Below are 72089 nucleotides of genomic sequence, written 5' to 3' on the forward strand. Positions count from 1 at the left end.
TATAAGTAAGACGCTGCACCTGGCTAAGTAATTTAAACTCCAAAGAAATCTTTAATTAATACAGGAAAGGTATTAATATTTCATTGATATTCAAATTCTACTTTTCAATGTCTTCAATAAAGTATTATTATTAGGCATCAGTGAATAAATTGTTTTTATGATTGGAAATATATCCTATTTATGTAATTAATTTATAAGTTATCTAATAAACATCTTTAAAAACAGTATTTGTCTGCGTTTATAAAAAATGGCGGCAAATATTTAATTGTATAACTAGAAAACAAACTAACTATGCTTGTATTATACACTATTATAAAATAAACAACTTATGGATCGTTGTGTTATCGTTTTTAAATGTTTCCATATTTATAAATTTAATAAACAATATTGTTTACTATTTTTAAGCCACCTTGCAATAAAAGTAAGTACGGTCCTGGAATCTGTCAGATTTCTCAATAATTACATGAAATAATTCTCGACACATCCAATACATTATAAAGACGTCACAATTAATGAGGCACTGAAAGAACGGTCTGAGAAAGACTATATTAAGTGATTTTTAGAATTCTCTGAGCAAAATATGTTCGCGACGAAGATCCGGTGAGGGTATGGCCGCAGAGATTCTGTATGATGCTGTTGTGGGTTCTTAACTTTTATGCGGTATTCAGATTGTTCTATCAAGAGGAACTCCCAGGTATTTGGAATTGTGCTTCAGCAGTTGATTTTCAATATAGTCCTTTAGTTGTCTGGGACAATTTTGTTATTTAAGTGAATACAGCTTGAGAGTCTAAAACACTATCTACTACTACAGGTTTTATTAGACGGTTAATTCAATGATCTTGATCCATTTTAATGTCAAAGGATCTATTTGAGGAATATGAGTTTAAAAGTGGGAAATGTATTCTCTTTACTTTCTGTTGTGATCCTTTGTGCCAGATCTTATCAAAGGCTATAGCAGGATAAGATGGTCAAAAGTGCACCCGCACCGATCAGCACCGCTACTTGTGCTTTCAATAAAGCATATAAAAACATGACTTCATACAAATTTTTAGCTTCCCAGAGCCCATAGAACCTATTTTGTATTTGAAAGATACATCTTCATGAATTTTTTCAGATTTTTTAAAGCAAAATTGCGTCCAGAAAAAAATAAAGTCGAAAAAAGCTTCTTTTTTAGATTTAAGAAGTTCTATGGGCTTTGGGAAGCTAAAAAATTTGTATAGTCATGTTTTTATATGCTTTATTGAAAACACTAGTCGCGGTGTTGATTGGTGCGGGGGCACTTTTGACCCTCTTATCCCGCTATAGCCTTTGCTGAATATCTGGCAATGATGTAGTACAATTATTGTTCTTGTTTTCTAGACTAAATATGTTTAAATTTAAAATTCTACGGCATTGCAGAATTGAATTTTGATTCTTAAATTCAGGAAGATGTTTTGTTCTGTTTTGTAGTATACAAGCAAACCTCTATTACGTTCCATAGAAGCAAAGATGTTCGACTGTGTATAAAATTTTTCCTATTATAATAAAATTGTTACCTGAAACTTTGTGGAGTTTACTTTCTATATATCTCATCTATAACTTTTGAGTTTCTGGTCGTGATAATTGACAAAGATAATACAGAGTCGTTTATTTCTTCGTCGTTTAGAAGATTTGACGGTACAAATACGTTTTTAACGTGTTACATGAAAACAATGGCTTCTCCATTATTTGATTTAGTCCATCCGTTATCAGTCTCTCTCAATGGGAATACTGGATGCTGTTGTAACAGGTCTTTTTATTCAAAAGAAACATTTTTATGAAGTCCTCTATTGCTGGGTGAAGTCAATTATTAGTCTATTTAGTTGGCTTTAGTCTGTAGAATTTCTTGTGTATTGTCCTTGTCAGATTTTATAAAATTAAAATAGGTAAAGCCGAAACTAAAATCATAATCATATGATATGGAATTGGAAGAAAGGATTTTGGAATCAGAAAGATCAAATATAAACAAAATTAGCTTAAGAATATATATTGTAATGACTAACCAACAGAAATTTGTTATAATTACCACATTATAATATTAATTCACTTGTAATATATCACGCAATATACCTTTTTTTATTTCTTTGAGATGGTTGAGACATTAGTAAGGAACGTGTATGCCGAAAATGCTAACTTTAAAACCTGAAATCAAACAATACCTTTAGTATTGTGTCAATTATTAAAATATGTTAAAAATTAAAAAGTATTGGTCCATAGCAGATTTTTTCAAATTTCAAATTTCAGATCTCAAGTACACATTAGTGTGTTATATTAAGCAGTAATCATTACATACTATTTTCTTGATGCAAGGCATTAAAAATAAGGGGTCTACAAGCAAAACCAGCAATCTCCACTGTGACAAATTTTTGAGGAAATAGATTTTTTTAATAAAATTTTAACGCTTTATTTTTTTTTTGTTATTTATATTTATTTGCACATTGGCTTTAGTGATTTACAAAATTAACCTAATTATTTCATTAAATTTTAAGTAATTAACAATTTAAGTTTGGAGATTTCTAGTTTTGCTTTAAACACTTGGAGATTGCTGATTTTGCAACAGAAAAAACAATATATAAATGCAAAAAACACATATCTTCCTTGAAACTAAATTTTTATTGAAAGAATCTTAAAACAAATATTTATGGAACAAAATAGTTTTAAACAACCAAATCCGAAATTTCATCACAAGCGCTAGCTTCTCCTTCAATATGTTCAATATCTCCTTTATTTTCTTCAGAATCAATATTTTCAAATCAATGTTTTCTAGCACATCATTATTCGTGTTTAAAGCGTTATGGTAAAACTCATGATTTTCTAACTTTTTCCACTCTTCTCCAAAATGTTTTGTTAGGAGTTTATTAACGTCCCGAAGTGTTAACGGGTTAATTTTAATAGCCCCCAATTCAATAATATCAGAATTAATCATCCTGATATCGTTTTTAGCCTTACAAACACATTTTGTAGTGTTTCCGCACTTCGATAGTGAGGCTCTCCCCGTACCAAAACATTTAATCCATTTTTAGTCTTGGTTAAAATAATACGTTTAATAATTGAAAACTTAAAGTGCCAAGAAGCAGTGCCTTTAACAGCCTATAGGCTTCTGCTTTCCAATTAGCAACTTCAAAATCTTCTCCCATACGAATTACTTTTCCAAATTGACTGAATACCTGATTATATTGCTCTGGCCTGGTAATAACTTCTATTTTCTTCAACACTTGTTCACAAAATCTTAATAACACTCAAAGGTGTTGCAATTTCGTCAAAGGCTGAAGCATGTAATACGCTGTGATCGGTCAAAACAGAGATTGCTGGTGTTGTCATTCGTGGACCGATGGAGATTGCTATTTTTGCTACAGCTTATTTCAAATCGAGTGGCGAGCCCTTCCACGAAATAGTTAATCGCTCAGACAATAAAATATCTATGATCAGACCCATGCAGTGGCGTTGCAATATTAAACAAATTAAATTATTTGATATAGCACTAATTACAAAATTATTACTCACTTAAATAATAAATGGAGTTTGATTGTACACAGACTGTTTTATAGATACCAAACTTTTTGTTTGTTATAATACCATCTTTAATAATTAATACTATATAAAGTTTGGTAAAAGTTAATTTCTAATTTAGTATCAGTTACCTTAAAACCGTAAGTTATAAAGTCATTATTAATGACTCCTTAACGACTCGTTAAGAACATACAAAGATCTGATAAGAATTATTTCCGAGAATTTCTAGTCACTGGATTTCAAACGAGTTCGTAATTTAGTCTCATTATGTTGTCGAGTCTCAACAAGAAAGGCGCTACCACGCACATTAGAACTATTTTGTAGAATGGAGATGGTTAAGTGTAGTACGAGTAAACAGATCAGATTGACGCCAGAATCCAAAGGAATAGTTTACAATGTATTTAAATATATGCAAATACTATTTCCTGAAGATAATCGAACCAGTATTAAACAACGTGTCAGTGAAGCTACTGAAGTATCTTTACGTACAGTAGAACGGATCATTCAACAAGTGAGTATGTTAAAAAACGCAGAGTCAAATAATACACTAAAATTTCCAGCTACAACACTTTCTAAAATCAAAGCAACCGTGACAAGACTTGAGGGAGTATGACAAAGAGTTCATTAGAAATACCATTCACCATTTTCATGAGACTGAACGTTGTCGTATATCATTGAAGCTGTTGCAGAAAAGGCTTGAAGAGGTGTACGAGTGAACTGAAAGTGTGAGTTCTCTCTACAGAATTGTGAAAGATTTGGGATTTAAATGGAAGAAACCTAAAGATAATCGACGTTTATTAATTGAACGGAATGATATTCGTGCTCTACGCATTAAATATTTGGACAAAATTAAATATTACAGAAGCGAAGGTAAGTCAATTGTATATTTTGATGAGACCTATGTACATGCAGGACACACTACGCCAAATAGCTGGACAGATGACAGTGGCAAAGAATTGTTCAAAAATATTTCAAAAGGAAGTAGGTTGGTTATCGTACATGTGGTGGGGAGATGAGTTTCATACAGAATGCCCTTTAGATTTTTAAATTAAGAGCTAAAACAGGAGATTATCATGATGAGATGAATTCAGAAAATTATGAAAAATGTATGAAAGAACAGTTAATCCCCAATTTGCCTGTTGGATCTGTTGTTGTTACTAATAATGCGTCATATAATAATGTACAAATGAATAAAGCACCCACTAGTAATTCTAAAAAAAAATGGATATGATATCTTGGTTGACAGAAAAAAATTTACCATTTGTAACATGTTAAACCACAATTGTATGAAATCATCAAACGACACAAACAAGATCATATTCAATATAAATTTGACAAAGTGCTGCAAGAATGTGGACATCTTTCTTTAAAACTTTCGCCATATCATCCAAACTTGAACCCTATATAAATGGTTTGGGCACAAATAAAAAATGAAGTTGCAAAACAAAACGTTTATTTTAAGTTAGAAGATGTAAAAGTGTTGGTGGAACAGGAATTTGCTGGAGTAACCGTGATAACTTCAAGAAAGTGTGTGAACATGTTGTCAAGGTTGAAGATAAGTATTTGGAAAGTAAACGTCACATAGATGTAATTACTGGAGAATTAAGAATTGATTTAAATGATTCTAGTGACGAGAACAGTGCATCTGATTATGAAAGTGAATAATATAATTTAACATTACGATGTACCTATGTGAATATAAGTTTCCCAGACTGTCCTGTATGTATGTATTATTTTTTTACTTTATTACAATCATTTCGTATATTCTTCTTTGTAATGTTTAAGTGAGTAATAATATAAATAATAAAGGTTTTAAAGTTCAAACAATCTTTGTAATTAATATTTATTAATACTGTAATCTGTAATACGTATCTATGATTTCACATACAGACAATATGTATGTGATATATTATAATAATATGTATTAAAAGGTAGTACAATATTGCCAAAAATATAATCTAATATCATTGTTTAATAAATTGTGTGTACCTATCTTTAACAATTTGATTTAAATCATAAGTACTTTTTGGAACGCCACTGCTTTGTTTGGTGATGATTTACTGTTCCTAGAATTTTCCGCCACTCCAGTTGAAACATACTCTACTGGTAACGGCTCCATGAAGTATGTACTTTCATCCGCTTGCGAAAATGAAATAAAACTGAGCTTTTATAGTTTTTGTCAACAAGTTTTTGGTCTAATGGCCAGTACCCAAATCGACAAAGAGACACGTTTGCTTTGCATGGACAATGGGAACTAAACCTGATTCGCTTCTCCTAATGACTTTATAATGATCTTTATTTTCCAAAGAATGTTTTTACAATGGAAGCTATTGAAAATTAATAAATATAGATAAGCTATACTTTTTTTATAGTATTTTTCTACATGTTATGTTCCACAATGTAACTGTCTTATTTATACATCGATGATCATGCTTTAGTTGAAACAGTAATGATAGGTTTTTATACAACCGTAGGCAAATATTGTTTTGTGCGCGTATATTCCAGTGCTATGTTTCTTAAATCCGGTCCTGATGCGCCGCTCAGGGCAAACCGGTAACGTGGTCGGTCGTTCTCCCGTAAGAAATACATTGCCTATCTTACCTACACTGCATTCTAACTCTGGCTTCTACTATAAAATGAAATTTTTCTGGTATTTTAATATTGAAGAAAGGTTCTCCAGTTTGCTACGAGATTAGTAAGGGAAGATCAGTAATAAACCTTAAGGTGCATGATAAATAGACAAATATTAAAGCGTATGATAAATGAACAAATAAATTATAAAGAACAAATACAAAAATCATTATGCTAACAAAAAGGACATAAATCAATAGAAACAATAAAGAAAAACATGGGAAGATGTGTTTTATTTTAAGCTTCGACAAACTAGCTAAATTTATTTTCTTCTCTAACTTGTTTTGTCAGAGATATTTTCAAATGTTATTACTTTTAGACTAAAATAAAGCTAAACTAGAAGAAAAAATTACTTTAATATATGAATTGATATTCAGATCATAGAGTCCATAGGCAGTATATTGTGGAATTCGCTGCGTATGTTGAATCACAAACATTACATCCTTTCGAAGTTCATTATCAGCCAGTGTTCTCCAGTTGCTTTGAAACAAACAGCCTGGTAAAAGGCTAGCCTAAAAATTTAAATATTTTAAAATGTCTTTGTAATATAGCCAACATAGGAAAAAGGAAAAATAGAAAAAAAAGGTGTTTTTGGTGAGTATGCAAACATTTTGGAAGATATGTATGATGGAGTAAAACTAGTAATAAGAATTGTGTAGGAGTGACTGATATCTTTCTTGTAAGAGTAAGACTCTATCTTGGTTAAGTGCTAGATTAAATTTATTACCTGATAAAATAACTCGTTTCCTGTTACGCAGTCGATGCTGAGTTGAAAGGTAAAACCTATTGTATATAGTAATGCCAATAGTCTTAGGAAACTCTCCACATCTTGCTGAAACAATATAATCATATAATAACTTTTTTATATTTTGTGAATTGAACCCAAGACTTCTTCTTTGCCCTAAAAGGGCTAATACAATGACACTACTTTACGCAAACCACACTGCTCTCGTAAAAACATCACATAAGGAAACACACGTGTTATTAAAAGACACAGATCACAGGAAACAGAACACGATTTGTCACCAGGATGTTGGTAATCTGACTCTGCTTCAGCAATCAGAACAGGTACCTAGATTTATTGTTTAGCAAAACTTCTTCCTTCTTGTATGTAGGCTTTAAAGCCTGTTTTTTCTTCAATATTAGCCTCCTAAATTGTTTAAATTATCGCACCATATTTTTCTTGGTCTGCCAATACTTCTTTGTCCATTTGGTGACTTGTCTCGTGCTATTCGTACTATCCTATCCTCTACCATTCTACTAATGTGTTCGTTTCACTCCTATTTCCGTTTTGTCACTCATCCATTTATGTCTTCTATATTGCATGCTCTTCTTATGGATTTGCTTCTCTCCCTATCCAACAGACTTTTCCCTGATATTCGTCGAAGTATTTTCATTTCTGTTGTTTCTAGAAGTCGTCTTGTTTTAGATGTATCAGGTTTTGTCTTATGTATTTGTTCTTTTAGATTGTGTCATTAAGAGATCATCATGTGTCATTAACATGTCCCTAACTAGTTATACCTTTCCCCAGATATCTAAACCTTGCTTCCTGCTTTATTATTTTTCCATTAATTTCGATTTTACATTGTAATGGGTATTTATGTTGTCATACATTTGGTTTTTTCTGCTGATATTATCATATTATATTCCTTGACTGTTATATTGAAGATATGTGTATGCATAAAATAATATTTGGATTTCTTCGTTCCCCATTCTATAACCATGACCGTTACGTACTGCTTGTATTATTTCGCCCATCATAATATTAAAGAGAAGTGGGCTTAACGAGTCACCCTGCCTGTCTCCGCTTTGTACTGGTATATACTGTGTTAGTTTTCCATTTATATTTTCCTGTATTCAATTATGAAAGTAGATGTTTTCGATGGTTTGTATAATATTGATTGGTATGCTCCTTTTATACAGTAGGTGTAAGACGTCTTCGACTTGGATGCGATTGAAAGCCTTTGTCAGGTCTATCAAACATAGATATGCTGGTTTATTGTACTCGATGGCCTTTTCTGTGATTTGTCCTAGTACAAATACGGCGTCTACGAAGGATCTTCCGGATCTGAATCCTTGTTGTTCATCTGATAAAGTTGTTAGTTTATTGATTTGTTGGTTAGGACTTTTGTGGTAGGCTTAAGTGCGGTGTTCAGTAGATTTGTACCTCTATGATTGTTGGGGTTTTCTTTATCTCTTTTCTTAAACATTGGTATCATTATGCTGTTTCTCCATGCGTCTGTTATCTTACAGTGCAATATTAGTTTTTGTATAAGTTTTGTCATGTCTAGTGTTATACTTTCTCCTCCGTGTTTTAGAATCTCGTTGGTTATTCCGTCTGGTTCTGGTGACTGTCTATTTTTGAGTGAATTTATGGCTGTCTCTACTTCCTGAAAACTGATTTCTATTTCGTGTCTTAATTCAGGTTGTGTTGATTATTATTTTCCTTTCCTTTAAACAGTTCCGTCAGGTATCTTTCCCATTCGTTTGCTGGTATATTATTGTATTCCTTTAATTCTGCCATTTCTTTCCGTTGGTTTTCTATGAATCTCCATATTTGTTTTTGTGTACCGTATAAGTCGCTTTCCTTCCTTTTTGTAAACTGTTTCCAGTGTTAATTTTTTGTACTTCTTACCAACTGTTTTGTTTCACTTAATATTTTTTATAGGTGTCTCGGGATTCTGGAGTATTGGAGGTTTTGTACTTCGTATAGGCCTCTCGTTTCTCTTTACATTTATTTTTTATTTCTTTTCTGAATCATGGTGTATTCTTGTTGTTTCTTTTGTTCAGTATGACATTGCATTTTCCTAGAGCTTCTGTTGCTGCTTCTTCAATGTTGTTTTTAATTTTCTTTCAGCTTGCGTTTATATCTTCAATGTCGTCTGTTTGTTTTAGCTGTATCTTCTGTGCTAGCCTTCTTTGTTACATTTCTCTTGTGGAGTCGTTCCACAGTGATTCTGCATTGAATTTTTTCTCGGTGATTTCCTGTAGAAAATATTTTTTTGTAATTTTCTTTCTTATTTTTGCTAATAGAAGTTTGTGTTCACTCCTGTTATACTATTTTATTTCCGATTCGTCCATTAAAGTCGCCCATAAGAATTAAGGGTTTTTCATGAGGTATTTTACCCAGAATGGTTTGCAATTGTTCGTAGAATGCCTCCCGTTCCTCCTTTGGTTTGCAGTTCTCGGGACTATAGTTAGATATGCCATTTAATTTTTTTGTAGTCCATTGTGATGTTCATATCTATTACTCTTTCGGAGATATAACGGCAATTATTTATGTTGTCTTTAATTTTTTTACGCACAAGTATACCTTCTCCTCGAGACTGGACAAACATGGCTGTAGACGAATTATTCCACGTTGCAAAAGACAAAGAACCTTTTAGAAATGTGGTCGCCAACCTCCGTTAATGGGGACGGCATAGGAAGAAGAAGATACCTACTCCTGCTCGTGCTCGTTCTTCTTTCTTCACAGAAAATATTGGTTATAGTCTCTTTGGCCTTCACTTTTCTTCTTAGTTTCTTGGATTGCACAAATGTTTATGTTTTAATTTATCAGTTCTTCTATTGTCTCTTGGTCTTTGTTGTTGAAAGAATAATGTTTCATGTTGCTAATATGATTGTGGGCTTATTTTTCCAATGTTTAGAAAAACATGGTACTAAACTTCGCCTCTGGCAAGCGCTGGGTGGATTGAGTAGCTCAGTAACTACCAGTGCCGGTCCCAAGCTGGGATAACAGAGGAGGGTTGGATGAACACATTGTAACAATTTGAGTACTTACGTTTGAGAGTGTGAATGTTCCCAAGCAAACACCCAATATAGTGATAAATAAATGACCAAGTTCAATGGGGCTAAAGGCTTTGTTTATATCTTTCGTCAACCTAAAAAGTACATGAAAAATTAATTTTAAATTTTAAAAGATAATACTTTAATATAGAGCCAATTACATTTTCTTTGGTAAATGACGAATGTTTTGGTGCTGATGTTACTTAAAAGTTTTTTGTTTACTAGATGTATGTAGGTGATGATATGAAAGAATCAGTAGAAAAATAGGACATCGTTAACGAGAAGGCAACCAGAATATAGCCGCAAATGTTAACCACGGAACAAAATATTTCGATTTGGTAGTGTTGTCATGTCCTCATAATATATATATTGTATGCTTCAAATATAAAGAGACAAAGCTTTTAAAAAGTACATTTTGATTATGTCATTTTATGAATTTAGCAATTTTTAATTTATATGAAGCAATAACGAGTAGATATTTGTCTCTTTCGAGATTAATTGCAAACATCTGTTGCAATCTGGCAACTGCTGGTTTGAGAATTGCCCAATCTATCAACTAATCTACCAAAGGGCAATTGAAAAAAATGTCTAATAATTAACTGCAATTAATCTCTAAAGAAACAAATATTTACTCTTTCTTGTTTTGTATAAATTAAAAAATTGCAACATTCATAAAATAATATAATCAAAATGTACTTTTTATTTAAAAGGTTTATATAGCAGTCTCTTTATATGTTTGAAGCATACAGCATATACATTATATTCTAGGCGACTACCAATGCGGCTTTTTTGCTGTAAGGTCAAATAGATCAGATATTTACCATCCGACAAATATTAGAGAAAAATTAGAGAATTCCATCGCGATGTGCACCAAATTTTCATAGATTTCCAGCAAGCATATGATTTCATAAAAAGAAGCAAATTATGGATAGCAATGTTAGAAATGGGAATACCAAGAAAATTAGTTGCGTGTGTTGTAGTAATGTGCGTGACAGACTCATATGCGCAAGTAAAGATAGAAAGCAGAACATCGATGCCATTTGGTATAAATTCAGGACTTAGACAGGGGGACCTCTGGTCACCGTTGCTGTTCAATTTTGCTTTAGAATATGCAATATGAATATGCAAGTAAAATATCGTCTGAGCTGACAGGAGGATTTGCTGATCAAGGATCAAAACTGTTGCTTGCCTTTGCTGATGATATAGATGCAGTCACACATTCTACAAGAGACGTGAGAGAGGTGTTTTCACAGCTCGAGGAGGAAACAGGTAGTCTGGGTCTCCGAATAAATGACGAAAAGACGAAATACATGGTAGTGACTAAAAATCCAAGATCTAGAGTTAGGCAGAACATCAATATTAATGATCACAACTTCGAAGTTGTAAAGGAGTTTAAATACCTGGGGACGATAATCACAGCGGACAACCACATAGAAAAAGAGGTCCCGCAAGGATAGCTGCGGGAAATAGAGCATTATAGTCCCTTTTAACATTATTAAGGTCGAAGCTGCAAAAAAGAAAATCTAAATTAACACTGTACAAGTCGATTATTTGCCCAATTATTACATATGGCAGTGAAACATGGACGCTCAACCAGCGGGAAATCAATGAGCTTCTAGTATTTGAAAGAAAGGTTCTCAGAATAATATTTGGCCCTCAAAGAGATGAATTCACAGGGGATTGGAGAAGACGCCACAATGCTAAATTGGTGACTCTGTATGGAACTGAAAACATAGTTAGACATATCAAGGCAGACCGAATAAGATGGGCAGGTCACGTGGTACGATCAGAGGATGACAGATTGTTAAAGACAGTGTTTTTTGAAAGACCAGATGGTAGAAGATCAGTAGGCCGACCGAGAAAAAGATGGAAGGATGATGTTGAAGCCGATTTATCAAGAATTGGGGTACAACAATGGGAACTAGAAGCGCAAGATCGTAGAGGATGGAGGCGATAGTGGATACGGCGAAAACTCAACCCAAGTTGTAAAGCCAGTGAAGAAGAAGAAGAAGAAGAACATATACATTATAAAAGCATGCTAACACTGACAAACTGAAATATTTTGTTCCGTGGTTGACATTAGCGGCTATATTCTAGTTGCCCTCTCGTTAGCGATGTCCGAAAAATAGTTTATGGACATGAAATATAAAAAGAATTAATCAAATTTTACGATGGAAAAGAAAACTAACAAGTAACTCAGTAACTTTTGCGTGTATGTTATTTTTAAAGAGAATGCAGGTATGTAACAAAAGTATATAGAAAACCTACACATGACCTACACACATTTGATTGACATAGGAGCTGTCAACAGTTGTTGTTTTCTCGTGGTTCGATATTCGCATTCTCAAACGACTATAGGTGGCAGTACTTGTTTTGAAGGATGGCGGACAAAACAGGGATATCGTTTGTTGACATTGTTAGTTTGATAGGGAATTACTTATCTTCTGATAACTTTTCTTCTTATCGCTCATTATTTTTAAAATTTGATGAAATTTCTAAAAGTTTTAAACTCTAATTTATCCAAATATCTATTTTGACAGCAGTTGGTAGCACGTTAGTTTGAGAACGTGAATACATATATACATATAATTAATCCGATACATCGGTAACAGTGAATATCTAACGACTTATCGATGTATTTTATTCGATAAATCGAATAAACACTTTCACCATTTATGTATATATGTAAACTAGAATGAAGATTTTTCAACTCTATTCAAGGGATCTTTTCCAATCATTCCTATTACTTACTAACTGTTACAACATAAGCGCGGAGTTTTGTAGTCAAGGAAGACGTGATTCCAACTTGTTATAATTTAAAATATACATCGGTATTTTTGCATTGATAATACTAACATCATTTATATAATTTTGAATTTCTCATTAACCCCGAGACTTTACCTTTTCTAACTGGTCAGTAAATTTGGTCGATGGTTTGTCTTCCCGCCTTCTGAACGCTTATTTTGCCTTGCTAGGCAAAATTCCATGTCCCGTTTCCATATTTCAAAACCGGATGGATCACGATTAAGCTAAAGATATTCTTTGTATTCCTACGTATGTTTTCAAATCACAAAAGTCACAAAATTATTTTCGGTTATTACTGCATCCAGATATTTAAAACTTGTCTCTCTCTCTCTTATCCATTTATGGTTACTTGTTAATCTTCTGCTTCCCCTTTGTTCTTTGCATGAGCATAAACTTAAATTTTTCTCTAAAAGTTCTTAGTCATGTCTCTCCGGCATGGCATTTAAGAGCTGTATAGGAATTTTTCAAGTATGGTAATGATCTTCTAAGTTTTCCTAAATCATCTGTATAAGCTAGAGTTATTCTATTAATCAGAGTTTCCCATGTTTATCTGTTAACGTTTTCATTCCTTCAAGAGCCGAGATGAATAACGAAGTAGATGTTATATCCTCTTGTCTCAAATCGATTGTTATTTCTAGACATATTGTTTATTACCCTATTGCTTATACAGGCCTATACAGGTTTCCTCTATTTACTCAATTGCATGCGTTTTTAAAGATGTAGAGCTGGTATACAACTACATTTGGTCGTAACATTTTTCTAGTATTTGTCTCAGTGTGAATATTTAATGAGTCGTAGAGCGGTCGATTCGAAAACTACATTGATAGTCTTCATGTAGTACCTCTGAAAGTAGAGTAAACCACTTATTTTTGTAAAAATTTTACATGGTGTACTCAACAGGATGATTCCCACGTAGTTTGTAAATATCAGCTTATCTTCCTTTTTATGGATGGCTCCGATGATACCTTCACTCTAATCTTTTAGCATCGTGTCTGGTACCCATACCTTTTTAACTAGATGATGAATTTTATCAACGTGAAGGCTTCTCCTTGTAGCGTATTAATATTTCAATAGCAACTGCGTTACAAGCGGCTAATACGCGCGCCATTTTCCCAGACTTCTTATTTTCATAGATCATTCATATGAAGACAAAAAAGAAAGAGAATATAACGATTCCTAGGACACCCAGTCCGGTTGACAGTCAATTTCGAGACCTGACTTGTATTGTAAGATCAACACTCAGTACTAATAAATATGATTCTCGCTTAGCTCAGGAATCCTACGTCATGTGTAGTACTGTAGTGAAGGACAAACCACCAATAACTGCGATAAGATGTTCGATTGAGAAGGGTACCTAAATAACTCACGAACTGTAGGCCAAGATTAATCGCCTAAGGGCTATCTATTTTCAAACATATTTTATGTTAATTAAATAATTGTCTTCATCTGATAAAATAGTTATAAGTAGACTTAGGCAAATATGCAAAATGCATATATTGCATATTTTGCATATTTTATGCAAATATCAAAGAACGAATCAACGAACTACTAAACGAAATTAAAGAGGATATAGTATTTAAAATAAAACAGCAAAGGGCAAAACGACTAGGATATATATGGAGATCAGGACCATCTACGACAATATTTTCAATATTGGAATAGACACCAGCTGGTAAAAGAAGACGTGGAAGACCAGAATCAACATGGCTACAAGAAGTAACAAATTATCTCAACAGGGCGGGCGTACGGCAATGGAGAGAAAAAACCAGAGATAGGAAACAGTGGAGAAAAACAACAGGAAAAATTAAATAAAGTAAATGAGGACTGATCTACCTCGTAACATAGATCTAGAGAGCTTAAGCGGCGTAACCCCGTGTGGGGTGTTTAGCCACAATATATATAATATTAGTGACAATTACTTCTACGTATGTGTTGACGAAACCACTGATTCGTCAGGAAGATATATTGCTCATTTAATAATTGGTGTTATCAGTGATCAGATCTTACCAAAATCCTATTTAATTTTATGCAAGTAATTGGAAAAAACCAAATGTGTAACAATATCACGTTTTATACAAGAAGAAATATCAAATTTTTCTCTTCCTGTAGCTGTTTCTAGCATAAATTATTGCTTTTTTATCCGATGCTGCACCATATATGGACAGACAAAATTTAAAAATATTTTATACCAACTTAATTGACGTTACTTGTTTAGCAAATGGAATGAAAAGAGTAGCTGAATAAATTAAAATTTCCTGATATCAAGCATATAAAAAGTATTCCTCAAATCTCCTATAACAATTCAACTTTACAAAGAAACGCTTCCAAATATTCCACTTCTACCAGAACCCGTTCTAAGACGATGGAATGGGGAACATGGTTCAAAGCCCCTTTTTTAATTTAAACTATTTCGTAGATTTAAAAAATATAATTGACGCTTTAACGGATGAAAGTTTCCAATCTCTGCTAGATGGTAAAAAAATTTTCTTCGGCAGCAACTTTCATTTATTAAATCAAATTTTAGTTTGCTTTTACTCATTAAAAAAACCATTACTCAATAAGAATCGTCAAAGTTGTCCTTGGCATAGCCTTAATAAAAGAAATTAGACCAGCTTGTCAAAATGTTAAAGGTAACAATAGAAAATATATTTTTCAAAAATTTCAAACAATAATTAAAACTTTTTGTTTTGTATTGTTTATGTCCCATTCTTGATACAGAGAAGAATTGGTAGTTAAAGTATTCTTCCTTTTTTAACTAAATTGGAGACCTGTATGCAAAGACTTTATGCATTCGGGTTTTTTGTACGGCATTAATTCATGATTATTGTTTTTGGTAATATTTTAGTACTGATTTCTAAATAATTGCCCTTTTCTACATTTGCAATGGGAACTTCTGTAGATAATGCTTTATTATCTGAATTTTCGCCCTTGTTACTGATTGCAGTAGAATAGTCGTGTTTCTGTGTATAATGACTATTTGGTGGTTCTGAGTCTTGTGATGAATCACTTATTTCTGTTGTATCGCCCGAAGTATCAATATTTACAATAAAATAAGTATTTCCATTATTAGAAGTATTAGTTTCTTGTCGTTCTTCTTTATCTCGTTTTTCACCAACATCCTGAATTTCTTTTGGATTCTCCGTAGATTCTTTTACTTCATAAGTTAATGAAACACTTTTTTTGTACTTTTCACACATATTACTAACCTCCTGGGTGTCTTTTTTTATAAAACCATATAACAGAGCCACAGTAAAATTGTATGATTCAGAAACATGGTTTTTTATTAATAGTTACAGTTTTGGTACATAGAATAGTTAAATAAACAATGTTTAAACAAATTAACAACAAAAACGTCAGAAACTTGCTGAAGTTGCTGACGTTTTTGTTGTTAAATTTTACGAAGAAATAGGTTTAGAACCAAATATTTTTGTGAATTTAAAATATGCTTCCATTACATCCGTTGATGTGGAAAGAAGTTTCTTAATTTACAAATATATGTACACAAATAGAAGCCATAAGTTTTTATTGGAAAATTTTGAAAAACATTTATTGTGTCGATAACTTTAAGGAATAGTATTTTACTCTTTTACTATTTTCATTACAATGAATTAGTAGGTACATTACAATTAAGTATTTAGTTTTTAGATGTATTTATACTATTTTTTAATTAATAAAATAAACATTAATTAATATACCATTATTAAATATATGTATATATGTAAAAAAATGCATATTCTCTAAAAGAACTGCATTTGTACTGCAAATTTTGTGGGTGAATTAGTGTGGGTAATTTATGCGCATATTTTTCCTTTTTTTTTGAATATCTTTGAGTATAGTTATAAATATAATATTCTCATATCAAATATCCTTTTTATCTTAGGTTTCCCAGTTATCTGAGGTTTTTCTGCTACTTCCTTCCAGGTACCAGTAGAGAACTAATTGTGTATTACGATAATGATTTTTAATCTATATCATCAAATTTTAAGAATAAGGGATATGTGAATATACCATCAGGTACCCACCGTACTTTTTTAACGGACTCTCGTGCAAATCAGGCCCTAGATAAAGAAACTAAAAAAAACGAATGTTAGTGAATTACCTTAAAAGCATTGCATGATGCTTCACACATCTAACCAAATATTCTTTTTCTGTATAACCATAGTACTTTCGCATGTCTTCCTTATCCAGAACTCTTAGTTTCTTATTAACTTCTGCCATGGCATCGGTGTTATAGACAAGAAAACATTGTTGCAGAATGTAAAACTGGTTGGCAGTATAAAGGCAAACTGCGAGTATTAAAAAATCAGCTGCAATAGTTCCCACATATATAAAAAAACCTATACATATTGCTTGTAACGTAAAAAAAGCCCAAAAAGTAGAATCGTTGAGCCAACCGAGTGGGTATGATGATGGCAATGGTAAAGTTTTTTCTGAGAAAAATAACGGCCGAGTCCATACGACTGTAGTAAATAGAAAACCTGAAATATAATTATTTCTACGATTATTCAATGGAAACATGTTTAAAAGCTGTAAGCTATTTTTATTTAACAAATTCACAATAATTGCCCATTGATAGAAACACATAAGTCTCGTTGCAAATAATATACGAATCTAAATATTCACATCTCCCCCATCTGCCATTATATTACGTACATTTCACTCTTATGAAATCATGATAAACATATCCATTTTGAAATCAGTGATTAATCTAAATTAAGAATGAAAATGATGCAAGAAAAAACAACAGAGATAGAGAGAAAATACAATGAACAAAGGAAAAGAGCCAAAAGCATAATAAGATCTAAGAAAAGAAAATACAATGAAGATAAATTAAAATGTATAGAACAGAGCTATAAAAATAGAGAAATTAGAAACTTATATCAAGGGGTGAAAAATGAGAAAAAGGGATACCAAGGAAAACCTGTACACTACAAAAACAAAAATAGAAGGAATTTAGTAAGTGACGAAGAAATATTGAGCAGATGGAAAGAATACTTTGAAGAACTTTTAAATGAAATTCCCACAACAGAATATGAAGAGGAAGAAGAAGTGAAGGAAAATGTCGATCAAGAACGAATAGAGGAAAGACCGCCTAACGAAAAAGAAATAAAAGAAATAATAGAGAAACTAAAGAATAATAAGAGCCCAGGAAGAGATGAAGTAACAGCTGAAATGTTTAAATATGGAGGACCAGTACTAATTAAGCATTTGGAAAAGTTGCTAAAAGACATATGGGAACAAGAAAAATTACCGAAGGAATGGACCGAAGCGACACTGTGCCCTTTTCACAAAAAAGGCGACAAAAGTTTATGCCACAATTACAGGGGAATAGCCCTACTAAATGTTGCATATAAAATACTTGCAGTATATATAAAAGATAAGCTATCTCAAAATATAGATAATGACATAGGGGAATATCAATGTGGATTCAGAAGAGGGCGCAGCACAGTGGATAAAATTTTCCTACTGCGCGAAATACAAGCAGAAAGCTACGAATATGGGAAACCTACAATGGCCCTATTCATCGACTTTAAACAAGCGTTCGATAGGATAAAGCGCAAAGAAATATACAAAGCACTAAGTGAAATGGGAATTAGTGAAAAACTGATAAGAATGGTAAAAGTGACACTCCGAAAAACAGAGAATAGAGTTAAAATAAATGGCGAAGAAACAGATAAGTTTGAGGTCAGTGAGGGGGTGCGACAAGGGGACCCACTGTCATCGCTGTTGTTCAGTATCGTCCTCGAAGTTACCATCAGAGAAGCTGGAATCAACAGGTCAGGACTTATATATCAAAGAAAACACCAATGCTTAGCATTCGCTGACGACATTGTACTGATAGCCAGAAGTAAGCAAGAATAAAAGAAATAATAAAAAGATTAGAAATGAATGCGAGAAAGAAAGGGATGTACATAAATGAAGAAAAGACCAAATATATGGAATGGACAGAAAGAGATTACCTACAAGAACAATACCTGACAGTAATAAGAGATGAAAAAACATATAAATTCGAAGAAGTAGAAATATTCCAGTATTTAGGAGCGACATTCACGAGAAGACCAAATATGAAGGAAGAAATTCAAGCGAGAATTATGGCCGGTAATCGTTGTATTTTTGCACTAAACAATTTATTAAGAAGCAAAAACATATCTAGAAGGGCTAAGATAAGAATATATAAGACAGTAATAAGACCTATTGTATTATATGCCAGTGAAACATGGACAATGAACAAATCCGAGCAAGTCTTGCTGCAAGTCTGGGAAAGAAAAGTCCTCAGGAAAATATTTGGAGGTTAATTATGGAATGGTATATGAATAAAAAGACCAAATATGGAATTAGAGGAGATGTATGGAGAGCCGAATATCGTAGGGATCATAAAGTCACAAAGACTGAGATGGTTAGGACACATCCAAAGGATGGAAAACACGAGACTGCCAAAAAGAATTCTAATGGGAGGAATAGGAGGGAAAAGGAAGAAAGGAAGACCGAAAACCAGGTGGAAGAAGGATGTTGAAAAAGACATAGAAAAACTTAAAATACCAAACTGGAAAAACAAAGCAACAAACAGAAAAGAATGGAAAAGAATAGTAACCCAAGCCATGGGCCTTCTAGGCCTGGAGAGCTAAATTATATATATATATATATATATATATATATATATATATATATATATATATATATATAGATTAATCTACAACCTTTCAGTCGGGCAACGACTGGTGTATTCTGGATTATATAGAGTAAACCTACCCCTTTTTTCATAAAATATTTAGGAACGTCAAATATTTTTACATCCAGAAAGAAACTCAATATTTCAGCCCTCTTAAAAAGATGAGGTATTAAGGATTGTGGATCTCACAGAATTGTACAGGATCTAGTTGTTAATTCCGGCAATGTTCAGGAGTCGAAAAAACAATACCATTGGCTACCTTCGTGTTCTTGGAGATACCGAATAGGCTCTGCACATTTTGTCTCCAGTATCTACGTCTCATTTGTGTGAATTATTATAATCATCATCATATTTGGCTCGACAATCCTCTGTGGATCCTGGCCTGCTCTAAGATTAGTTGCCATTCTGTTCGATTTCTAGCAACGTGTTGCCATCTACTGATGTCTAGTATCCCTAATTCGGTCTCAACTCCATCTAACCACCTAATTCGCGGTCAGTCTCTGCTTCTTCTTCCTATAGATATTCCTCTCGTTAGCATTTTAGCAATCATGTTATCAGGCATTCGTATTATGTGCCCGGTCTATGAACGTTACGACATCTGATTCATTAAAGAGTTCATCAACAGTTCATCAGTTTTGCTCCACTGCCCTTGATCGTTTATAGCTCCAAATATTTTTGGGAGTAGTGAGTAGTCCTTAGTAGTGTTTTGTATATAATAATTTTAGTTTTTCTTTGGATATATCTTGAATGGAATTGTTTTTGGAGTCCATAGTATTCCCTATTTGTAAGGTTTATTCGTCTTTTAATTTCTTCGCTTGTTTTATTGGTAAGTACATGTTGCTTGTACTAAGCACTAAGTACATGTTGCTTGTAACCAACATGTACTTAGTTTTGTCTTCGTTGATGAGTAGATCGACCTGTTTCGCCGCCGTTTTCAATTCTAAGAAATATTGCTCAACATCTCGCTTGCTACACCCTATTATGTCAATGTCATCAGCGTATGAAGGCAATGTTAAATAGGAGGCAAGCCACTAAAGGTTCTTGCATAGATATTTAAGCAATAATCTGAATTTTTAGTTTCGAAAACTAAGTAATATTTTTTTGTCTCGATCGAGTTTTTGTTTTTATTCTTAGATGGCGCCGTAGCGTCTGTATGAAGTTATTTTATTATTATTATTTGTCGGAAAAGATTTGATTTTATGGTTTACGATTTTACGAGAGGACGAAATACGTATAAGCCAATCAGAGAAAGCAGTATACTGAAATCAAATATTAACTGTCTTTTTTGTATATATATATAAGCCTATGTTCCTACACGGTCTAGGTACCAGAAATAATAGAGGAGATAGACTTGTACAATTCTGCGTAGAAAACAATCTGTTAATTGCCAATACGTTCTTCAAACAACATCCTAGAAGGCTATACACATGGAAATCACCTGCAGACAGAAAAGACAGAATTGTTAGAAATCAAATTGACTTCATTTTGCTCGATGACACCTTTAAGAAATACATACAATCTACGAAAACATACCCTGGAGCTGATATACATAGCGATCACAATCCAGTTATAATGGATTTTAGATTAAAAAGATTTCTCAAAGTCAAAAAGAAAACAGTGACAAGAAAAATAGACATCTCACAACTGAAGAACCCTGAACAGAAAAAAGAAATAAGTATCAAGCTTGAGGAAGAAATAAAAACGATCGAAAACTTGGTACAGACAGACATTGAAGTAACATGGACTGCTCTAAAAACAAAAATAACAAAGATACAAGAAGAAGACATCGGGTTCATAAAACACAACAAAAAACAAGAATGGATAACGCAAGAGATCATGAACCTCATGGACGTAAGACGAAAACATAAAACAAGCCCAATAGAATACAAGCGAATCAACAAAATCATTAGAAAAAAGTGCAGGGAGGCGAAAGAAAACTGGATGTCAACAAAATGCCTAGAAATCGAACAACTTCAGGAAAAATACGACACCTTTATTATTCATAAAAAAGTAAAAGAAATGACAGGTAGACACAAAAAGAGACAAGCAACAATATTAAAAAATGATAATAACGAAATAATTATGGGTACAGAAGACAAACTAGAGAGATGGAAAGAATACATACAAACTCTTTTTGACGACGATAGACCTTGTTCTCCACCATCCACAGATAATCGAATAAATGAAAAAGGCCCAAAAATAACCAAAGAAGAAGTGATTCATGCAGTAAAATCTCAGAAAGATGGAAAAGCCACCGGTCCAGACAATATCAATGTCGAAGTACTTAAACTAATTGCAGATAACGAAAGTAAAAGCCTAGATTTAATAACAGCACTATTCAATAAGATATATGACACAGGTAAAATACCAACAGACTGGCTAAAATCAACATTCGTAGCATTACCAAAAAAATCGAATTCCTCACAATGCGATGATTATCGAATATTAAGCTTGATGTCTCATGTCCTTAAAACTTTTCTCAGAATTATCCATTCACGAATTTACAAGAAGTGCGAGTTCCAGATGAGTGACACTCAATTCGGATTTCGAAACGGATTGGGAACACGAGAGGCTCTTTTTGCTTTAAATGTGTTAACGCAACGATGCAGAGACATGAATGTGGATGTATATGCATGTTTTATTGACTATCGAAAAGCATTTGACTGCGTTAACCATCAAAAGATGATCGAAATTCTGAGAACAACTGGAGTTGACGAACAAGACTTGCGAATTATCTCAGAACTATACTGGCACCAAACGGCAACAATTGAAATAGAGCACACAACATCCGAAGACATACAAATCCGACGAGGAGTGAGACAGGGTTGCGTCTTATCACCGCTACTCTTTAATTTGTATTCGGAGTCTATATTCAGAGAAGCATTAGACGAGGTCCAAGGCGGAATTAAGATTAACGGAATCAGCATAGACAACATCAGATATGCTGATGATATCGTCTTAATAGCAAGCAACGCACAAGAACTATAAAATATAATAAATGCGGTAGTTCACCACAGCGAAATGTTCGGTTTACATCTAAACGTTTCCAAAACTAAAACTTTAGTATTTTCAAAGACACCAATAAACGTACAGGTGTATGCCAAGGGTCAAATAATAGAACAGGTAAATTCCATAAAATATTTGGGAACAAATATCAATAGTCAGTGTAATCCAAAAAAAGAAATCCTGTCAAGAATCGAACAAGCAAGGAAAACATTCATGAGCATTAATACATTTTTTACAAGATCAGACCTTAGTCTACAGCTTAGAATCCGAATGATCAGATGTTACGTTTTTTCTGTCTTACTGTATGGCTGTGAAAGTTGGACAATGGACTCTGAAATAGAAAAAAGAATAGATGCCTTTGAGATGTATATATACAGACGAATGTTGAGGATTCCATGGGTAGAAAGAGTTACTAATGTTGAGGTACTTCGTCGCATGTGTAAACAAAAATAATTATTAAGAATAATCAAAGAGAGGAAAATGCAATACTTGGGTCATGTGCTGAGAGGCAAAAGATATGAATTACTTCAAGTTATACTGGAAGGAAAAGTACAGGGCAAAAGATCAGTAGGAAGACGCCAGAACTCGTGCCTGAAAGACCTGAGGAGATGGTTCGACCGCTCATCTGCAGAGATCTTTCGCGCAGCAGTTTCCAAAACTACAATTGCCATTTGGATCGCCAACCTTCGAAAGGAGACGGCGCAATGAGAAGAAGATGTTCCTACAGCCTCTACCGCTTCTCGCATTTCGACCGCCATCATTTTCTGTCCATCGATTCGTCTTCTTTGATGGCTCTATCTCTCATTATGTGCCGTACATTTTCTTCCCAGTCAACTGAAGGCCTTCCCCTTCTTCTTCATTGTTGTCGTATGTAATTTAAAACTTTCTTTGGCCATCTATCTTCATTCATTCGCTTCACGTGACCATACCATACTAGTTAGCTCGTTTCAATTCTGTCTACACTGGAATATACAGTATTTGTCCTCCTTATAATATCTTCATTCCTGATATGATCTTTTTTGGATACACCATACGCTCTTCTTACAAAATTCATTTCTACTACTTCTATTCTTTTTCTATCTTTTTGCGTGATCTGCCAAACTTCTGCTCCATAAGTCATAATAGGCTCTACCAAGGTTCGATAGATTGTCAATTTCGTTTCTTGTCTAATATCTTTAGACCATAGTAGAGAGTTTAGAATGTTTACCGCTTTTTTTCCCTGCTGCGTTCTGTTTTCGATGTCTCTTTTGGTAGTGCCTTCTTTAGATATTATAGATCCGAGATATTTATATTCATTACATGTTTTTGTGTTTCTAATTTCTAACTCTGGATCTTCTTTATCATCTCCTATTTTAAGATACTCTGTCTTTGACATATTCATATTGAGACCCCATTTTTCATATTCTTTCTTTAGTTTTCTAAACATGTAGTCCATGTCTTCCTCATCATTCGCTACGACTACCTGATCATCTGCGAAAAATAAGGTTGTTAGACATTTACCACCGCCTATGTCTATTCCCATTCCGGATACTTGTTTCCTCCACTGTTCTAACGATGATTGAATATATATATTTTAAATAAGGTCGGAGATAGACAACATCCTTGTTTAAGTCCCTTTGTTATTGGAAATGATTCAGATATAAAGTTTCCTTCTTTAACGACACTTCTTGCATTTTTGTATATATTTGCGATAGCATCCACATACTCTCTACTGAGACCTACTTTCGTCAATTTTTGAAGCAGTTTTTTCAAAGGTACCGTATCGTATGTTTTCTCTAAATCTGCAAACAATAGGTAGGTTGATAGATTCCTTGCCTTCCGTTTTTTGATTACCTTCTGCAGAACGAATATACCATCAATGCACGATCTTCCTGCATGAAATCCATTTTGTTCTTCTATGTCTTCGTATTCTGATTCTATTCTTTCTTTTATTATTCGACCGTACAACCCCCACACTGAGCTGATAACAGTTATTCCCCTATAATCAGAGCATTTGCGTTTATCCCCTTTCTTGAACATTGAGCTGATGTATCCAACATTCCAATCATCTGGGATATTTTGTCCTTTTAAGCATTTATTAAATAGTTGAACCAACATTTCATGTAATATATTTGGTCCATACTTTACCAACTCATTTGGGATGTCTCCAGGTCCTGCTGCTATACCGTTTTTCGATCTTTTAAGGGCATCACTTAACTCTCTGGTTGTTATCTCAATTACTTGTGTATGTTCGGATATTTCTTCCATTTTGATCTCTTGGAATTTAACTCTATCCTTTGTCAGTAAGACCTCATAATGGTGTTTCCACTGTTTTAGATCTATTAACTGTAAATTAGATTTTTCCTTTCCTTCCCTCCGGAGAGACTTTATCACCTTCCACTCTTGTTCCACCCATATACCTATCCACCTCTGCATATCTTCGATCCCACATCTCATTTTTACTTTTCACTACTTCTCTTTTTACATCTCGATTAAATTTTTTATATATGTTGTAATCTTCCTCCTTTCTCGTTGACATTCATTTCTGATAAGCAGTTTTCTTCTTGTTTACTAACGTTTGCATATTCTCTGACCATCATTCTTAATTTTTTGTTTCATGTTTGTCTTTATCTCAGCCTTATGTCAGTCTCATGAATGCATTTTTTAAGTTGCTGGTATAATTCTTCGGCTGATATATTTTCTCGATCCTCATTTTTTATTTTGTGGCCAGTCGTAATTTGTAAAGAAATTTCGTTGAATCTTCTTTTAAGCTTTCTAGGTTATATTTAAGGGATGTTACTTCTTGTCCCTTTTCTATATTCTGTACCTGAGTGTTATTGTTTTTGCGATAGTTAACTATCACGTGGGCCATAAGTAAACGATGGTCGGATCCACATTCTGATCCACGGTATAACGTTACGTCAGTTGTTTTCAGCTTCAGATTCCTAGTAGGTTGTATCCACGTAAATTTGTGGATGTCTATATGTTGAAAAAAGCCATTCATAATTTTGAGAGACATTGTTTCACAAAAATCTCTAAGATGCATTCCGTTGTCATTGGTTATTTGTTCCCCATATCTTCCTACGACTCTGTTATTTTCTTCTCTCCCTACTCTGCCGTTTAAATCTCCTAGTATAAAGATTTCACAGTTTTCTTTAACTTCAGAGAGTATTTCATTCATCTTGTTGTAAAAATCGTCTTTATTTTCTTGATCTGCATCTTCATTTGGGGCATACACTCCGCCAATTACGATGTTGTGCCCATCCATTCATTCAGTTGGAAAATAAAAGAAATGCATGTGCTACGATTACAACAGCTTGCAAACGTAAAACAAACATTTTATAATAGACTAGGTTATTGTCTTGCAAAAGAAGGTGGTATATAATATAAACCTTTTATGTAGTTTACTTGTTATTTTGTACAGTAGAATATATTTTTTGTTTTTCAATTTCTTTAATTGAATTATTTATTTGTGATTTGTAACTACTTTGAAAATAATCCTTTTTTGTTATTCAGTGGGCATAGCCACAATAAAAACAGCCACAATAAAATTCTTCAAAGGTTTTTTATTGCATTGCAATAACTTTAAATCATTTACGTAGATTTACATAGCAAAATTAACTCCCTCGATCCACACCCAGAGTCTTAATTGATACTAAAATTTAAAACGTCTGCGGCCTTGACGACAGCAGTGGGCTTGAGAAAGTGCAGTTGCTACACTTACCTCAATGTACATATCGCACACCTAGTTCAATAGTGCCACAAGTGCAAAATATAATAATTTCGAGAAATGAGCAAAACGTTCTGTAGCAAACGAGTTATGCCTTGTAAATAATTTATTTTTAGAATGACTGGCTTCAAAATTACAATTTAGTTAGCAAATTATAAAGTTATTCGCTGGATCTTATTACAATTTATTAAAAATAAAACGTTAATTGACGAATTGAAATAAACGATCTTTCCACAGATCCTTTACCATCTGATTTTCTCCAAGTTGTTCTAGTAAATTTGTCACCAATATCCAAGATATTCATGAAAAACTTTTTGTAGACTTTAACTACTAATACCGCGGTTACTGTCTTCAACCGTTCTTCTGTATTTAGTAACCAACTTTTCCAAATGGGAAGCAATAAATTGTCTTTGAAGAGCGTTGTCTTTCAAAGTCCAGAAACGTGAATGTATATCATATCTATCAGCATTGCTGAATTTTTGGCTGTATTTTGTACGACATTTTTCTCCACATGCAGGTTTTAAAGTCTTCCCACGTTTTTCTTTGTTGCCCACGTACATTAATACTTAATACAGTTATATATATATACAAGGATTTCCACAGTTTTCACTGTATTTCTTCACTCAACCGTTTTCTCCAATTTTTCCTGTTTAGCCAGTCCCCTTCCTGTAGGTTTCTTCTACTCATTGCTTCGTCCACCTCATCTCTGAAAGATCTTCGGGGTCTGCCTCTCTTTCTTCTTCCTATCGGGCTCCACTCTGTTATTCTATTTATTCAGCGATTTTGGTCTGCTCTTCTGACATGTCCGTACCATGTTAATCTCTTTTGTTCGATGTAGTCTATTATGTCGGAGTTCATTCCCATTCTCCTCTTAATCTCCATGTTATTTATTCTGTCTCTTCTTGTTACTCTGCAGCTTCTCCTTAGGAATTCCATCTCTGTTGCTCTTATTTTGTTTTTGGTTTTCTTATTTATTATCCAATTTTCACACCCATAAGTGAGGATACTTCTTGTCATGGTATTATATATTTTTTTCTTTGTTTTCATGCTGATGTTCTTATCCCATAGTACCGGGTTCAATTTTCGTATGCAGTCTCTTGTTTGTCCTAGTCTATTTTTTATCTCTTCCTCCGTTGTTCCTTTGTTTGATATTATGAAACCTAAATACTTATACTTGTCTGTTCCTTTGATTTGTTTACCTTCGTCTATTTCCAGCTGTTTTATTTCTGTATTCTCCGTTGTTAGGTATTCAGTTTTCTTTAGGTTTATTTCCATCCCATTCTTTGTATATTCCTGCTCCAGTTTTCTCATCATAAAACTGAGGTCATCCTCGTCTTGTGCGATCACTATTTGGTCGTCGGCAAAACTTAGCGTATATAGATATTCGTTCCTTACTGGTATACCCATTCCTTCGCACTTTCTTTTCCATGGTTTCAGGGTTTTTTCCAGGAATATTTTGAACAGGGTGGGGGATGTGGAGCAACCCTGAAGTAGTCCCTTTGTCGTCTTAAATGGCCTGCATATTCTATTGCCCGTTTTGATAGCTACTTCGTTATTCTTGTAGAGTGCTTTTACCGCGTTTATTAATCTTCGTGGAACTTCGATGTCTTCCATTGCTTCCCATAGCTTGGTTCTAGGTATTGAGTCATATGCCTTCTTAAGATCAACAAAAGCCAGATGGACGGATCTATTTTTGGCCATTATTTTTTCTATTAGTTGTTCGACCGTGTAAATGTGATCTAAGCATGCTTTCCCCGCTGTGAAACCTGCCTGGTCTTCTCCGATTTTATCTTGTATATATATTTCTAATTTTTCCTTTATGGTCTTTCCATACAGTCTGCCTATAGACGATATAATGCTGATTCCCCGATAGTTTTCGCAGTTTTTTCTATTTCCTTTCTTGTATATTGATGTCATATATGCTTGGGTCCATTCTGCCGGTAAGTCTTCTCCATTCAGTGCTCTCTCAAACATTTTATGTATCATACGGAATAACTTTTCCGATCCGTTTTTTATCAATTCATTTGGTATTCCGCCGGGACCTTCTGCTTTTTTGTTCTTTAAAGTTTTGATCGTTCTTTTTACCTCAGCTAGGCTTAATTCGATTTCGTAATTTAATTTAATTTAATACAGTTCTGTAATTATATTTTAAGCAATGTTAAAAACTGTACTGTTTTGATATTAGTTCACAAACTCCAACAAAAAATAAAATTTTGAAAAGTGTATTATTAGAGAATATAGCTGCTCTATGTAATCATCTTGGCGAGGGTCTGTATGTAGCTTTTCTTGATGTTCAAATGTATTTGCCGTATGATTTGATTGTACGGGTAACGCAACCGGAGTAAGCTAAAAAATTGCATACATTAAGTAAAACCTCACTGATTTTTGTTGAAATACAAACCTCCGTCAACACAAAGGGTATGTCATTCATAACCTCAAAAACCTCTGAATTTTCTCTCAGATTCTCGTCATCTTTAGTTTGCAAAGCTAGTCCAAGCATTTTTCTTGTCCTTGACATCGTGTCTTATAATAAAGTTAATAATAATATCACTATACACTGTTTTCAGACTTTAAATCAAATAGTTTTACACTAAAAACGTGGATACCTCGTGCATAAATAATTGAGAACTGATAAAATCGTACCACTAACTTAACAATGTTTGCAGTAGTGGCCGTATTGAATTACATCGGTTGTATTGTGGCGGAGTGTATTATCGCCACACCTCCTAGTTATGGCCATATTGCATTTCAAAACCCTACAGTGTAATACCGAAGTATCTTACTTTATACTTATTCAAGACAATATTTCAGTTAAGGCTGTATTGCATTATATAGGCAACCTTTTTAAAGCCTTAACTCAAAATTAGAATTTTTTGCAGTTGTGGCACTATTGAACTAGATGTACGATATATTGCCTATGTCCAGCTGAAAGATTTACGTAATATATATATATATATATATATATATATATATATATATATATATATATATATATATATATATATATATATATATATACAATTTTTTGTTTAGTATCGACCGTATATTATTTAAAATATTTTGTTGGGTATATGTCATGTTCTATCGGTCTGGAATTAAAACAATTCTGTTTTTTAGTCACTTAATATTTCGCCAATTTATTATTGGCTTCATCAGAAGGGCTCTACAAATTTATAAAATTAATTTGCTTATCTCTTTGTTTTAATAAATTTGTAGAGCACTTCTGATGAAGCCAATAATCAATTGGCGAAATATTAAGTGACTAAACAACAGAATTGTTTTAATTCCAGACCGATAAAACCTGACGTATTTTTTCACTCCAGAGTAATTTACCATGCATTCCGGACACTGGTTTTGACCTTATTTTTGATATTGTAAATTACATACCTAAGAACCACAGCGTTCCAATTACAACAAATCCCACTGTATAAATGCCTTTAAATCCATCTTTGTCTGTTGTGTCCATTATGTCGCTTGGCCAGTACTCAATACATATTTGGTTAATGAGTTTCTTAAATTCCTTCGATTTACAGGCAATTACTGGCATTTTAAGTAATGGCTAAAAGCAAAAAATTGTTTTATCTACGCAAATAGGTGGACAACGAAACTCAATTGTTTTCTCGTGTCCACCCAATTGACTTAACAACAATAATTTATTAATTAAATTAGTGGGAAAGCATTTGACTATGACCTGCATTTATAATACAAATCCCTATACTACGTATTGACCTAATGCGTCGCTTCGGATAAAAAGAAAATATAAAAACATAAATCTGCCTTACAACAAACCGTTAAAACAGTAAAAAACTATAGACTACAAGCCCATGGGACATTTTTATGTGTCATTTGACCCAGCATAAATCATTTATAAATCAATACTACAATATTTATGTAATAACAACTTTAGAAACTATGCCGTCAATTTTTATTGGTACAGGTGGCTACAAAGGTAAGGTAAACTTACCACTCAAGGAAAGAGGGGTATTTTGATCAAACATTTTTATACGGCATTTATAACTTAGGTAGGTAATAAAAAATAATGACCTGCGACCTAATGTCCTACAAAAATATTGGTACCAGTAGCAGGGACAATCTTTGATTTTCGAAAAATTTTTCCTTACCCCATTTTCGGTAATTTGGTACAGTACGGCATTCATACACATAGTTTCGGATCGTTCTTTAGATTACTTTTTTTGCAGTGCCGTACAAATTGGCAGGTACCTGCAGGTACCTATTTAATGCGCACCTCCCTATTTTTAAGTAGTACAAATTTTAGACATGCCTAACATTTTTCACGTGCTTATGAAAGAAAAATTAATTTACGTCTGATATTACGATCAAAAATTTCTGTACGGCATTGATATATTTTGTTAATATTGACATCAATTATCAACAAAAATAGCTTTAAAAGTACAATATTATAGTCCAGGTTGTGAGGCCGCTTTCATAGGAAAAATGTTTCTGAACCAGTTTTTTACGGATTCCTGTTCATAAATGTCTCTTTAAACAAATCAGGCAAAATTTTTGGACAGAAATTGTTTAAAATTTTTTTTAAACAATTTCCAAAAAACATGTGTTTGTTTCAAGAAACATTTTTGAGATTTCTTGGGTTATTTTAAATAAAAAAGTATGTTGTCATTTTTCTTTTAAAGTTGATAGATTTTAAGTTATAAACAATTTAAAATATCAAAAAAAATGAAAATACGCACTTTCGAGGGTGGAATTGTTCAGGTTGCCAAGTGCCTAAATTGAAGAGCATTTTAAGAAAGTCTATTAAATTTATTTTGTTCTTTTCATTACCAAGAAATTTATCTTAAGATAATTAATAATAATAAGTTTTTGTGGTGGCGGAAAGGGTAGAAGTTTTTCCTGCACTGTCAAACAGGGTCTTTTAGACAATTACAAGCCGGCGGATTCTTCTTCTTTCAGTACCCTGTCCGATTATCGAACGTTGGCGATCATATTGGCAATAGTAACTTTGTTTACGGCGGCTCTAAATAAATTAGCGGTGGTCTCTTGATAGCATCCTCGGAGAACTCATCGATAAATCCACAAAGGCCTCCAAGGCCTCCAATTTTTTCATTAATTTTTCATTTGAAAGTTTAACGTAATATCTCTATTAATTACAATTTTCTTTAATTTATAGAAAGCAGCTCTGGCTTTTTCAATGCTTATTCTTATTCCTTTATTTATATCCCAGTTATTGTTATTGTTTGCGCCCAAATAGGTAATATTGTGGACTTTTTCTAACTCTTTTCCATACGCTCTGATGTTCGTTGGTTGTTTGCTGACAACCATAAGTTTTGTCTTAAAAGTATTAGGTTTTAGCCTATATTCATCACATGCTTCGGTTACCGTGTTTATAAGTTGTTGCAGGTCTTCTTCATTGGAGGTAGTAAGTATCGTGTCGTCTGCATATCTGAGATTGTTGACATTAATTTCGTTGATTTTAATGCCTGTATCTTCAACTAAGGCTTCTTTGAAAATAAATTCGGAGTAGATAATAAAAAGTAAAGGTGATAGAATACATCCTTGTCTCACTCCACGTCGTATTTCCACTGCTTCCGTCGTGTTGTGTCCAATTCGTATGTTTGCACATTGATGCCAATACAAATTTTTGATAATACGGAGGTCTCGGTCATCAATTCCCACCTGTTGCAAGACACCTATAAGTTTGTCATGGTTTACTCGGTCAAAGGCCTTTTCGAAGTCGATAAAACACATATATACCGATTGTTCGATATCCCTACATCTTTGAACCATGACCTAGAAACTGAAGAGTGCTTCTCTGGTTCCAAGGTTGTTTCTGAAACCAAATTGTATTTCACTTAGTTGTACTTTACTTAGCCGGAGGATTAGACTTAACCAAATCACTCGGTGAATCTTCGGAAAAAGAAGAAACAACCAAAGAATCTGAAGTAATCTGTAGAAAGCGAAAGTACTTGGGCAAGATTTGATTATTAAAATTGTGCTCGATAGTTGCCTTTAATTTTTCAAAGTTCATTTATTAGAGCATTCAACCTTATATCATCATAAATAATATTTTTGGATCTTTGGGCTACACTTTTTGTCAACCCACATGAGTGGATATTGATTTTGTATTTTCCTGAAAAACTATAATGTTCACCCTATTGGGTGGTCAAGTTTTCCCACGAGAAACCGAATGGTATTTTTCGTTCTGTGCAGCTGACGGCAGGGAATATACGTCACGTTTAAAGCGCTCATATAGGCCAAATTTGTCATTACTGTAAGATTTTAAAACTTAAAATAATATACATAAAATTATTCAAAATGATGTGGGCAAAATTTGTTGCATCGCAAACTGCTACAGTAAAAGTAAGTGGTACATTTTATATCGATTTCCTCGTGAAAATAAAATGTATTAATGTGAACTATAGATTGAGCATTAAAGTTGAAATATATTTAATTTTTTAAAGAAAATATGTAGAAATCAATAATTTCATATTTTTAGTCTTAAAATTAGAAGAAAAATTTACTTAACCTATATATATATATATATATATATATATATATATATATATATATATATATATATATATATATATATATATATTTATATATATATATATATACATATATATATATAATATATATATATATACATATATATACATATATATATATATATATATATATATATATATATATATATATATATATATATATATATATATATATATATTTACAACAGTAGATCTGTATTTACAATTGCACAAAAGTGAAGTCAGAATTACGATTTCAAAAAATCATTATTTAAATAATCATTTAAACTATATAAATTGGTATAATAATTATAAAATATATAAATTGGTATTATATTATTGTTAAAAAATATAAATAATTAGCTAGTAAAATGTTTAAGATCTATAAATGCAACTCACTGTATTTGTAGAAATATCATCCAAATTTGAACTGTCAACAAATACAGATAACATATAGAGACAATAATTACGATTAATTACAATTTTTAAATTTTATTACTGCAAATTTTATAAATCAATTCAATGAAGTAAATCTTACGCTAATGATATAATAACCTATAGAGTGCGACACCTATTCAGCTGCACGGAGCGATATAGCTCTGGCACTCCTGAGCAGTTCACAAGATTTTGTGGTGGCACCAGCAGTGGGTACTCATGTTGACCGAATTGGGTGTATGTGGCACTTAACCTGATAAGAAAAAAAGTTAATTATATCTTTACTTACCAATACTGGAAGTAAAATCATAAACAAAGCATACGTTATTTTGTCAAATTCATTTATACTCTCTACTATATAGCGAAATATGCCGTAGAAGACAAAAATATTTACTAACGTTGTGACAACGCAAGACGTCAGTAAGATTTTTCGGCTTTCCCTACAGGGCCACATCAGATTTAAATTAAAAACTAGTTCACAAATTCGCAGCATTACTTTACCAGAATCGCTCGTGTCTGGGAATAACCAGGAAAAGCCTAAAAAATATTTAAAAAGTAAAACTATTTAGTGTCTTCCTATCAGACGAATTCTATATTTTTATATATATTTAGCTTTAAGAGTACCAACTCTCTCTCAATATCATTATCATTATCTTTGCTTATATTTCTATGCAGTATTCACGAATTATTTTTTATATTACATCTCTTTGCTGCACACTGAAACTAAATCGATGAATTTAAGCTACCTGTCCATACACAACAGCCAGCATACATCGAACAAAGACAGCTACACTCCGATGATCGGTGATTGATTCACGTTGTAATTGTAAGTTCTGTTTTGACAATTTTTGTAGTGTGTTTTAATTTTATGTCATTTAAATATTCAATCCTTTTTTGTACTTTAAATATACATATTTTTGAACAAACAGTTATTATAATCACTAACCTTTGCCTTCGTGTTTGATTTATTAGAGTAAGAATTTAATTATTAGCCACTGACGAATATTAAAATATTTATTCTAACCTCTAAATTGACATTTAGTTATTTAAATATGGTTAAAACTACATCAACGGAATGGTACGAAATATTTTTTAAAGGTTTTTATTTTTAGAGTATGTCTGGTAAATCATTCAATTCTCAAGCACAGCAACTTGTGTTAAATGTGTTGGAATATTTTAAATTTAAAAAAATGAATGGACGGCCTTTGGAGCCGTTTTCATCTGATTAACACGTAACATATTGAAGGGTATGTTCATTTATCAAAATACATATCATTGAACAAGACTTTATTTAAGAGAGCAGCTGCTGCATTAAAAATATCACGACATGCAGTATGCAGAATTATAAAAAGGAAAAAAAATTCTATTCTTTCAAAGCCAGACAACAGCAGCCCTTATCCGAAAAGCAAGACAACCGATTTATCTGAAGGATTAAAAATGGCAGTACGGAATACCGTATACAATGTACCAAAAGTAACAATTTCTGTAATCTAAATTTGATAATAAACCAGAAGGTGCGTTTTAATCAATACTTTATATAGTATAATATAGATCAAAGTAGTTTAAAGAAATTTGTGTGGAAAACATTGATTCATATTAACCCATTACCGCCCAAATTAATTTTTTTTTTGTATGAAACGCTGAAAAACAATCACATAATCCAACGTTACATTTTTTGCACATTGTTCGACCAAAAAGATTTACAATCTGTACCTGCACATTGTCTTCTTCGGCAAGAAACTACGAAATGATTTACACTATGAAACCGTACATCTGGAAATATGTTTTTGCTAAGAGCAATTCTTCCAGCTTTTTTTGAAGCGGTACCATACTTGTTCAAATAAACCTGTATTATTTCTCGTCTAAAATCTAGATTTGATGCATTATGATTTTTGCTGTATAAATACCATTTTTTTCCTCGAATGCCAATTCGGTAAACAGCTAATACTCCTTGGGCCATAAGATCAGTTCCACCCATATTATTATTAAAAGCTTCAATGCATTGAGGACGAGGCAGCAATACATTTCTTATTTCTTTCTGAGAATATCTCCGAACCTGTCGTAATGATTTGACACCAGCATTTGTAGAACACATTGTCACATCCATCCAACGAACTACTAGAATACCATTATTTGTTTCAATCACTTGTTCATACTCTCCTCGATCCTTTTTTTTTAAACATATTTTTGCTAGTCAAAGTACAGGATCGCAATATACGATTTTCTTGTATCGTGCCTACCGCTCCATATGCTAGATTACGAAGGTAGGAAAACAAGTTTGGGTCCGTAAACAAGTTATCTATATGTAAAACACATGGTAAATTCTGTTTGGTTTGGATAAGAATCAATGTTGTTGACGCTTTTCCAAACAATTTCTCATACTCAACATCACCATATGGATTCTTTCCTAAATACAAGTCGAAGTTAATGAGATAGCCATCGTTTGAATTTAGACACCACATTTTGTAGCCGAATCTTATCGGTTTGCCACGAATGTATTGTTTACATCCATTTTACCATTGACTCATCATAAGTCAAATTCTGTACTGGTTCTGGGTTGTGACTTCCAAGCTTTATCATCTATACTGTTCTGCAAATAGTCGGCAATATTAATATACTTTTGAATTTTAATAAATCAGTTCTTTGGCATAGCATCGGCCACCAATTTGTTGCGAACAACTTTTATGTCCCAGTATATTTTTTTGACGGTAAAGGGTTGTAAAAGCTAAAAATCAGAATAGCAACAAAGCAACGAATTTTTGATAGTGTTATGTGATTTTTAAATTGAGCACATTTATAAGTTTCTTTAGTGAGTAGTTCGAATATACTATCGATAAAAAACAATTTGAACAATTGAATGGCAGACATTTCTTTACATTTGGAATAATTGGCCTCTGGAAATGAGCCAGTCATAGGCTCTAAATCACCACTAATCCACCTTGTAGAATTCTTTAGTAGAAGTTTGTTATTTATCCACTCTGTGCTGGTCTCAAGATTTGTCGGCTTGAGCTATTGCCGATGTAGAAGGTTCTTTCAGTAGCGGTTGTACCTCCAACTGTGAAACATATAATTCACCTTCATCAACTTCAATTCGTTCATTGTTTGTTAGCTTTAATTCAGCTTCTGACCTTAGCTGTCGCGCTAAAAATAAGTAAGCAAATAAAATATAAAATTCGTTATGGTCAATTGCTTCTTACCAGTTAAGTTATACACCATTCCCCCTTCGTCTTTGTTAGCTGAATCCTCATCACATTTTGCCTTTATTTCTGGTGGGGTTATAAATATCTCATCAACTTACTGAATCATATCGTCATCATCATATATCATATTTAGTGTTTGGAATAGTGAAAAACCTTTACTAAATCAAAAACCGTATACAGATAACGACATTGTTTTGTGAACCATAGGAATTAAGATTTATTGCAATCCCATCTCTAGAGTATATTTATTATAATTCTCTAAAACTAATTTTTTGGTTATTTTTTAGCCTTAATAGCAATACAAATAAATAAGTAAGTAAATAAGTAATATGCTTTATTGTCACTAAAAATTGTACAAATTTTATGGACAAAGCTTATAACAATTAGACCAGAAAGAAGAAAAAAATCAGAATAAGAATCGTTTGTACTTTTAAATAAAAAAAAAAACAATATAATTTTTCCAAACTTAAACATAAAAAATAATACCTAATTAAGAACCTACAAACTTCGTAAAATGTACCTAACAAAAAATAAAGATTAGGAAAACAGATTAATGAATTAAGGGCTCAAATATTCCACCTCCTTGTACTAAAGAGTAACCAAGTCTGTCATACAGATTTCTCCTCATATTTTGGAGTAGGGCTGGTGTAATCCTTGCAAATAAATGAAGTATTTTACCCCTTAATTCGACTAGGTTTGTGGCCCTTTCAAACTGATGCCTATTAATGTTTTCTTTGAGAAAACCGCAAAAAAGGAAATCGTTAGGCGCTAAGTCACAGGATCTAGCGGGCCATCTACACCTCAAAGATGTAACACATTTTCTGTATAATGTAGAAGCTACCCTTAATATTCTAAAAACTATCGAAAACATCTACCAAAACAACAAAATGGAAGTCAGAATAGATAGACAACTTACAGAACCTATAGAAATAGGCAGAGGAATAAGACAAGGGGATTCAGTGAGTGCCATGCTCTTCAATTTGATCATAGATGAAATCATCAAAAGCGTTAACAAAGGAAGAGGATACAGAATAGGAAACAAAGAAATCAAAATACTCTGTTAAACAGACGACACAATATTGATAGCCCAAGATGAAAATATTCTGCAAAAACTGGTCCACAGATTTAACATAAGAGCAAAAGATTTTAATATGACAATCTCATCTCAGAAAACTAAAATAATAGTAGTCAGCAAAGAACCAACCATATGTAATATATAAATTGATGGCATCAGTATTGAACAAGTAATGGAAATAAAATACCTAAAAATTACACTGTCTAGCTATGGAAACCTGGACAAAGAAGTGAGAGATCAAGTTCAAAAAGCAAATAGAATGGTAGGATGCCTTAATAACACTATATGGCGAAACAGACACATTAACAATGAGATGACATCAAGAATTTATAAAGCCAGTGTAAGACCAATAATGACATATGTCTCAGAAACAAGACCCGACACAGCCACAACGCAAAGTCTACTGGAAACGACATAGATGAGAGTACTGAGAAGAATTACAGGAAACACGCTGAGAGATCGAAAGAGAAGTGAAGATATTAGAAGAAAATGTAACGTACAGTGTGTAAATGAATGGACGCAAAATAGAAAAAAAGAATGGAATAACCACATAAGCAGAATGGAGGTGACCCGTGTCGTCAAAATAGCAAGAGATAAATCACCAATCGGCAGAAGTAGTATCGGACGACCGCGCAAAAGATGGAGTAACAACCTTTCACAGAGGTATTAATCCACCAATGAACAAGCAGAATTGCTTATAAAGAGAAAAAAGAAGAAGAAGAAGAAAAGCTTTGGCGTAGTCATAAAAAACAGTGGTAGTATAAAGATTATTGTTTAGTGCTTGATAGACCTCATGTAGTACAGAAAGAAAACATAGCATCGCTGGTACATTTATTAGATAAAAAGCAGAACTGACTTTGTGATAAAATGTTGTTTTCAACATAAAACGACATAAGTCGGGCTTTTATAAGTCTCTCAATAATTTTGGATAGGACCGGTAGTAAGGCAATAGGTCTATAGTTGCAGACATTAGATTTTTCGCCACCCTTATGAATGGCTGTCTTTAGGCACTCTGGAAATTTACCTTTTTCAAAGGAATCGTTAATTAGTGAGACCAGGACACATTATTTGGGAGATTTAAGAAATTTTTATGGATAGTCCATCGGTACTACGGGAAGATTTGCTTTTGATACTACTGATTGTTTGGATCAGTTCAAATTTATCAACTAGTCTTATAAAGAATGAATTCGAGACCTTTTTTGAATTGGGGAGATAGGAAATAGGATCTTGTTGTGGCAAAATAGCTGATGTTATATTTTTACTCACATTAATGAAGTACTCATTTAGATTTTCAAGGTTTGGAAAAGAATATGTTTGAGCTGTGTTAGTTTTAATTCGAAGATCGTTTATTATGGACCAAGTTTCGCTTGCGACATTTTTAGCGCTTCCCAGACGATTTTCATAGTACATTTTTTTAGCTGTTTTGATAAGTTTTAGATAGGTTCCTCTGTACTTGGAGATATATTCAGTGACAAAGACATTGTTAGTCAATTTCTTGATGTACAGTAGTGAACGCATATTCTTGGCTGATATGCGGATACCTTTGGTGGTCCAGGGTTTGTGATATTGTAATTAAAGAAAATACCTTATTGAAAATACAGACAAGCTTATCTACAAAATCACTGAAATTATAGTCCACGTCCACAGAGGGAAAGTTCCACCCAGAAGTCAAGCACAAATTTTGGAATTTACGAATGTTCTGAGCGGAAAAAGACTACCTGAACGTTGGGTTTTCGAGGATTGTTTGCTTCATGGTCAGAGAATCCTGCATTAATAATTGTAAAACGTACATCAAGGAGTAAGAAATCTGAGACAATATAATCAATTATGGTCGATGCTGTTTTAGTAATTCTTGAAGGAGAATTAACGTGCATTGTGAAACCATAAGATTCGAATATATTGACTGAAGAATAATTAGGTAGCACAAGCAACAGCGTAATTAATATTCAAGAAACATGCTTGTTCATACAACAAGACAGTAGAATTGAAGCTGACGCGCTTTCTGTATCTTCAATCTGGACTAATATTCTCATTAGGAGGCTAATACTTAACGTCATAATTAGCAGGGCAGCCAAATGTTTACAGATAAACTTTGCCGTCGAGTATGTACATTATTAATAATTCAAAAAAATTGCTTTTTACACTCATTTACATTTACATTTTTAAACAAGTCACAATAATTTCATCACCAGATGATAAAACCTTCGATCAAATTTCTAAATGTATTGCTTATTTATGTAATCTGCAATCAAAGTCTTTACAGCACCATGTTATTATTGAAAAGAAAGTTATTTATAAAATTCTACATCTCATAACGTGTCAGACTATTAAGAAAAAGAATATTGTATTGACTGATGATACTTGTAGTAATGTTTTTAAAAAAAAATGATGAAGAAATTACGTATCTGTTTTTGGAACTAGCTTTTGGAAGATGTTATGAATTATAATTTTTATTTAAATTAGGCAGCATTACAATATGCACTTCAAAAAAAAGCATGATATACTTGCTAAAGCTCCCAGATCTGTCAGTACCAGTAAAACCACCAACACATATTCATTTCCTTCCAATCCTTTCCAGTATTTTTGTACTGTATATAAGATACACGTCTTTTCTGTTTTAATAATAGCCCTTTTAACTTTATTATTCTATATAAATTAAAACGTTCTATCAAATATATTTTTAATAAAATTTACTTACTTATCCGTCCCATGGTTTTGGTAATGAATTTGTTGATTACTGTAAAGAAAGGTTAGGATTCATTTACATTTATATAAGAAAAATCATTAATTAAATATATCCTACTTACATCACGTGTATATAAAGGATGTCCTATAAACAAACAGAAATTTCAACATTACATTTGAGATTAATTGTTTGTGTCTTTGAATACCAGTCTTAATAATAACTCTTCCAGTTTGGTTTCTAATAATTTGGACAAAATTTTACACAAATACTTAATCCATTCACCATATCTAGATAATACTTTTTTTAAATTTTTTTATTTTGTTGCTGTGTGGAAATTGCAGCAGAATCTTTTCTGTATTCAATAAAGTTTTACACAAAAGTCTCTACTAGTCAGGTGTTACTCCTTTTCTTACCAAGCACTATTTTGTGTACCACTGATAGCCTTATTCTCTGTCATAGTAAATTAGCTTAACCTCTAGCCTAGTTTCGACCCTTTCGAAGGTTCTCTCCTGTACCACCAAAGCAAGGTCGTCAGCATACATAGCTTTGCTTTGTGCCCTCCAATTATAAAAACTGGCAGGACCCTGGTCTACCTGGCCTTTCGGCATACGACTGTTAGCGCTTCCACTGCCCCTACGAGTCCGACACTTAAATGAGGGTGGCACGATGTTGCTTCCATAAAGTCCTCGTAGACACACCGTCTCAGGACTTGCAACTTCAACGTGGAGTCATATGTCGCCATGTTACCTAATCCAACGGTAACTTTAACATCTTAAGTATTTATAAGATATAATGTCGAACAAATGTAACTAATTATTTGTTAACGGGTTTTTACCCATGTATTTAGTGGCTACATTCATGTACTCCTAGACACCGATGATGGAATGATGTATTCCGAAAACGTTCTGTCTAACACAGCCCGTTTGGGTTTTTAAATATATACCTTTTACAAAGGATTTTAATTAATTTTTTAATATATGGTATACAGCCAAATACAGGAACGTAGATTCCTTGTGGAAATAAAAAAAAGTTAACTTTTTTTTGTGTTTATATTTTAGTAGTTCCGAAATATTTTCAAAACTTTCCAGGACACTGTCTAGATTTTCAAATACAGCTTGTACAGTACAGCTCTAAACTGAAAATTCCATCGTGTTGGGAGATTTTTTAATTGGTTTGTTCATCATTTGTTTTAACACTTTTGGTCTGTCCAGAGAATTAGAAAAAAACTCGGCCACTAAGAGTGCTTTACATCGCATTTTAGATATACCAAATAATTTGTTAAATTGGTGCGCGTAAACTTTGCACTACAGCCAAAGAAAAAACCTGAAGGTATTATTAAACATTAGAAAACTTACAAACAACGACACCAGAGAAACATATACAGAAGAAATAAACAATAGGTTTTCTGATATAGTGACTGTGGATGATGTTGAAAAGTCGTGGACTACCATAAAAAAATTATTTTATGATCTGAACCAAACATTGCCTCTCCAAAATAAAACATCTACAAAGAATGAATGGATGACAAAAGAAATATTAGAGATGATGGAACAACGCAGGCAGTGTAAGATCATGCAGGAACAAGTAGGGTACCGAAATAAATGGATAACTACACTTTGCACCGAAGCTGAAAACCTATTTAAACTCGGCGACAGCTTCAGTCTCTACAAGAGAATTAAGGAAATTGCTGGGACCTTTAACAACAAACAAGTCACTGATATACGTAATGACCAAGATGAACTAATAATGGACCCTTGCGATATAATTAAATCCCTGTAAAATGTACACAGCTAATTTGTTCAATGATCACAGAACACAAAAGCCACCACTATTGGGAGATTATTTGAATGGCCCAAGTATTTCAAAAGCTTAGGTTATGCACGCTATTGTCATCGAATGCCTAGTACGCATTTCGATGCGCATCGCCTTGCCTCGAATTTTCCCATTGGCTCTTGACCTGGAAATCCCTATTTATCGCTCGAACGGCACATATAAATATTGGCGATTTTCAGGTCAGCCAGGTCAGTCCCTCACGGGCTCTCCGAGAGCTTAGTGCTCTCGGGGCTCTGCTTCCTGCATTTATTTTCCATACTCTGTGTCTGAGAATTGTTTCAACTTAACTTGGTGTTTTTATTTCGACGAAGAAATTGTCATGTAAGAAATATCTTGCCTTTTTTAAGGCAAGACACTGAAGATAAATATTTTCCAAGTAAATAACCCGAAAATGGACTTAAGTAGAGGAGCTCTCCACAGTATATTCGAAGCCCTCTACAGAGCACCCGGAGATGACAGAAGGTGGTTAGACCCTTAATTGTTCCCCCGAGGTGACATGGCGCCCGACAACGTGGTTAAAATCCGAACCCACGACCCCGCTCGAATTCACAGAAAGCAACACACCATTGACTTCAACATGGGTTGAAGTCAAGAGAAGAATGGGGAGAACCACGTAGTGTTAGAAAGTAATACTCTTGAAATTCTTCAAGAATCACCAGCTAGTAAGCCTAATGAGCCCTTTTTAAACCTTCTCTTGAGAATACTACACACAAGATTATTTAAGAAATGGTCAGTTTGGTTTCAAAAATGGAGTTGGCGAGAGAGATGATCTTAAGTATGCAAACATTAATACAGAATTGTTTAGATCAAGGAAAAAAATAGTTTTTTTTTATTTTATCGATTATGAGAAAGCATTCGATAACGTAAAATACAAACTAACGATAAAATATCTACAAGAGTTTAGATGCCAAGGATATAACTTGGCATCTAAACTTACACTTATAGGTAGAGAAAGCAGAAGCAGAAGTTGTAGAGTATTAAAGTAAATGGCATATTTATTAGAAACAGCAGTGATGCCGATGACATAACAATAGTAGCAAATAAAGTCAAAGGTCTTCAATGTCTATTAAATAATGTAGCTCTTGCAAGTGAATACTTAGGTTTAAAAATAAATATCAAGAAGACAACAATAATGGTTATAGGTAGAAATAATTATCCAAAAGTCAAGATATTTGTAGCTGGAAAGGAAATCGAGCAAGTCAGGCTATTTAAATACTTAGTTTTTCTGCTAAACGATATTTGAGACCCTAAGACTGAAATCCTACTCTGAAAGAGCAGAGTCAAACAAGCCAGAAATGCTTTTTGAAACTGTAAATTTTTGACTGACCCAAATTGGATTTCAACATGGGATACAAGATGCTAAATTATTGCGTTTGGCCTACTCTCTCATACAGAAAGGAAGCATGGACATTAAAGGCCAGATCCATTAACAAACTTGTTTTTTAGATGTAGTGCCTGTGCAGAATGCTTATAATTTGAGAGGGGATAGTGGAAGGGCAGAATCAGAAATGAAGAAGTATTAAGAAGAGCGGACCTGCAGGATGCGTATTTCCACATCGGCAAGACATATTTTTGATTCCATCAGGTGTTGATTTGAAAGAGCTAACTCAGATAACTTAATTTCAATTATTCACATAGAGTAGATAGTTACATAAGGACAAAAATCTTCATTAAAAGTGTAGAAAAAAATTCTTAATGTAAATTTTGTTATAAATGCAAAATATGGTTTGACATTCGGTATAGTAAGATCTTGTTATCTAAATAAAAGTAATTAACAGTTCTTATAATTGCCCACATTTAACAATTCCCTTTCAAGTGTTTAAAGTTACTTTGGATGTATTATTCATTCACAACTGTGTTTTTTCATCTTTATCCTCAACATAATAACTAACATAACAATTATTAATTAATAAAAATTCACTTAAAATAGTCCAGTCGGGATAACATTTGACCTTGCATGGAAAGCTGTCCAAAATTTTATTATTCTAACCTTTAGGGGGGTCAATAGTACCATTTTTTCTCAATATCTCTGCCATTTTCAAATTTTGACAAAAATGGTAATGACTGAAATTGTTGCAAATGCTAGTTCCTACAATTTCATTTTTACAAATTTTTTCGTGAGGTCAATATTTTCCAAGTCATGGTAAAAATAGGGGAAGGGGGGAAGCCCCCTTCCACTATTTTTCATTATCTATTTACCTCGTTTATTCTTTACTTAACGATATGTATGTGTATAAGAAAAATAAAGAGAATTGTATGTTATACATTTTTGATCTGTTTCATTTTTTTGCTAAAATCAATATTATTTAAGGTCTTGCGTTCGTTCCTGCTTATAGCTTACTGCTTAATGAAGACGTCACCATCTCGGGTTCGTTGGCTTAGGACCTTAAATGTTGTAGCACAAAAATTAAAATTTTATTTTATACAAAATTGTATAAAATTTAATTCTCTCCATTATTGATAATTTACATTTATGTGGTAAAGTTAATAATAAACGAGATTATTCAATAATTATACTTAGTAATTATTTTCTACCTTACCTTGGAAGACATTGATCGCACGAAAACATTTACACAGAAGAAATTGTAAGAAATTGTAAGAAATTGTAAGAAATTGTAAGAAATTGTAAGAAATTGTAAGAAATTGTAATAAATTGTAAGAAATTGTAAGAAATTGTAAGAAATTGAAAGAAATTGTAAGAAATTGTAAGAAATTGTAAAAAATTGTAAGAAATTGTAAGAAATTCTAAGAAATTGTAAGAAATTGTAAGAAATTGTAAGAAATTGTAAGAAGTTGTAAGAAATTGTAAGAAATTGTAAGAAATTGTAAGAAATTGTAAGAAATTGTAAGAAATTGTAAGAAATTGTAAGAAATTGTAAGAAATTGTAAGAAATTGTAAGAAATTGTAAGAAATTGTAAGAAATTGTAAGAAATTGTAAGAAATTGTAAGAAATTGTAAAAAATTGTAAGAAATTGTAAGAAATTGTAAGAAATTGTAAGAAATTGTAAGAAATTGTAAGAAATTGTAAGAAATTGTAAGAAATTGTAAGAAATTGTAAGAAATTGTAAGAAATTGTAAGAAATTGTAAGAAATTGTAAGAAATTGTAAGAAATTGTAAGAAATTGTAAGAAATTGTAATTGCAACAATTTAGGTCCTTACGAATTTGTCCAAAACTTGCGTAAGCAAGGTCTTACGCTCGTTCCTTAACCGCATACGTACGACCTCAAATATTGATTTCAGCAAAAAAAATTATGGAATTAAAATTGGCTAAAATATAATTATATCCATTTATGTCAAGTTAATAATAAAAGAGATAATTTAATAAGTATGATTCCCTTTCCACTATTTCCCCCATAACTCGGAAAATATTGACCAAACGAAAAAAACTGCAAAAAAAAATTGTAGGAAATCGAAATTACTTTTGTCGAAAAGTTTAAAATATGTAGCTGAGATATTGAGCAAAAACTGTTCTCTCTTTTTAATTTTCAATTTCACGATGGTGGCTTATGCAACAGTTGGATTAAGTCGTGATTTTAAATTTACAATACTATTAGCTCCTCCTAAAGGTTAAATAATAAAATTTGCGAGGTTAGCTCTTTTTTCATCTAAGCCGACTGGACTCAAATGTGAAAATATTTTATGTTGCTTTTCTTCTTTCTGTATAGAAAACATATATTATATTTTGCAATTTGATCTAATGTATTTTCATCAAATATGTCTGCCAAGTTTTTCTATTATTTCGATATAGTAAATGAATTTAACAAAACAGTGTAAGCTGAAAATGCTAATTTTAAAACCTAAAACAGAAAATAATATTAGTTTAATGACAATTTTATAAATTTTATTTAAAGAAATAAATAACAAACGATATCGCTGGTGTCTACGAAGAGCAGAACACTAAAAAATCGACAAAGAGTATATATATAGTTTTTAATAAATGCACTGAGGAAGATTATTTATAATTTTGTATGGCAGAAAAAAACTAAACCAGTTAAATTAATAGTTTTTTGTTTTTATATCACCGCAAACTATTATTACCGAAAAACTTCATGCAAAAAGAATTAATTTTCTGATGAGTAACAGTAAAAATAATCACTTCTAATTATATGTCCTCGAATACTGTAATTCCTAATAGGGTGCGGTGAAAAAAATAACTCTAAGTGACAAAAAAAAAGAATATTCCCAATTTATGTAAACAAGAAGTCATGTAACTTCGTCAATAATTAGCATAAATATTTTATCCTGTATATCAGAGGTCGGAAACTAATTTTGGGTGGGGTCCAAACATGCTTTAAAATAGGTTTCGAGTGATGAATTTATTCACATATGTACATTTTTTAAATTAATATAAAAAATTACATTTGTGTTCTTGAGCCAGTTTTAAGTTGGGTTTACGCTGGGAGCAGCTAATGCAAATAATGTCCTCAAGGTGAGCGTCTGTCAATCTTGATCGATATTTGTTCTTCAAAAAATTAATTTTTGAAAATTTTGAAAACGAAGTTTCACAAAGAAATGTATACCCAACCATATCAGGAAGGAAAATAGCCAATTTTTTGCAGTTTTCATATTTCTCTGAAATATGTTTACTCCAGAACTCTTAGGTGGATGCAGATTTATCCATTTGCATTAAAAAGTCTTCATGTAAGTCTATAATCTTCATTGGAAGTAAGGGCTTTGAAATTGGGAACAAACTCGCACCAACACCCACTCTATTCTGATGCTAGAGGAACTACAAAAGGGGCTCTTAAGAATGGCGACAACTTTTCTGCCTCTGCAAAGTCTTCAAATCTTCCTGTGAATTCCTTTTTAAGACATTCAATATAATCTAAAAATATTGAAAGGTCTATTTCCGATACAGAAGTATTCTTGTGTTCAAGAGTTGTTGGAAAGTGTATTAGTAATTGACTTGCAATGTCTTTTTCAAAAATATCGAGCTTGCGACGGAACGAGGACACACTTTGTATCAGATCACATATTAATTTCTCATTTTCTTGTAGTTCGATGTTGAGCAAATTTAAGTGTTGCAAAATGTCTTTTAGGAAAGCTACACCCAACATACTTCTTTTATTTGTCAAAAACTCCAAATGCTTTATTGTTTCTTGAGTAATCAAGTTCAAAAGGTAGTTATTTCTTGTTTTATTTGTCAAAAACCTTCAATCACTTGATCCAACTAGCATTGTTGTGTTAACGTAAGTCAGAATGTGTTTCTCAGATAGAAAAACTTTTAACTGCTTGTGCTGAAGAGCAGAACGACACCTCATAAAATTAATCAACTTGATCAAGTTGTTCATTACCTCCTTCAGAGTGTAACCAAGTTTCCCACATAGGGTTGCCTGGTAAATTATGCATTGATAAAATAGCAGCTCAGCATTCTTCTCTTTGATTCGCTTTACAAGCCTCCTTTCTTTACCGACCATAGCTGGGGCCCCAACAGTTGACACAGACACCATTTTATCGTAACTAATGTTTGATTTTGTCATGAACACATCAAAAGTCTGAAATAAATCTTCTTCACGAGTCTGGACTTTAAACGGCAAGACTGTAAGCAATTCTTCCCTAAATATTTTATTTCCAATATCATAAAATTTCACAAAAATGGAGATTTGTTCGTTATCAACAATATCATATATGATTCATCAAGTGTTATGGCATAGCAAGGCGTCTTTTGCAGAAGTAAACCCTTTTTATTGTCTGCAGCCAATATTTCGGTTCTTTTTGTATTGCTTTTTGAAGACAATAGAATACATTGAATTGCAGCTACGACATCCTTTTTATCTCCAAAAAGTTCTGCGGCCACTCCTAGCATACATTCTTTAACTATCTCAGTATGAAAATGGCTTCTAGTGTTTATTGAGCGTCCCACATACTCATACTTCTAAGTATTAGTATGTCCTTTTAGTCCTTTTTTTACTATCAACTTTACGCTTTTTACGATCCATATCGATAAAAAATAAAATTCACATGGATCGAATTTATAATTACAAGTTAACCAAGCAAACCACAAAAAAGACAAAGATCGAAGGAGACGAAGGAGATTATTTTTGCCAAGAGGTAAAATTTTGAATGTTAAACTAATAAACTGATAAAAATATACTTCGTTTAGATCTGTATTAAGACCTAGAAATTATCAGAGACATGAGGACTAGCCTCATTTGCGTCAATCGGCATTCCTTCTATCGTGACTTTACTCTTATACATCGTCAACTATTTTCTTAATCTTACATTCTTTTTAATTCTTATCTTCTACAATTGTTCCATGCTGCAAACATTCGAGAAGTTCGAAATTGAAAGGAAAAGGAGAGGGCACGTACCACAGAAAAAGAAGAAAACGATATACCATAATGACTGGTATGTCATGACGACTGTCGCAGTTGATGAGAGCGCGTTGATTGACCAAGGCACTGTATAATTTTTTCCATTATTATATTAAATAACAGTGGGCTTTTTGAATCATCTTGGCTTATAGATTGTCTTACTTTTCCGTTTATCTTTGCCTGCTTCGATTATGAGAGTAGATGTTTTCTATGGTATGTATAATATTGATTGATATATATCTTTTATATAATAGATGAAATCACATTTTTGTTATAAATTAATACGTGTACATTCCTTGTTATCATACCATGATTATTATTATTACACAAAATTCCTAAACATTCATTACTCGATTTTAATATCAAATTTATTGATTGAAGTGTTAGATATGTAATGATTATAATAGATAACTAATGCAAAATATACTAATAATTATAAATACACCTCCAATATCTCATTATTTAGTCATAGAAACTTATTTGATATCATATCAGTGTATTGTTTTAAAAAATGGAAGGCGAACGAATAAAAGACTTAAATAATTTATTGAAACCAGTTTTTGGAGAGAACGTCGAAATAGTGGATAAAACAATAGCAAATCTGACTCTTCCAGGAGAAAATTACCTCAGCGACATGTTTAAATTGCAAGTAACAACTAGGAATAGGGACACCAATTCTACAAACACCGAAAATTTTGTCGCGAAATGCTGTATAGTCGACGTCGACGAAAATATGCCAAAAGAAGCTGCTAGTCACGTGTTTAAACCGGAAATTGCCTTCTATAAGGAAATTATACCGACAATGCAGAAGTTTTTGAAGGAACATGGTCTAAAGGAAGTCGAGATTTTCGCGAAATTGATTGCTTCTAGATACAATCTTGACGGTAAAGAACAACCCGATGAGAACGCTGTTCTAATTTTGGAAAACCTTCAAGCGGCAGGTAAAGATTATGATCTTAATAATTTGTAGATTCGATTTTAGTTTCCAAAGAAGTTAATTTTGACTAAAATGTCTATTCATCATGACTTTTGAATGGTGAGTTCGATTTATCTCACATTTTGACTACCAACTAATCAACTGATTAATTCAAACTAGAAAAAATCAGGTCTGGTTTTAAAAAATTAGTTTGTTTTTTTCATAGAAAAAAACGGGTGTGGCAGTCCAGTGGGACTGCCGGTAGAAGTTATACTTCTATACAGGCGTTCATCGTAACAAATTTATATAGGAGTCAATCTGCACACTCATTACATATGTAATGCTATAGGTAAGGGAGAGCAGAAAGCAAAAAAGAATTAGGTATACAGGTATATTGTGCATCGTTTGCTGTATATAAACATTTGACTTGTAATAGGAGTGTAGTAAGTAAATGAAGGATTGAATCAATATTTTAATGAAAATATATATTTTTATTTTCATATAAGTAAGTATAAAAGGATTTGAATGCAAAAAAATTTTTTTACACATACTCTGCAGTAAAATTTATTGTTAATTTTGCGATTAATATAAAAATACAATACAATACACTGCAACATAATTCAATATAATAATACAATACAAATTAAAATGCAATATTCATAAGTATTTAAAAATGACAATATACGTAACATACGTACGCATATGTTTACATGATAAAAATATTAATAAAAAAAATATTGTTTGGTGATACAACTGTCAATTTATCTGACATTGACAAATACAATATTTAATTGTTATTTGTTGTGTATATAAGTACACATTTGAACTTTCTTGAGATATTTAAAAGTTTTAATTTATAATTTAACATGCCTAACGAGGCTTGTTACTCCCGTGCAAATTTCCACAGTCGAACGCGCGTATAGAAGTATAAATTCAAAAACCAACAACTCGGATTATGTTGTAAATTTTCATTTTATTTTAAAATTTAGCATTTTTGCGTATATTACATATATTTAATAAAATTAACGTGGGGTGTTTAAATATTTCAAAAATAAAAAAGGAAATTCATATTGGGATTCGAACTCACATCCACCAGCGTATGAACCAAACACGTAAAATATTTGCCAATAAGATTTGACACAAACGGATTTCAAAATTGACAGTTCTAGGACATACATTGATTTATTGAGATTATTATTTTGAAATACAAAAGACTAAAATAATTATGAACATTTAATAAATAATACAAAATATATCACATAAATAATAATAATAAATATTATATTATATATATAATATTACCTATATAGAATATATATAATATTAAATATATATACAAAAGGAACATTTTTATTCTCGAGAGAGGAAGAGAGAGAAAATATATCTTCTGTCTCTCTCTCTTACTTATTATCTTACATATGTAATGATTTCAGCGATTCACTCCCGTACAAATTTCCAACGTGGAGCTCGCGTATAGAAGTATAACTTCAAAAATTTCACCACATGTACGGTTTTTGAAAACCCTAATAAGAATTTTATAAATTTGACAAATAGACAATTAAAATGCCGTATTTATTGTTCCCCACACGATTATTTAATTTTTAAATAAAAAATATTAAATTAGACTAATTAAAAGTTTAGCAAAGTCAACCATAGATGTAAAAAAATGTAACTTACTTTTTTGGCAAAAATTAAATTCTTTTGAACAAACATTAAATTTTTCAAGATTAACAAACATATACGGCTGGCATATTAGGAAGTAAAATAAGTTTTTGCAAATCCATTGAGTATATTCTTACGTTTGGATTATCGACACTGAGACTATCCTGATGGTATTTTGCTGTTGCTTTCAAAGCCTTAGTTTTGTGGAAAGATCATTAGAGAAAAGAAAAGTCTGTTCTGCAACCTTCCTAGATGTGGCACAGGCGTTTGATAAAGTCTGGCATAAGGGTTTGATACATAAACTTAAATCATTCATGCCTAAACAATATTCAAATATATTACAATCATATCTAGCGAACAGACATTTTAGAGTTAAACAAGAAGATGCATACACTGATCTCAAGGATATTGAAGCAGGTGTTCCACAAGGGAGTGTATTGGGTCCAGTCCTATATCTAATATACACGTGTGATATACCTGAACTAGAAGACGACACCATAGCTACCACCGTCGAAGAAGCTACAGAAAAACTACAAAATTCAATAAACAAAATCCATGAATGGACCAAAAAATGGAAAATTAAACTGAATGAGAATAAATCAGTCCATATAAATTTTACCAATAAGAGAATTAATAATATTCCTATTAGAATAAATGATGTCCAAGTGCCTATTGCAACATGGAAAGCTCACGTGAAGAAGAAAAGAGAAGAACTAGGCATCCGCTACAAGAAAATGTATTGGTTAATGGGAAGATATTCCTCTCTATCCATAAATAATAAACTCCTAATCTATAAACAAATACTGAGACCAGTATGGACCTATGGCTGCCAACTCTGGGGCTGTGCCAAGCCTAGTAACATCAAAATAATCCAGACATTCCAGAATAAAGTACTGAGGAACATCGTAGATGCGCCTTGGTACGTTAGGAACAACGACCTTCACTGGGACCTCAAGATGGAACACGTCAATCAGATAATCAAGAAATTTGCAGGGAGCCATGAACAACGACTCCATCATCATGTAAACGTCGAGGCTATCCAGCTCCTCGACAATACGAACCTAGACAGAAGGCTCAGAAGAACAAAGCCTTTTGAACTGGTATAATAAGTGAGTGAAAAGCAGAGTAAAGTGTTGTGCGAGTATGCATGCTAAATTTAATGCTAGTTATTAGAAATAATAGGAAAGACACTAGTGAGTAGACACCTAATTTTAAGATTTCATTAGTAATTTAAGTTAGAAACAAATTGATAATTGGTCTTACTGACCAGATTTTAATGTAAATACACTTCTGTGTCGTTAGTAAAAAAAAAAAAATTGAAATACAAAAGACTAATATAATTATGAACATTTAATAAATAATAAAAAACATATCACATAAATAATAATATTAATAAATATTTTATTATATATAATATTATATGTATATATATCTTTATATAATATATATATATATATATATATATATATATATATAATATTAAATTATATATACAAAAGGAACATTTTTATATTCGAGAGAGGAAGAGAGAGAAAATATATCTTCTGTCTCTCTCTTACTTATTATCTTACATATGTAATGATTTCACAGATTCACTCCCATACAAATTTCCAACGGAGAGCGCGCGTATAGAAGTATAACTTCAAAATTTAATTTTTACAAGAAAAGTTATATTTTTTTACATCTATTAGAGTCAGATTTGTTTTATTAGATTTTTTAGTTTTATTATTTGTCAGGAAAAATAAAAATTTGTAAAATTCTTATAAGAGTTTTCAAAAACTTTATACAGGGTGAAATTTTTTCTATGAACACAACAAACTAATTTTTTAAAACCGGACCTGATATTATTCTAGTTTGAATAAATGAGTTAATTAGGTAGCAGTAATGTAATTTTTGGCGAAAATATGAGACACATCAATAGACTAGAGCAGTGTTTCTTAAACTGTGTTCCGCGGAGTCCCAGGGTTCCGTGGAGATGATTCAAGGGTTCCGCGAAAGTTATGCTTTTTTAATAACATCCAACGAAGTATACTAATTGGTTACTTAAAATTGCATATTTATGCGACATTTTTTCCCGACTTAAAATTGCCTATTTATGCGACAATTAAATTTATTTATTGCCCACGAAAAAATTCTTGCTTTCAAGAAAAAAACTGACTTTTGGACAATATGTATGCGCTCCAACGAGTTCGATTGTTTCCCAACAATAAAAGGCTTTTTAGAAGAAGAAGAGTTTGAAATGTTAGAGGCATTTATTGGAGAAATTATTTAACATCTGAGAGGACTGAGTGAAGCTTTTGATAAATATTTCCAAAAGAACAGCAGGTTAAATATCAAACTTGAGTGTGGATAAAAAACCAATTTATTTTTAATACATGACATTCCACCATGTCAACGAGAGAATACGAAACTTTTATTAAAATGACATCTAATTCATCATTTCAAATTAAATTTAAATTAATATTATTAACGGAATTCTGATGCAGTATAAAATAGGAATATCCTTAATTATCGCAAAAGGTAATGCTGGTGCTTTTACCATTTGTAATCACATATATGTGCGAAACGGGCTTCTCGGCTTATTTGTCGACAAAAACTAAATACCGGAACAGACTTGATGCCGAATCTGACATGAGAATTCAACTTACATCAATAGTTAAGCCTAAGGGGCCTTTCAGACGAGGATACTGTATCCAAAATACGCGTATCCTAGACGCAGATATTACATAGACTCAAATGGAGCTTTTCACACGGGACGCGCGACGGATACAGTATGCGAGATACCGAATTCAGTATCTCGGACCTTCCTGTCGCCGGCGACTGAATGCGTATTCCAGATACAGAAGAAACATGACGTAAATTAACGCTTTTAGACACGAGTACTTTTGCACCACATTCCATAGACGCGCGATTTTCTGTCAAATAATATTGTGAATGAGCAACGAAAGAAAGAAGGTGTTTTTTGAATATAGTTAATTAATGGAGCGTGCTGTATTTGATAATGACAAATTTATTTGTTTGGTACAATCAAATCCCTGTCTATGGGATACAGCATCGCCAGATTACTGCAATAGAAATAAAAAGCAGCAGTGTTGGGTCGAAATTTCTAAGCAAATGTGCGACAATTTTGAGGCCATGACCGCAGCACAGCAAAATAAATACGGTAAGAAATAAACAAAGTTTTTATTATAAATACATAGGTATTTTGTGTCATATGTATACAGTTTAGTTTTAAAAGTTTGCTAATTGGAATTTTGATTATTTAACGAATATAAAACTACATTATTGTGAAAGAAATATGGTCATTTTTTTATTTAGGGCGAGGTAAACAATTTACAAATTAGAGATAAGTACACAGAATTATTTTAAATTTAAGTCATAGACTTTAACTTTAACTTAAAGTCATAGGAAGCCGTTCTTCTGATGAAATTCTTTTACTGTGTCTTTTTTATTCAATTAAATTCTCAAAATGTTATGTAGTTCTTCAAACGACTCGACAGACATTCGAAAATAATTAAAAAACTTCGATGGATCTTGCAATAAATCTTGATACAGTAAATTATACGTTCCCTTGGTTTCTCTTAATTCTACAATAGGATGAACCCACAAATTACGTCGTCTTTTCAGTTTCTTTTTCTTTTTATTTAATATGTACCACAGCATAATACACTCTTCTACATCCATAATTTAAAACTATAACCGCACTGCACTGCTACTGTTTTCATACTGACGAGCATGCCTGTGATTACGACACAGCAGCCATCGCAAATTCTGTATCTTGCATACAAAATCTCGCATACAGTATCCTCGTCTGAAAGCCCTCTAATATTAAATATATTTATGGTAATAAAAAGCAATATCCCTCATCCCATTAAAATTAAAATTTAAAAGTCCTGTAAATGTAAATGTAAGTTATCTTAAAAAATTTTATCTTAATTAATTTTTGACGAAAATAATATTTTTTTAATATTGTCATATTTGTTGCATATAATTAATCTACAGATGATGTTGATCAACTGCTTAATATTCCCAATACTGACCTACGGATGTGAATCCTGGAGCCTGAGACAATCGTAAAGAAGAAATATTACGAATTCCTTGGATTGGACCACCCGTAGAACAAATAAGTCGATTTTAAGAGAGGTAAAAGTTAGCCAACGACTTTCCAGTAAAGTACATCTTCAACAATCAAAGTACTTTGGACATGTTTGATAGCAAACACAAAAAATATGGAAAGACTCATTATACAAGGAAAAGTGGAAGGCCCAAATAGTGAGGAAGATCCCCAACAAGATGGATCGGTCAAATTGCAGGAATATGCAACAGACACTATGCATGAGTTAAAAGAAATGACCAGAGACAGAGATCTTTGGAGACGGACAATACACGACATCACGTCAACCACTACACTCCCTCCGGGGGGTCAGGGTTGGATTAAAACCCATTCACTGCCAAACTTTATTTTTTAAATTTTATAGCTTCTACAGGTCAATATTATGTTCTGAACTTATATAAGATATTTAAAAAATTCTAAATCTTTTTACAATAGCCCTGTGTCTAAAAACTTTTTTGTTCCAATTTTGGAACATGGCCATAAGTAGGTAATAAAAAATCAACAACGGCAATTTATCGATAAAAAAATGATAACATTTTGAGAGGATCTATTAATTTGTTTCATGAAAAATATTGAAACAATTAATAGGATGTATATTAATTTTACAAATACCGCATCGAAAAGTTGTGTTTGTTTTACAAATTTTGCATCTGTTTTGTTTTAAGGAAATTGGGTAATACAGAACCGACATATTTTGTCAACGGATCCTCTAACTGATTTTTTCATTGCGTTTTTTTTCAATGAGCATTTCCCAATTGGATTATGTCTAATGGTGCCCGTGCAACTATATTCCAATTCACTCATGGTCTTTATCAGTGGAAGTCCAGTAAAAAAGTTGTCAATAAAAAAGTAAAATTTTTGATCTGGAAAATTATGCTTCGCCCTCTCGGCAAAAGTTGTAACTAAAGTTCCACCTAGCTCCAACTTACTCTCTCCTAGTAAGGTTACTTTCCCTTGGTAAGGTTCGGTACCCACAAGAACCATTTGATACATTCTGAGACCAAAATTTAAACCCATATCGAATAGGTTTCCCTTGAATACGCTGTTTACAGCTATTGTGGCTGTAGTACAGCACCATGGATTCATCAACAGATACTAATATGGTTTCACCAACCGGCACATATTTTATAAATGAACTGTGTAAATATTCTATGAGTGGTCTTATTTTAGCAAACTTATCATTTTTTTGTAGCTTAGTGTTATCTGAAAAATGTAAATTTTGCAAAATTTCTCTAAACCTATTTCTCGACATTGCGTTAACAATTGCTTCGTTTCTGAGATCCAAATCCAAACTCCAGTTTATATCTTTTCAAGGCCTTTGAGAATAACCAGAAATCAGTAGGATTGCAAAGAATACTTTGAGTTCTTCAATCGTAACCTCAAATGATATATTTGCATTTTTGTGTCGGGCATACTTTATAGTCTTGTCTTTTATGTATTCAAAGAAATTGTCACGCCAAAAAAGTGTAAAAAAATTGATTTCACTTTCACAGTGAACATTATTTCGATTTGAAAGTGAGATATTTTCTTAATGATTATCTAGGGACAAGTCACCTCTTTTCCAGGCGTTTTGTCTATTGGATTTATTCGCTCTTTTATTAGATTGACCCACATTTATTGGAAGTTCATCATCGCTCGTCGAGAACATATCTTCAGCGTCTTGTCTCACATTGTGAAATAAGAGATGCCTCAGCTGGGGCGTTCAGTATCTTTGATGAAAACTTATCAGAAAACTCATTGAAATTTACATCATCTAATGATTCAAAATCTCCATCAGAATCTTCCGCTGGAGGATAAATGTATATGTTTGCAGAATCAAACTGCTTCTTCAGAGCTGACAGAGTATCAGCTGAACAACTCGTTTTTTTTCCATAAAATGTTTTCATATCCATATTACAAACTAAAAAGAAAAACCTCAATTAGCAACATATACAGCCAAGCTCCATTTACCCCGATCGCAATATTTCACAGCAGAAAATAGCTATAATCGAACTAAAAGTTATACAACTGCATTTTCCTTGAAATTTTGATATGAATCACAAAACAGAAGCCACTTATACGAAACCAGTGAGTAAATTCAGTACGCACGTGTTGTTTTGACACTACCGAACACAAATAATTTTTCAGATTTAAAACCAACAGTGACATCTTGTAACCAGCAGCGAAACTAACAATTGTTCCAAATTTGGAACATGGCAGCGAATGGGTTAAAGAGAGAGATTGACATACCAGGGGTTTCACAATAAAAGTGACTACTAAAAAGGATTCCAAAAGAAACCCTAGACTAAAAAACTAAGGATTTTATCGTGGCATTCGTTGACACATGTATCTAACAACTGTTTTTGATAAAATTAATGATAATATTGATAATAATATGTAATAAAGAAAATATGCAAGAGATTAAACGTCATTTCTTACTTATAAACAATGTATAAATAATGTACGATCACTATTTAATTTTAAATACTAAAGGTAAAGACCAGTAAATTATATGGAAAAGTGACACAATTTTACTAAAAAAGCAAAGAAAATTCTTTAAAATGAGGATTAGCAAGTTATTTTTTCTAGTTTGACTCTAGAACTTTTGATATCTTATTAAATATTAACAAACTAAGGATTAGTCTAGATTACAATGTATTTTTTACGGCCAATCTAATAAAATTTTACCTAATTGTTGCTGTAAATATAAGGTGTTCCATTTAAAAAAAAACATCGTACAATCAAACAAAAATACTCGTTCGATAATAAAAAAACTCGTTCGTTTATTAAAAAAAATGTGACGATGCTCCATCAAAAATCAGAAGAACTTCTCCTGCAGGTTTCTATTTAGCAAAATGATGCAGCCACTTCATAAAGGTCGATGTAGTCATTGAGCCCTTTTCTGTCATTTCTACGCTGTTCCAGGTGGTAAATAATCTTCCCATTCTGGCTTGCGTCACTTTCCTTTGAAAATGATCATTGGAGGAATAACCTGCCCAATTGCATTTCCACATTACACGATAGATACATTTTCTCCATGTTCAGGAGCAACAAAGTGTAGCCGTTTTTCACCTTTCTTTGCTAAAACTTGAGGAAGCTTGTGAAGGGACAGACGACAACCCTTTTCATCCATATTATAGATAAGTTGTGGTTTGCCAAATGCCTCTAGTTCTGTCATGATATTTTTTAATTTCTGGAAATGATCATCGACAATAAACTTATTCAATTTTGCAGCTCTTCCTGGATTCATATGTTGTGCCTTCCTTCTGGCAACCTCTGGGTTCCTCAGTAGGAATAACTTGAGCCATTTGCGCCCAGCCAAACCTTTTTCTTCATTAAACGGATTCTGCAAATTATTTTTTTCGCAGAACTCAAATACAATGCCTCGGAGAACTTAAGCTGTAAGTGGATACCCGACTTCAGCAAGCCGAAAAATTCTTTGAGTAAGTTCTCTTTCTTGAGCTTCCTCTAAGAAAGGTTACCGTCCTAACTTCTTAATTGCTACACCGCTACTTACGTGGTGGCGTAACGTACGCCTGACTATACCATAAGTATAAGTTTTAGATGCAGTTCTGACTGACATCCCTTCATTAACAGCTCCCATCGCTTTTTTTAAATCATCCTCACTCCAGGTACCACGTTTTTCTTTGAATCCATCTTAAAATAAAAAAATTCAATAAGTAATTACACTCATACTTCTAAATCGTAGGCTTATATTTTTATAGTTTTTGAAATATTATTTAGACGTACAAGTAAAATGCCGGATAAACAGAACAAAATTATATAACTTCCATCATATATTAAAAAAAATGTATTTTAATATTGCTTAGTCAATGTAATGTTTTTTATTAGTCTAATTATATTTTTGAATGTATTTTCTTATTTGTTTTTTACTTACATAATTATTATTCTCTGTATTTAAAACTGTAAGTGATCCCTTGAAGCACAATAAATATTATTTTTTTCACAATAAATATTTTTTCACACAATAAATATTTGGCTTTTGCCGAAGTGTTACCAAGTAGCTCATCCAATTAGTAATTTGAATTGCACACTTGATCTTAATTTCCAAACTGTATTCAATAGTACAGAAAAACAGGAGTATGCCGAATAAGTCCCACTCGGGCCTTGTTTGGAGCACTACGGGTGGGCCTTATTAGGAGCCACCGGCTGAGAAAAATAAAACTACCATATTAAAACACACAATTTCCTGTTCATAAATACAAATTTACAGTAAAAAATTATTTATAACAAGATGGATGTAAAATGATGTAACATACCTTGCAAATAAGAACACAGCTCTGCTTCCTTGGTTGCGGCAACACAAATGAACATAAAAAGCCTAACGCAACAATGGCTGCCGAAGTAGTTATTGTCTCGTCCACTAGATACCACTACCTAATTGATCGCAAAAGAATTTGGTACTTTTTCTAATTGTTTATGTGAAAACATGAGGGTGGGCCTTGTTAGGAACTGGGCCATATTTATTACCTCATATAAAAATACAAAACCCTAGATTGAAAAAAACGGGATTATTGGGAAGATTCTAAAAATCTAAAAATATACAGGGTGTTACATTAAAAAATAGATAAGTTTGTTCGACCCTCTTGATAGGGGTGGTTCTAGTTGAAAATAGTTTTAAAGTATAGTCCTATCTATGCTGCAACTTTTACCTAAATTATTTTTTTTTTCGTATCTTCTACAACAAATCAATAAATTTACTTCTTCGCACTAATGCAGCAAACGTTATGTTATATTGCACAATATTACTAGCATTTTAATAAGTAATTTTATTTTTTCAGGATATTCCAACGAAGACAGACACAAAGGATTTGGCTTAGATGGTGCCAAATTGGTCTTGGCTGACCTGGCTGTCTTCCACGCTGTTCCTTTAGCAATTAAACTAAAAGACCCAGATTTGTTTCAAAATGTTTTTGTGGATAATTGTTCAGGCCCACCGAAGTTTGCGGACAAACCTAAAGACAAAGGCCCTGGTGGTCCACCATCCATTCCAAGAAGTACACTAAAGGAAATTCTAAAGGCAGACAGTTTTTGTAGAAAACATGTAAATAGGTTCGACGGTCTAATCGACGCCCAAGAAGAAAATTTTAAAAACGGAAATTTATTTATTAAGCCTGATGCTAACAAATCGGTATTTTCTGGATTTGTACATAAGGATATGTGGTTAAATAATACTATGCAGATGAAGAACGAGGAAGGAAAATTAATAAAAAATAAATTTGTGGACTTTCAGATGTACGGTATACAAGATATTACCACAGACCTATTTTTCTTTCTTCTTACTAGTGTAGATATAGTGACATTAGAAGAACATTTTGATTATCTTCTAATGATATACCATGAACATTTTATTAAATCTTTAGAGTCTTTCAAATGTGACGTAGCTCCATTCAAATATATCAATTTTATAGATAGTCTGAAGAAAAGCGCTATTGAAGAATTTTTCCATATACTTGTAATGAACATAATTGTAATATACGCCAAAAAAGGAGAAAAAACTAAAATGGAAACAATCAAAAACATGACGGTGGATACGGTGCACCCTATAGCTAAAAAGAAATTTGTATTTCTATTTAAAATGTGTATTCAAAAAGAATGGATTTAATACTCGATGGTTATTTTATTTTTTAATCCAATAAATATTTATATACTGAAATACCTTTGTTTTTGTTTTTGTTGTCACAAAACCTCTAAAAATCACACTAACAAGCAGAATTTTGCCGAGAATATTAATTTTGGGACCCCAAAAAAGATGCAAAAAAGTTTACCACTTTAACCCTGGGTTTGCCCCTAAAACCTCACCTCACCTTATTAAGAATCTATACGCCGTAGAAAAACATGTTTTAAAATAAAAATGTAGCTGATATAATTTTAAACAAAAATGTTTATAAGCATTTTTTGTGTTGTTGAATGTTAGTTACCCGCGCACAAACAATGTTCAATAAAATTTGTATCTGCTTGACGGTAAAAATTCGATATCTTTTGATTCAAGTGTCCTAACGCCAAAAATTCAAGATGCGTTTTAAAGGTAAATATGCAGCTTTCGTATGCAATTTTTGTATTTTGCCGTAAATAAACTTGTAGATTGATCCGTCAAATAACTGTCAAAGTGTGGTAACACATTTTAAAGTTTCTCCACATTTTAAAGTTTAATTCGAGATTCCAACCCTGCGTTTAGTTGATAAAGTGCCGATTAAAATCTGCTCTTACTAAAACTAACTTTTCAGTGGTTTATAATCAAGAAACGTAAAATATTGTTAGCTAAATAGAGTATTTAAACAACAAAGTTTCTTCACACAAAAAATAAACTGTGAGTACATTACCAATTTAATACAAATTCAATATTATTAAATATTATACATAACCCATAATTCAATACAACACATCAATTAATCCAGTCTCTGGTTTTTTGGCAACTTCCACAAGTCGAACTAATTAGCCGATACAAGACCGGCTCTAGAAAAATTTTATCAAATGAAGAAAACAAAAATTAAAAATGGATAATTCTGAAAATATTAGTATACCTACTACATCATCAACATCGACATACTCCAATGCAGTAAGCAACTTCAATTTTCCTTCAAAAGAACAAGCCATTATTCTGTCAGCTATCCAAGGTATTAAAATACATGAATACATAGTAGCCATAGGGTCTCTACTCACACCAAAAAATGTTATCTTTGCATCACGAATAGCTAACAACAGAGTTTGTATTTACTTGAACAATACTAGCATAGTAGATACCTTACTAAACAACCATAAAACAGTACTCATCCAAGGCAATGAGATAGAAATTCGAAGACTTATTACGCCAGCAAGGAGACTAGTAATATCAAACATCTGCCCCAGCATTCCGAACAGTATTTTAGAAGAAGAACTGAAACAACTAGAAATAACTGCAGTATTAAAATTAACGTTTTTAAAAGTTGGCATGCCCGAGTCTGAGTATAGTCATGTCTTAAGCTTTAGGCGGCAAATATTTGTCTCTCCGATAATCACCAAACCAATTCCAAATACAATATTAATAACCTATGACAACACTCCTTACAGAATCTTCCTATCCCTAGATGGTTTAAATTGCTCTAGATGTAATACTACTGGCCACAAAGAAGAAAACTGCACATCAACATCAACTGGTACAGAAACACTTAAAGATCCTTATACCTCAGAACTCGAACTCATGGAAATAAATCAGAATAATTCAGCAACAAATATTTCAGATGATACAACCAACTGTTTCAACCCTATTTCTGCAGATATCCCAACGACAAATGATTCGCTTATAGTACACAGCATACCTTCAACTAAAGCTAACAGCAATAATAGTAAAACATCCAATCAAGCAAAAAGGCAAATTTCAACCTCTTCTGAAATCTCAGAAACTAAAAACCTAAACGAAACTTTCATAACTCCAAAAAAATCTGCACACAAAAAAAAGAAAAAGGCTTTAGATGTCGAAGCCACATTAAAACCAATTGAAAACATTTTAATGACAGCATCTCCTTCATATACGCTAAATTTCTCTGAATTATGCGACTTCGTGATAAACGCAATAGGATCAAAATTTCCTGAAGTCACAGCTAAAAACTATACAGAAGATTTTGACGGCTTATACACCTTATTAAAAATGGTTCACTCAAAATTAAATGATAGACGCATGAAAAATAATATCACAAGAATTATAAAGAAAATAAATCCAACAAATGAATCTTCCCTCACTGAAGAAAGCGACTACGATTTATCTCAATAGTCCAATTATATTCATTCTTCAATGGAACTTGAATGGCTATTATAGCCACATTGAAAACATTAAAATGCTAATCAATGAACTGTCACCACTAATAATATGTCTTCAAGAAACTCGTCTTTCCAACAATCAAGCAAAACTAAAAAATTATATGCCCTATACAAAAAATCGAGCAGTACAGCAAATATCCAGTGGTGGAGTCGGAATTTTTGTACATTCAACCATCCAATCCCAAGAAATTCCGTTAAATACAAATCTGGAAGCAGTAGCAGTTTCGGTAATACATCATTTTAAAATCAACATATGCAACGTATATTTACCACATCCTGACGAAACTACTCTATTAGAACTTCAAAATGTAATTAAACAAATTCCATCTCCAAAATTAATTTTGGGTGACACAAACTGTCACAACATCGCATGGGGATCACAAAGAACAGATAAAAATGGACGAATATTATTAGAAGCAATTAATAACATAAAACTAGTTTTATTAAACACAGGAGCACCTACTAGATTCAATGCACATAATGGCACTTTTTCCTCCATAGACTTATCTATCAGTGATTCAACTTTAGCTCCATTTTTACAGTGGAATACATTGGACCACCTATACGACAGTGATCATTTTCCGATAATAATTACTCATGACAAAGATGAAAAAACCTGTACAACACCATATGAAACTTGGAAATTAAAGTCAGCCGATTGGGAAAAATACTCGAACTTAGTAAGCATACGTATACCAAATCTCGTTATATCAGATAATATAGACACTACTCTATCATCTTTCAATGGTATAATTTTAGACGCAGCCAGAGATTCTATAGGAAAAACCAAAAATATCACAAAAGCTCCTCTTCCTTGGTGGAACACTGAAATCGCATCCGCTTTAAAGCAAACAAAACATGCTTTTAATATATACAAAAAGTTTAACACACCTAATAACTTAAACAATTTTAGATCTTTAAGGGCCAGATCTAGATTTTTAATAAAACAAGCAAAAAAAGAGAGCTGGACCAATTACGTGTCGTCAATTGACTCGTCTACGCCCATAAGGGATATATGGCAAAAAATAAGGAAAATAAAAGGTTCAAAAACATTTAACCATATTGACACAATCACTACAAATGATCTAACAACTTCAGACAAACACGAAATCTCAGAAATTTTAGTAGAACACTATCAGTTGTATTCAAGCAATCAGCAGTACCACCCAAATTTCTTAGAACACAAAGAAAGAACAGAAGCATCAAAAATTAATATAGAAGATACTGCTGATCCACTAAACACTTCCATAACACTTGATGAATTAAATGAAAGTCTTAATAACCTCAAAAATACCTCACCTGGACCTGATGACATACCACCAATTTTCATAGAAAAACTACCTATAAGCGCGAAGGTTACTTTAGTAGAGATCTACAACAAAATTTATTCGACCCATAAATTTCCATCTCTCTGGCGCGAAGCAATTATAATACCATTTTTAAAAGACAATAAACCAAAAAACTTATCTTCTTCGTATCGACCAATATCTCTTACCTGTAGCATCTGTAAAATAATGGAAAAAATTCTAAGCAAAAGATTAAAATGGTACTTAGAAAAGAAAAATTTCCTTACATCCATCCAAAGTGGGTATCGATCAGAACGGTCTACAATAGATAACATTATAGCATTAGAATCTGAAATACACGAAGCTTTTATACATAAACAAAAATTAATAGCAATTTTCTTTGACATCACAAAAGCATTTGACACCACGTGGACATATCACATCTTAAAAACAATGAAGAGTTGGAAAATAGATGGTAAATTCCTAGCCTTCGCCAAAAACTTCCTGGAGAACAGAAGTATAAAAGTTAAAACAAACGGTGTTATGTCAACTAAGAAATCACTGGAAAATGGTATCCCTCAAGGATCTGTATTAAGCCCCCTGCTATTCTTAATAGCAATCAACAACGTATCTAACCATTTTATGCTTCCAGTAAAAGCAAACCTTTACGCCGATGATCTTGTAATATATATGAGAAGTAAAAACCTAAAATCAGCTGCATCAATATTACAAAATACACTAAATAAATTAGAAGGGTGGTCTTTAGATATAGGCTTGAGATTTTCAACCGAAAAAACTAAAGTAATAATATTTGACAAAAGAAAAACACAACACCACTTAAATTTAAAACTTAACGGAAATACTCTTATAACAATCAACGAAATCAAATTTTTGGGAATGACATTCGACTCTCAACTAAAATGGACATCACACATAAATGAACTAATTAAATCATGCCAACAGAGAATAAATCTTCTAAAAGTTCTTTCCAATCACAAATGGGGCGCAGACACAACTATTCTTCTGCGATTATATCAAGCTCTAATTAGAAGCAAACTAGATTATGGATGTATATGCTACGAAACTGCTACTAAAAATCAAATGAACAAACTGGACATCATCCAATCCACAGCATTACGCATAGTTTTCGGAGCTTTCAGAACCACGCCAATTAGCAGCCTTCAAGTCCTAGCAGGAGAACCGCCATTAACTCTCAGAAGACAATATTTTTCAATGTGTTGTGCTACTAAATATCTCAGTGCAAAGGAAAACCCGTTTATAACAAGCCTAATAAGGAGCAACCCCCCAAATCTGTACTCAAATTATTGCCCTAGAAACTTACCTTTCAATGAACGAATAAATCGATTTGAATTCGATATACATCCATTGAGAGCCACTTCTACAAACAGATGCCAGTCTCCTCCCTGGAAAGTTCAAATACCAAAAGTAGATTTTACCTTACTTAACTATCCCAAACATTCACACAATCCTTCTGAAATACAACAACAATTCCGGTCTACCATCTCCAGATACCCTGATTTCAAACTAATTTTTACTGATGCCTCTAAAAGCAGTAATGGTGTAGCTGCTGCAGCTATTTTTGAAGACAACACCTCTGTCACCCGTCTAGCCAAGGAGTGTAGCATATATACTGGAGAACTGCAGGCAATCTTCAACGCACTGAACCAATGTACCAGCATTGATACAAACTTTCTTATTATATCAGATTCTCTAAGTGCCTTAAATGGTGTCAAGCAGATGTATCCTACTCATTCCAATTTAGCATTAATAAAAGACATGCTATACAATGCCCAAACATGTGGTAAAAACATAACATTTTTATGGGTACCATCTCATGTTGGGATAAAGGGTAATGAAGCAGCTGATAAAGCAGCAACAGAAACTATCAATAACATGACAATTCCTATTATGCAAAACATACCAATTTCAGACCAAAAAACATTAATAAAAACTTACATGAACAAAATCTGGCAAGTAAAATGGAACCAAACAGAAGCAAAATTAAAAAGTATCAAACCAGATGTTACTTCTGCTTTACTACCGCTCCCAGCTAAAAGACATGACCAAGTAGTTATTAACAGACTGCGGCTAGGTCATACAAAATTTACACATGGATACATCATCTCCAAGGACCCTCAGCCGATTTGCCACATCTGTCAAATACCATTTTCAGTGCAACATATAATGATAGACTGTCCAGTGTACTCAACAGCAAGATCGACAGCAAAACTAAAACACAATTTGAAAGAAACTCTAAAAGAAGACATCAGCAATACAATAAATTTTATCAAAAATTGTAAACTGTATAACAAACTGTAACATAACATAAAATGTTTGTATTTTACAAAACTGTTATGTAAATTTTAATAATATACTAAATGTAACTTTTCTAAAATAAAGATATACCACCCGCTACTAACCCTAGGGGTTGATGCGGTAAAAAAAAAAAAAAAAAAAAAAAAAGATTTTATAAAGGTGTTAAATAAATAAACGTGGCACGATTTTTGCCATGTTTTATGAATCTCATGAGATCAATACAATCTATACCTTTCATTGACTGGCCACTGTGAAGTTTCTATTACTCGAATCTAACCTTCAAAACCTATAGCATGAAATTTTAGCCTTGAGTTTTGCTAACAAATGTGAGGCATTTGAAATAAGTTTAAAAAACGCTGGATATAAACTTTCAGATAAAAAAACGATCTAAAACCTTTAAAACTTTTTTTTAATTACACTAGTACGTTTTTCAAAATACCCAAACTTCTACTAAAAGCTACACCCAAAAACTGTCTTCGTGGAGGCATTTCCCGTAACGTGCGATCGTCTGTAATGTAAAACATTAAATTCTGCGTTTTTTATTTATATTTCAAAAGCCGCATATTCGTTGCCACAACTCAAAATTTAAATTTTATGTCATCAGATTTAAAGATTAATATCTAAAAATCGAAGTTTTACTATGGCCAGTCAACGAAAGTGATCAATTTTATTGATCTGACGAGATTCGTAAAAATGGCAAAAATCGAGCCACGTTTATTTACTTAACATTTTTAGAAAAACTGAGTTTATTTGCGGCAAAACACAAAAACTGCATAGGACAGGGTTTTTGGGGTCCCAAAATTAATATTTTCGGCAAAATTCAACTTGTTCGTATGATTTTTAGGGATCAACCCTCTGACTACTAGACTCTTAGTAGTGTTTTTATATAACTTTGCCTGTGCTGTTTTGGGGTGGATCGAGTAGTTCAACAACAGGACAACTGGTCCCTAGCCTGAATAAAATAGTAGTTTTCGAAGCTGAGGCCAGCAACCTGAAATATACAAACAAAGAAATATACAGGATAAGACTAAATACGCCACAAGAAATGTTCAACGCTATAGTTGAGAAAGATCCATCAAGAACATCGAACATGACATCCATGGACAGCAGGAAGTAGTATTCAAAAGAATGAAGTGTTCAAGTAAAGATGAAACAGATAATGAACGATTGAATGGCATACCAATAGATCAATAGAAATATCACGATAGAAATTTGTAGTAGATACAAACCATCTCGAGAAACTCGAAGTAACTTACAATAAGAGCACGTTTATTTCAGAATAATACCTAGCACCTACTGAAATTTAGACTCCTAAACCTAATAAACGTGTTCTAGTAAAAATAAGATATACTTAAAGAGTGAGAGAGATTCATACTTCAGCGAACCTTGGTTCATTTAGTTCTAATAATACCAACAATTTCTTGAATTACTCCGATATCTATTTGGCATCTCTCCAGGTATTAATTAATCTTCTGTATTTTTCCTTGTTAGAGTATAGTTTTGATGTTTCATGTACAATGGGATATTTCTGGCTTCAGTTTGTTCATTTGATTTTTTCGAGCATGATTTTCCTTTATCTAAACCTTTCTTAGTCGCTTTTTATTCCACCATTTACTTTTTACAATTGGTTGGTTAGTTACACAACTCCTAAAACACAAGAAATAATGTCAAATGAATTGCAATGTTTCTTTTAATTTATTTATAATCTTCTAACACTAAAACTAAAAACATTAATAATTTATAACATTAATTGCTTAACTCTACAAATTTATTTTATCTACTAACTTTTACAATTTAATTTCTCTTATTTATATTGTGCGCCTATGCTTCCAGAAATCTCTCGACACTGTAAAGGATTGTTTCGAATCGTTCGACCCACGATACAGTCGACTGCGTTCGACCGGCTTGATCAAAACGGTGCGAAATAAAAGCGGTAGCTTTTTCAAACGTTCGACCAAGTTCGTGAAAAAGGAGAAAGCAAAGTAAAAGAAGCTCTAACGAAACATAAAAATAGAAAGTGTTTGGGGCAAGATAGCATAACCAAGGAGGTCATAAAATGGCGGATCACAGCTAACGAAACAGTAAAAAATCATGTTTAATAAACTCGAACGATTAGGACGAATACCTGACGAATTGAGAACCAGGATTATGATATCACTCTTTAAAAAAGAAAAAAAACCACAAATATTAGACGACATAAATAAACGTATAATGGAATAAGAAGCTAGATACATTCACCAGAGTGCACCAGAGATATAAACAACCATACAAATAACTCGTGTCAAGAACTGAAGCAACATGCAAAGTGCCATGAAAGTAATAAATTATTTAAAAAAGTTAAATATTTGGCCCGAGAGTTCAAGCCATTCCAGACCTTAATGGAGAAGTAAAAAACTGACATAGAGAGAATTGCAGAGACCTAGAAAAATTAGAACGCAGGAATCAGGGCCACCATGTGTGCCAAGTGTGCATCGCACACGGGCGGCCAACAATAGGGGCGGCCAAAAGCAGTCCACTGATGATAATACTTTTTTAAAACGAAAATATATTCAAATAATTAAATAGTAATAAAAAGGTAAAAGAAATAATAAGTTAGACTTACTCACAATCAATTTAATTTAACTAATCGGACGACCGGTTTCGCTTTCTATAATATGCAAAGCATCTTCAGGTCACAATACAAAGTTAAATTGATGCCGGTACAATTTAACTTTGTATCGTGACCTGAAGATGCTTTGCATATTATAGAAAGCGAAACCGGTCGTCCGATTAGTTAAATTAAATTGATTGTGAGTAAGTCTAACTTATTATTTCTTTTACCTTTTGAAATGGACTCACACAAGCAACACATTCATGATTTAAATAGTAATAATTCAGATAATTCTGTGAACTCTAATATTCCAAACAATAATAATTATTTAGTACGTGATAATACTCAAATGCGTTTCATTTATCATGTATACTTCTTGTTTTCATCCTAATCTAAAAAAAATGTCAGAAAATATTATTTATTGTATGAACTGCCGCCCTTTTGCAAGTACAGTCATAAAGCAGTTTCGGGAATACTTTTTAATTCAAAGCGGCTGGCGGCTTTCGGACTTCACTTATTTGAGATTTCACACGTAGATACTTTACAAGAATTTAGGCAAGTGGTTGTAAAGTTTCTGTTAAAATATTGTTCTTACGGTTATGTTTATAGATGGGTTATTATGTCTTATGTTCAATCTTAGTTGAGAATAGAAGAGTAGTAGTGTACCCGTTTCTTTTGCACAGTAGGTACTGTATTTCGAAGTAACATCGAGATCAGAGCAATTTTATTTGTATACGCGTTACGGCTACATATTATTTGGAGAAATACTATTTGGACAACTTATTTGAAGTGTTTTTGGATTTATTTTGTTAAATTTGCCTGGCTTCGTTCTTAAGTGATAATTTTAAAATGCCCGAAAGAAAAAGAAAACGACTTTCAGGCTTTCTGAAAAATGGGGTAAGTGACTGGCAATATTTAGCTATTATTTTAAAAAGACATGAATCCGGTGCAGCTCACATAAAATATTCTCAAAAACTGTTTGAACTATCTACAGCATTAAAAACAGGATTAACAGTTGACTCTGCTAATCAAAAATTATATGAAATGGAGAAAAAACATTGGGGCGCTGTTGTTGAAAGATTATTATCAATTGTAAAATTTTTATCTAAACAATGTTTAGCTTTTAGAGGATCATCCAATAAATTATTTGAACCAAATAATGGAAATTATTTACAGTTAGCTGAAATGATTTCTAAGTTTGACGCTGTATTATCAGAGCATATTCGTCGTGTGTAATCCAAGAATACAAATATACCACATTATTTAGGATGGCAATATCAAAATGAATTGATTGTTTTATTGGCAAACTCTGTTCAGTACGTCACCCTAAAACAAATTCGAGAATCTAAATATTTTTCTATCATATTATATTGTACCCCAGATATAACGTACGTAGAACAAATAACAATTGTAGTAAGATGTGTTTCAACTTCAACACCAGTTCGGATATTTGAATACTTCTTGGGCTTTTCTCCTGTAACCGACGTAACTGGACAAGGTCTGTTTGAATTTATATGAATGAATTTGCGTGGACAGGGTTATGATAATGGAGCCAATATGCGTGGAAAACACATTGGATTGCAGAAGAAAATCTTAGACAAATATCCTCGAGCATTTTTTATTCCCTATTCTGCGCATAGTTTAAATCTGGTGGTGAATGATGCAGTAAAAAAAGGTTTTGAGGCAGTGGAATTTTTTAATACTGTACAGGAGCTATATGTATTTTTTTCTTCTTCCAATATTAGATGGAACATTTTATTAAAGCACCTTCCAAAGTTGTACAGATTAGTGAAATATATGATGCTTTAGAAGAATTGAAAATGATAACACAAGGGATATGAATACTAGAACTTTAGCAAAAACGTTTCAAAGTTCAAAATTTAACATAAAATCTTCACTTGATGCACTTGATAATTTAAAAAAATATTTGATAACCAAACGTTGTGATGAACATTTTAAAAATTTTGTAACCGAATCAGAGAGATATCTGCAAAAGCTAACATAGAAGAAGATTTCCTTAGCTCCTCTACCGAACGAATTAGAAGAAGAAAAGTGGATTTTGAGTATGAAGGAGCTGATGAAACTATATTATCTCCGGAATTGTCATTTAAAATAAATTTTTATTTTAAGATTTTGGATGCTGCCATAACAGCGATTGAAGAACGGTTCCAATTACTTCAACAGCACACAGACATTTTTAGTGTAATATATGGTATAACCAAAGTTAAAAACGATGATGAACTTAAAACCAATTTTGAGAAAGTAAATCAAGCCCTTACAGACATAAACAGCTCAGAGACTGACATTAGTGCAACCGATTTATATGAAGAAATTAAAGCTGTTCAACCATTTTTTTTCGGCAGAAAAAAGTCCTAGTGATATTTTTGAATATATTTACGAAAATAATCTTTTATCAACATTTCCCAACTTAACTATAATAGTACGTATATTCCTAACTCTACCTGTTAGTGTAGCTACGGGTGAGCGGTCGTTTTCAAAACTTATAAGATTATTAAAAACTATTTGCGATCCTCAATGAAGCAAGATAGACTTTCTGCTTTAGCAATGTTATCTATAGGACATGAAGTGTGTGCGACACTGAACATTCAAGATATTGTCAAAAAGTTTTCCGAGACGAAAGCCCGAAAAGTGCGTTTTTAGTTTTTTATGTGTTCATGTTTCTATTCACGGTTTATTTTAATTAAATGGAAGTTTAAATTAGGATATTAGGATATACATTAGGATAATATATGGACGTTGGATCATGGATCCTGAAGTGGGGCGGCAAATATTAAGTTGCACATGGGCGGCCAATACCTTAGCGGCGGCCCTGTATCAAGGAATATAATAAATGGTATGCCCTCCTTCAAGATGCTGACACAACGAGTGGTTCTTCATTCAAAATAGGTATAAAATCTAAAACCTCCATTGACTTTTTATTTAATAAGAAAATTTGCCAACCTGGTGTAAGCATTAAATGGTCTATAGAATCTTCATATTCCGAACCAACGCCTTCATCTGTGTCAAATATGTGTCCGAAGAACATTAGAAGTTCGTTAGCTGGAAAAATCCAATTACCATTTCAGGTAACAACAAAATAAAGTAGAAAACACAATGTAGAAAAATACTTTGGAACCATTGATAAATCTGGATACTTTGACCCCACCAATTAACCAATAACTCGTTTTGATTTTCTACCCGACC

General features: G+C 32.6%; 2 protein-coding genes across 2 annotated transcripts; one reads left to right on the forward strand and one right to left on the reverse strand.

Moving 5' to 3' along the window:
- Positions 1-2065: 2065 nt before the first annotated feature.
- LOC140446337 (odorant receptor 13a-like) lies at positions 2066-40074 on the reverse strand. The gene is made up of 8 exons (XM_072538880.1): positions 40047-40074; positions 33363-33610; positions 29523-29694; positions 16850-17228; positions 9941-10040; positions 6887-6991; positions 6513-6671; positions 2066-2160 (listed from the first exon to the last, which is right to left on the reverse strand). Exons 1-8 carry the CDS (start codon positions 40057-40059, stop codon positions 2095-2097), a joined length of 1242 nt encoding a protein of 413 aa, XP_072394981.1. The 5' UTR covers positions 40060-40074; the 3' UTR covers positions 2066-2094.
- An 8573-nt stretch (positions 40075-48647) lies between these two features.
- LOC140445197 (uncharacterized) lies at positions 48648-60531 on the forward strand. The gene is made up of 2 exons (XM_072537085.1): positions 48648-49124; positions 59657-60531. The coding sequence occupies exons 1-2, from the start codon at positions 48695-48697 to the stop codon at positions 60478-60480; spliced, it is 1254 nt and encodes a 417-aa protein (XP_072393186.1). The 5' UTR covers positions 48648-48694; the 3' UTR covers positions 60481-60531.
- Positions 60532-72089: the final 11558 nt, after the last annotated feature.

Source organism: Diabrotica undecimpunctata, chromosome 7 (genome assembly GCF_040954645.1).
Source record: "Diabrotica undecimpunctata isolate CICGRU chromosome 7, icDiaUnde3, whole genome shotgun sequence".
Lineage (NCBI taxonomy): Eukaryota > Metazoa > Arthropoda > Insecta > Coleoptera > Chrysomelidae > Diabrotica > Diabrotica undecimpunctata.

Excerpts from the sequence above, each read along its gene's own strand:
- LOC140445197 (XM_072537085.1), top strand. The coding sequence starts at position 48,695 with ATGGAAGGCGAACGAATAAAAGACTTAAATAATTTATTGAAACCAGTT. Across the intron at positions 49,125-59,656 it reads GGAAAACCTTCAAGCGGCAG|GATATTCCAACGAAGACAGA; the intron begins GTAAAGATTATG and ends TTATTTTTTCAG.
- LOC140446337 (XM_072538880.1), bottom strand. Across the intron at positions 29,695-33,362 it reads TGATTTTACTTCCAGTATTG|CCATTACTTAAAATGCCAGT; the intron begins GTAAGTAAAGAT and ends TTTTGCTTTTAG. Across the intron at positions 6,672-6,886 it reads GAAACGAGTTATTTTATCAG|GCTAGCCTTTTACCAGGCTG; the intron begins GTAATAAATTTA and ends TTAAATTTTTAG.